Raw genomic sequence first — 72,089 nt, 5'->3', positions numbered from 1 at the left:
TCAGGAGCTCTTGTAAAGCAGGCCTGGTGGTGAGGAAATCTCTGAGTACTTGCATGTTCACAAAGAATTTTATTTTTCCTTCACTTATGAAGCTTAGTTTGGCTGGATAGGAGATTCTGGGTTGAAAGTTCTTTTCTTTAAGGATATTGAATATTGGCTCCCACTCTCTTCTGGCTTGTAGGGTTTCTGCCAAGAGATCTGCTGTGAGTCTGATGTGCTTCCCTTTGTGGGTAACCCGACCTTTCTTTCTGGCTCCCCTTAGTATTTTCTCCTTCATTTCAACCCTGGTGAATCTGAGGATTATGTGCCTTGGGGTTGCTCTTCTTCAGGAATATCTTTGTGGTGTTCTCTGTATTTCCTCGACTTGAATATTTGCCTGCCTTGCTAGGTTGGGGAAGTTTTTCTGGATGATATCCTGAAGTATTTTCCAGCTTGGATTCATTCTCTTCGTCACATTCAGGTACACCTATCAAACGTAGATTACGTCTTTTCACATAGTCTCATATTTCTTGGAGACTTTGTTCATTCCTTTTTACTCTTTTTTCTCTAATCTTGCCTTCTTGTTTTATTTCATTAGTTGATCTTTGACCTGTGATGTCCTTTCTTCTGCTTGGTCAATTCAGCTGTTGAAACTTGTGCATGCTTCACAAAGTTCTCGTGTTGTGTTTTTCAGCTCCATCAATTCACTTATATTCCTCTCTGTGTTGTCCATTCTCATTAGCATTTCATCAAATCTTTTTTCAAGGTGCTTAGTTTCTTTGCATTGGGTTAAAACATGTTCTTTTAGCTCACAGAAGTTTCTTATTACCCAACTTCTGAAGCCTGATTCTGTCATTTCATCACACTCGTTCTCCATCCAGCCTTGTTCCCTTGCTTGTGAGGAGTTGTGATCCCTTGGAGGAGGAGAGGTATTCTGGTTTTGGGTATTTTCATCCTTTTTGTGCTGGTTTCTTCCCATCTTTGTGGATTTATCCACCTGTCATCTTTGTAGTTGCTGACTTTCAGATTGGGTCTTTGAGTGGATGTTCTGTTTGTTGATGATGAAGTTATTTCTGTTTCTTAGTTTTCCTTCTAACAGTCTGGCCCCTCTGCTGTAGGACTGCTGAGGTCCACTCCAGGCCCTGCTTGCCTGGGGATCACCTGCAGCAGCTGCTGAACAGTAAGGGTTGCTAACAGTTTTCTTCTTCTGCTATCTTTGTCCCAGAAGGATATCGCCAAGTGTCAGTCTGATCTCTCCTTTATGAGGTAGCTCTTTGGATATACAGGGGTCAGGGAGCTGCTTGAGGAGACAGTCTGTTCTTTATAGGAGCTCAAATGCTGAGCTGTGAGCTCCGTTGTTCATTCAGAGCTGCTGGGCAGGTACGTTTAGGTCTGCTGCAGCAGAACTCATAAACCGCTTTTTGTTCCCAGGTGCTCTGTCCCAGGGAGTTAGGGCTTTATTTATGAGTGTCCCTTGTGCTGCTGCCTTCTATTTTTTTCCTTCTATTTTTTTCCTTCAGAGTTGCCCTGCCCAGCAAGGAGGCAGCCTAGTCACTGTCTGCCTGTACAGGCTTTGGTGGGCTGCTGTGGGCTCCGCCTAGCTGCTGAGTGAACTTCCCTGCAGTCCTGTTTATATGGGTATAGTTAGAACTGCCTCGGCAATGGTGGCCCGCCTCTGTTATGGCGGACTCTCTCTGTAGTGGCGGTTGCCTTGGCAACGGTGGGCTACCTCAGCAATGGCGGGTTGCCTTGGCAATGGCGGGCTGCCTCAGCATTGGCTAACTACCTCCATAGTTTTAGAGTGCCTCGGTAATGGCGGACACCTTTCCCCCTCAGAGCTGGACTGTCCTGGGTTCGTCTGCGCTTGCTGTGAAACTCTCAATCCAGAGAGTTTCTGATTGCTGTTCTTTTGTGGGGGTGGAACTTGCCGAGCCTGATCACCTGGCTCCCTGCCTCAGAGCCTTTTTTTTTTAAGTTGGTGTTCCAGTCACCTGTTGAAGAGGCGCCGGGATCTGTGTGTTTTCCCGTGTGGCAACTCACCGCACTGGCTTAAACAGCGGCACTGATATTCGTGGACCTTTTTTTGCCCTGGAATCTACTGTCCTGGTTCCCTGTTCAGTCCCCTTTTTAAACAGATGAATAGGTGACTTTCCGTGGCTTCAATCACCAGCCAAAAGGGCACCCGGACCAGTGTATTTTGTATGGAGAACCGCTGTGCTGGGGTGCTGACAAAGCAACCGCATGGGGCAAAGCAGCTGCGCCAGCCGAAACAGCCGCACTGGCGACCCGTGGGGCTTCTCCGCCTGGGAATTTCCTAGTCTGTGGGCAATAAAAAAGCGACATCCACTCACCCTCTGCGCTTTCATTGGGAGCTGCAATCCTGAGCTGTTCCTAAACGGCCATCTTGGATCGATCCCCATGAATGTATATTTTCAAGTTTATCAATTAAAAAAAAAAGCAGAGTAACAGGCTGGTTGCTTACAGGGGAGGCAGAATAGGTGGAGTGATTTTTTTTTAACCTTAAGTATTTTCATCAGTGTTTGTAAGCTCAGTGAAATAATATCATGAAGAAAATAATTGAAAATACCTGTGAGAGAAAGAACGCGGGGATAATTATGAAGACACTTCTCAGAAGAGTTGGGATATAATCAAGAGTTCTGGTGGAAGGGTTGGGTTGAAGAAGAGTAGGAAGGAAGAAGATATAGATAATAGAGATTTTGTGGATCTTTATTATGAGTGGCAACATTGTACAGTCAGCGCTTCATGTCTGTGCATTCTGCGTCATGGATTTAACCAACTGAGGATCGAAAATATTGAGAAAAACAATTGCATCTCTAGTGACATATACAGACTTTTTTTTGGTCATTGTTCCCTAAACAATGTAGTATAACAACTATTTACATAGCATTTATATTGTGTTAGGTATTATGAGTAATCTAGAGATTACTTAAGGTATGCAGGAGGTTGTGTATAGGTTATATGCAAATAACTATGCCATTTTATATCATGGACTTGAGCATCTGCAGATTTTGGTACCTGGGGATCAGAGAGAAGCACTAGAACCAATTTCCCATGTATATCAAGAATTGATTGTATAAGTAAGCTTTATTCCAAATGTCCGTTAGTTGTCTGGAAAGGTTAAATCATTTTCCCAGAGAAATGTGGTATTGCGGATGTGGCACGTGGAAAGATTCTGGGATAAGCTCTTCAGTCTGAGACATAATCACCCCCCGACACTTTATAAATACGGATACGACTCAAAGCTATGTTTTTGCTGTTTTCACTTTAACATTCTCTTCCTCAGAGAGAAGTTTCACTTTTATGGTTTAAAATATTGTTAACTATATAACAATATTTTTTCCCACTGCTGCAAGGACTCTTTAGTACTGAATAGGCTGAACATGTAGTAATTAGTTTTTAACACTGTGTCTTAATATCTTGTGTACTTTCCCAGAACTCAAGTGTCTCCAAGATGTGAATTTAGATCACTGGTTCTGAATCCTGGCTGCACATTAGAATTGCCTTGTGGGGAGCTTCTAAGCAATATCAATGTCTCAGCCTACCCTTGGAGGTTTGAATTGAAGCCTTATTCATGTAGTTTGGAATGACGCCTAAGAACAAGTATTTTTTACTAGTTTCACAGGTGAATGTAATACACAGCAGAAGTTAGGAGCCACTGACTTAGACCATTAAGGACTTGTACTGACACAATTAGGCAAATTTTCAGTGCATCATTTAGGGTAGGCTGCCCCATTCAAACTCAGTGTGATTAAAATAAAATGCATTTCCACAAGCAGTTTTCTCTCTGGACTTTCTGTCTTCAATTGAAACTCCACAAAGGAAAACGTGAAGACCTATTAGATTCAGACTTTTTTCCATTTCCTCATGTCTGCTTAGTCCTTAAATCCAATGTCCTTCATAGTCTCATGCGCATGCTCCCGGAGCTCTGCCTGCCTCCAGGTTATGAACTCCTGGCAATCTCATGCTGTCTTCTTTGGCTCAAGTGCAGACAGTTGAGTTAATAATGTTCTTCAGCATGTTGTCGTCGTGGATTCATGCAAGGCCCTCTGTTTAAATAAAGGTATTTATTCATTCAACAGTCTATTTTGCACATGACTGCCAGATTGTTTTTAAAAGACTGCTTTCACCAATTCTCTTGGCTCACATCTCCCAGTAACTCCTCATTTCCTACTCTGTAAATGGTGAACTGCTTTGTGTGTCTTTTAAGGCTTTGTATAATTGGCACTGAAACTGCAGGGATTCAGTCTAGGTCCTGCTGCTCACCACACAGAAAGCCAATCACTGAGACAGAGCATTGCCAGGGAAGAGGGATTTAGGTGCTATAGCTGAGGAGATCAGAGATCAATCTCAAATCCATCTCCCTGACCAACTAAAATTGGAGGTTTTATAAAGGAAAGAAAAGTAACCACGTGTGGGAAAACAGGAATCAGGGAGAGGTAAGAAAGAGGAATTGGTCAACAGGGAGCAGGTGGTCAGTTAGGTATTAATAATGGGAAAGGGATCAGGGATCGCATTGTCCAGATGCAGTGATTTCAGTAAGTTCCAGTTCCTTGATACTATGTGGAAGGCCTGATGTTTGGTTTCCTGAGAAAGTAACTCAGATAAGAAAAACGTAACTTTCTTAAGTCTTAAGACCCTCCCAGACATTTTTTCTTGCCATTATTCCTTAAACAATACAGGGAATAACCAAAAAAGTCTTGGGAGGATCAATTTTTATGTTTATTCAAAAGAAACCATAAACATCAGTTTTATGGGACAATTGGGCCAGTTTCATAATCTACACCCACTCAACTTAGGATGTCGCTGAACTTCTCTGGCCCATTTTACCAACTGTAAAATTATACATTAATAAATATATAAAGTTATATAATTACATATTGCTATATATTATATATGTATAATTCTTTATCAAAATAAACATTCCTATTTTTTAAAGGATTATTTTCTACTCTGCCTGCAGTAGTCTATTCATTATTCTAATCCGTTTGGTTTCTTCACTGTTTTAACGACACAAATTCAGTGTTGCTTTTTGTGTTGTTTTCCTCTTTTGAAAAACCCTCGGGTCTTTTCTTAACCTGCCTATATATCATCATTCAAGGCACAGCTTAGTTTCCACCCATCTATAATAACTTCCTAGATGAGTGCCTGAGTACATGATTACACCATTTGAAATAAAACCCATTTTGTTTTGTGTTGTTCCCAGTCCTTAAGTATCTTTTTAAAATATTGTGTTTTTATGTTCCTTTTCTTTGTTCTAACTTTTTTTTTTTTTTTTTTTTTGAGATGGAGTCTTGCTCTGTCACCAGGTTGGAGTGCAATGGCGCAATCTCAGCTCACTGCAACCTCCGCCTCCCAGGTTCAAGCCATTCCCCTGCTTCAGCCTCCCAAGTAGCTGTAACTACAGGTATGTGCCACCACGCCCAGCTAATTTTAATATATTTGCTTCTAGATTTTCTATTCTAAAAAAATGACTAAAATCCATATATATATATTATATATTTGTATCCTGCTCTTGGTTAACAATAATTTGATGTGTTTTTCATTAAAATATCATAATTAACATCATTGTTAAAAGCATATTTACTATTTTATTATATGGCTATATCATAATTTACTTAATTCCTTGGTGTTGGATGTTCAGATTTGATTCTTTGTTTTACAACTATAAATAATATATCATTCTTCAAATGTTAAAATAATAGACTGGAAATATACCCCAACCTCCTATTCTTACTAATCTTTAGAAATGAGATAACATATATTTTAAAAAGCTGTAACTAGATTGGAAAACAGGAATTTAATATTAACAAATTAGTAGTAATATGAATTCTCTGTTTTCAACAGTTTTTAAATAAGTAAAGTCAAATATCTTTTTATATGTAAAAGAGATAATATATTGTTCAAAATTGGGAACTACTTTCATAATCTTACTAGAAAAAACAGTACTGTAAGTATTGAAACTTCAGAAACTGTGAAGAATCCCTGAGTGATGGAGAGTAGATCTTATTGAAAAAGAAAACTCAGCCCAAAAGGTGACTACATGAGTACTGCTAGAAGCAGGTGAGAGTGATTCCCAGAATGTACCACACCTGGAAGAGATAAATACTATGAGCAGGGAGGGTCTTGGCAACGAACAGGGTGATTAGTTAGGGTGCCACAGCAGGAGCGGCCAGGGGGCTGCCTCCAGGTGAAGGGAATGGGCATGGGAGATTGGGTCAGAGAGATGAGAATGTGCCCTTAAGTTGCTTACAAGGGCACGCAGAGGATAGGAATTTCCACAAGTGTAAGACTAAGATACCCACTAAGATACTGGCAAGATATCCTAGTGGCACATTGTCTTTACTCCCTTACTCTTACTGAAAATTGATAGACATACAGTCCTTAGTGAAGAGGAGAAAAACAAAATGACATGTTATGGTTGAACATAAAAAGACACTTGAAGCAAATGCTAACAACACAAAAGCAATTTTAACTATATTAATAACAGATTATTATATATTATATATAATTATATCTAATATATATTTTATATATAGATATATATTTTGAGATTGAGTTTCACTGTATCTGTCATCCAGGCTAGAGTGCAGTGGTGTGATTTTGGCTCAATGCAGCCTTCACCCCTGGGTTCAAGCAATTCTTCTGTCTCAACCTCTTGAGTAGTTAGAACTACAGGCATGTGTCACCATGCCTGGCTAATTTTTTGTAATTTTAGTAGATACGGGGTTTCCCTTTCACCATGTTGGCCGGGCTGGTCTCAAACTCCTGACCTCAAGTGATATGCCCATCTTGCCCTCCCAAAGTGCTGGGATTACAGGCTTGAGCCACCACGCCTGGCCAGATAAAATACATTTTATGACAAAAATATTGAAAGAAACTTGAACAATTTCATGTTACTGAAAGGTATAAAAAAGTATAACAATCATAAAAATCATAAATCTTAATATGTCTAGCAACATAGTTCCCCAAAACACGAACCAAAAGCAAATATGACTACGTTGAGAAACTGACAAATCCACAATGATACTGGGTGAATCCAAAGCTCTACTTACTGAAATGGAAAGATCAAGGAGGCAAAAAAAATAAATCAGTACAGGAAATTTGAATAATATAATCAACTGAAGGAGTTAATGCATTTTTAGTTTATCCTTTTTGCACAACTAAGGAAATACGGTTGACCCTTGAATAACATGAGTTTAAACTGCATGGGTCCACTTATATGTGGATTTTTTCTAAAAATATGCTGAAGATTTTTTGGAGATTTGTGACAATTTGACAAAACACAAACTGCATAGCATAGAAATATAAAAAAATTAAGAAAATGTGAGGTATGCCATAAATTCATAAAATATAATGCAGATACTTGTTTATTTTTTATCACTTATTACCATAAAATGTACACAATCTATTATAAAAAGTTAAAATTTATTAAAACTTCCACATACAAACAGACTGTATATGGGGCCATTTACAGTAGAGAGAAATGTAAACAAACATAAAGGTGTAGTATTAAATCATAACTGCATACAATTAATTGTGGTGCATACTGTTCTACTGTAATAATTTCATAGCCACTTCCTGTTGCTATTTTGGTGAGCTCTGGTTTGCAAGTATCTGCTTAAAACACTGTGTGATGCTAATCATCTCTGTGTGATCAGTTCATCTCTCCAGTAAATTGCATATTACAATGAAAAGAGATCTGTCACAGTTCTTGCATATTTTTTATTGCATCCAGTGCAATACAGAAAACCTTAAATAACACCATGGGATCCACGTAAAGTGCCACTAGCAATGCTAGAAGTGCTCCCAAGAAGCAGAAAAAAGTCATGACATTAGAAGAAAAAGCTCAATTGCTTGATATATACCATAGATTGAGGTCTGCACCCTGGTTGCCAGCAATTTCTGACATACAATTCATCTTGGAAACAGATAATGTAAATGTATGGCATTAATAAATATAGTACAGTACTGTAAATATATTTTCCTTACGATTTTCTTAACATTTTCTTTTCTGTAGCTTACTTTACTGTAAGAACACAGTATATATACACATAACATACAATATGTGTTAATGAACTGTTTATGTAATCAGTAAGGCTTCTGATCAACAGTGGACTATTAATAGTTATGTTTTTGGGGAGTCAGAAGTTATATGTGAATTTTCAGCTGGCATCTCTAACCCCTGCATTGTTTAAGGGTCAACTGCATATGCATTTTTTCCATTCCTTTTTTACACAAAAGGAATCTACTGTGTCAGATATTTTACTATCAACTAAGATGCTGGCTTTTGTGTTGTAGAATTAATTGATTTCTATTTTATTATTGTTTTAAAATCAGGCATGGGTGTTGATTTTGTCAAATGTTTTTCAGCTTCTGAGGCAATGGTTATTTTTTTCCTCTTTAGATTTTACAGTATATCATCAGTACTTTAAATTATAAAATACGGTATTTTATTTGGACTTTTGGTTGATTTTCTGTTCTCAGTAATCAACAATTCTCAACACTTTAAAACATTCCTTATGGTTTGATTTTTCTTTCCATATACAAACAAATTAAGTTTCTCTTGGATTTTTTTTATTTAACATGTTTCAGAAATTCAGAAAAATACTAAAGACTATTATGCTTTCTAAATCGACTTTCAGATAATAGACTTTTCATGAATGTATTTGCTTTTCTAATTCCTTGAACAATATGTTTAAACTTGAAATTTTGGTGTTAAGACTCTGCTTTCTTACCATTGAGTTTGAATAATTAGGCATATAAGATACCATATAAAAATTTAAATAATTCCTTCCTTTTTACAGTTTTCATTTTCACACAGTGATGTACCTAACTTTCAGACTCCAAAATAAGGTGGGAAATGAAAGACAATTCCTGGTGCTGTTTGTGGGTACTGCAGGTAGTAACTATGGCTAAATCAGGTTTGTACATCTCTCTAGGTCTCTAAGGATGTGAAAGTTGTTTGAATTAAAGATGTATATTGTCTCAGTGTTTTCGTTGTTCTCAATAATTTAGAGCTTAAAATTTGAGTAACTGTAATTTGAAAACTGAGCTACTTGTGCAGCTGAATTCAAGACTGTAAAAACGTTATTTTCTTATCTAATGATGTAAAGCAGTTTCCAGATCTTTTGTCATCAGCTTCTCCCCCCTCCAATCCTTCCTCACTTCCATTTGAGAGACAAGTGCTTTAGAATTATTTGCAAGCAAGTCTTATTTTCAACATTTAAGTAAAGATTAAAGTATAGTACAAAGTAATAATTCAGTACACTCCATGCAGGTGTTTCTTCTCCTTCTTTCAGTTTATTTTTCCTTATTTACCAATTCTCTTCAACTCTTTTGACCTCAAACTTCTCTATCTGCTTGTCAAAAATTGTCCCTAGCTGCCTCTTACAATTCTATTTGTGTGTGAGGTAGTCCACATAAGCAGCACACTGAATAGTGCAGTTGCTGTGTTGATCATCCCTATGGCTATAGGTGGTTATTATATTTTGTGTGCCCTGAAAGTCTTAGGCGATCTGTTCCGTATACAATTTTAAGGCATTTACCCCACTTTTTAAAAAAAACAAAAATCTTTTTAAAGCAATTATTTCAGAGTGGACATATGTTCTCTTTCACTTTACAAAAAGTTTTGGAGGGAATCTGGGAGAAGTCATGGTTAGAGATTAGTAAAGTTGGAAAGTACTGCAAATGACCTAATCCAGCTCATTTACATGTGAAAAAATCCTGGCACAGAGTGGTTAAGTCACTTGCAGAGTAACATATAAGAAAAAGAAACACATAAAGGAAAGATAAAGGAAAGGTCTGCATGAAGTGTGGTGATCTAGATTGGTGGCCAGAAATATAACTGTGATCTTATTTTCAGTTCATGGCTATTTTTACCACAAGAGGAAAACTGATCAGCCTAAATTGGTCAGGAAAACAGAGAAAGTTTTTTTCTCAAAACATAGCTCACTGTCCAGCTTGTTGCAAAAAAATGAAATAAATGTTAACTGTCATTATCCTCACTGTTATTGCTTGATTTTACTTCTCAAGGCCTAACCACACCACTGTGTTTTGGCTTCTTTTTCACTGTCATCTGCCATTTTTAAGCATTAATTCTCCAGTGCTTTGTGGACCTTTTCTACTCTCTATAGGTTCAATTAGTTCCTTTATTTTTTAATTAATTCATTGAATGTTTTCTCACATTTTTATATGAGTGTTGGCTCTTGAAGAAGTATTTATTACACATGTACTTTAACTCCAAAGGAAACTAGAAAAAAAAAACAAACTGGAACAAGAAATTAATTTTCAATTTACAGGGATATTAATAGATGAAGTATAGTTAGAAAAAAATTTCCTGAAGCAAAATAACCACATTGCCATTCAATCCTTGCCATTAATGTGGTTTGTCATAATACCAAATTAAATCCATTTTCAAAAAGTTCTGTGTTTTTTAAAACACATATTTTCCCCTAATTTAAACAAAAGGAGAAACTCCATTCAAGGCAATAAATATTGAAGTGCTTACTATTTGTAAGGCATTGTGGGCACTGAAAAAGATACTAAAATGAGTAGGTACCTTCTTCAGTAGCTGAGTATGTGTCTTGTTTGTTTTTCAAAACGTTTTTGCACAGAAAGAACTCTGGGGTCTGTGAGAGAATCACACAAATTCCAACATTCCTGCCTCTTATTCGCCAGACGGAATATGAGGCACCTGATACTGTTAGTAAGTTTCACACATTAATTCAACGGATATTTATTGAGTGCTTATTACAGGTCTAGTGCAGGTCAATAACAAATCATAAAATCCCTGTCCCCATAGAATTTGTATTCTAGTTGGGGGGTAACAGAGAATAAGCACAAGAGTAAATTATGTAAGTAATATTGAGAGAAACAAAGCAGACGAGGAGCATAAGAAATTCTTGGTTTGGTTATGTTGCAGTTTCAAGCAGGGCTGCAAATAGGATTGCCAGGGAGGGACTCATTAGAAGAGGACCTGAAATAATGAGCTGAGTGAAATAATATGTTAGTTAAAATAATACATTTGGCAAAGCATTCCAAGTAGAGGGGACAGCAAGTGCCAAGTCTTCAGTTGGGAGGGTAACTGGCTTTTAAAAAGTTGAACTAAGAGCTAGGAGGCCAGTGTGGCTGGAAATGGCTAACCAGGGAGAACGCAATAGGAGAAAAATTAAAGTTTTAAGGGCTAGGCACTCTGGGCTTTACTCTGATGAAAATCTCTGGAGGCTTTGTTAAGCAGAGGAGTGACATGGTCTGATTTACAGTTTAGGCTGTTAAAAGAAAAACTTTAGACAAGTTAAATCTAATAGAGTTTATTTGCGTGCGTGTGTGCACATGCACACACACACACAGACACACACACACAGACACACACACACACACACACTCACACACACACACACACACACGGTTTATGCGGCATTCATCAGGCAGCAGCACTTAGAACAGGGAGAGGTTCACAGAGCTCTACCCAACACTGTGGGCAGGCAGTATTTGCAGACAAAAAAAGAAAGTGTCCCACAGAAACAGCTTGATTGGTTATAGTTGGGCTTGTTTGGGCAGGACATTATGAAGTATTTGCCTAATATGGACATAGTCTGATGAGTTGGCAGTCCCTGATTGGCTGAAGCTCGGCTACTTGTCACAAGAATATACTCTCAGTTGCAGTTCATTTACATACTAAGTTAGGTTGCAGTTCCCTACATAGCAACTCAGAGTAGGAAGGAAGCTTTACGCCAAATTTAATTTAAATTAAGTTGGAGCATGACCACAGTTGGTCATGGCCAGAAGCTGAACACAGATATGGAAGCTAACACAATATCCAGTAGCGAGAGATTGTGGTAGAGTACATGGGGTGAAATGGTTGATTCCTGTGTTTTTGTTGGTGACACCATCATGATTTAATGAAGAACCAAATGGGAGACAGGAAAGGACAACACAAGGAGCTGCCAGCTTTGGAAACCAGTTCAACTCTCAATATTACCTTTGCAAAAGTTAGAGCTTTGTGAATTTCTAGATTCATCATTCTTATCCCAGACTATTTAACCAGAATCTCCAGAATCATGGCCCTGGAAACAATACATTTAAAATGCTTCCCAAGAATTCTTCTGCAGCCAATTTGGACTATGGAGTCAGCCGGCTCAGGGCTCACTTGTGTTGTTTACACGGAAGACCCCATGCCCAGAGTATAAACTGGGAGTACAGCGCTGTGCAAAGTGTGTAGGTTGGTGAGCTACTGGATTAATCTCTTATCCCTGACGGTGGATGCAGTAGTATTCTAAGATGCCTCAAGTGGGTTGGGAACTGCGGAAGGATTCCTGGAGGAGCCTGATTCTAAGGAAGCGTTTCTCAGGCCTTTGGTAGGAGTACAGAAACGAAGTTGAATGAAAAAGACAGTGGAGTGGGACTGAGAAGTGACAACGGTCCACGACAGACCTCTCTTTTTCAAGGCCTCTGTCACCAGATCGCGGCCCAGGAGAAGCCACAACGAGGCGCAGGCGCGACTTCACAAAGGCCACGCCCTACGTAGAGAAGGACCAACCCGTTTCCCGCCCGGAGGAAAGCTTGGGTTTCCGGAAGGACCTGATTCTGGGAGGGACCAAACCGGATAGAGGTCGCGCGCACTCTTCCGTCGGCCTTCCGGTTCACTAATACGCGATTTTTCAGATGAGCGTGAACACGCTGTCCCTCTGCGCAGGCGTGGGCGGCGCGCCGCGGAATGGCGGGGCTGCACGTCTCTCGAGTCCGGGCCTTATATAAGCGTGTCTTGCAGCTGCATCGTGTTCTGCCCCCGGACCTCAAAGCCCTGGGCGACCAGTATGTGAAGGACGAATTTAGGAGACATAAGGCCGTTGGTTCTGACGAGGCCCAGCGTTTCTTGCAGGAATGGGAGGCAAGTGGCGCCCTCGTTTCTTTGCCTAACACCTTTGGGGTCCCTCGGTGTCCCGGTTTCTTGTTCCATGTCCCCATGCAGGATTAAACAGTGCAGCAACCTGTTTTGTGTGAATTAAACAGCGTAATGCTGTTCAGACGACACTTTCCAAAGTTTCTCGCACGGGTTTCTCAGTGGAGCAGATCCTGTTACTTCAGCGTCTCCAATTCGGTTTAACTTTTGAGCTACTGCAGATGCCAGGTGCTGGAAGGGTGAGGATAGGTCACAGAAATGAGCAGGTCGTCGTTAAGTGCCCAAAGACCTCAGGAGCTTTCTGTCCCTTTAAGTGCGTTTGCACGTAGTAAGCGCCCATTAATAAATTAATGGCTCTCTTATTAGTTTTCAAATTTAAAGGCTTATTTCCCTGTTATTATTTCTTTAATCTCAGCTCTCTTGGTGGGTTTAAATAATTTTCTCACTTGACCGTTACAGAAATCACATAACATGAAAAAGTCTGTAGGTTATAATAAACTGGAGATTACAAACGGTGAAGGAGAAAAATACTGGTGGCAGTTAAGTCAGGCGAAAGTTGTTTCTTCCGGGGTCTCAAGTCAGTGTTACATCGCTACGCACCGTTGCTCTAAATATTAAAGAGACACATGCGCTAGCAGTAAGTCATTTGACTATTTTTTTTTTTTTTTGAGTGAAGAAAAAAAGGCATTCAGAATATTTCGTGGGACTCGGGGCCCTGCAGGATTGCCCCTAGTTTTCACTTGCAAATATCAAGAAATGAATGGAATTAGAGATTAGAATGACAGCTCAGATATTTGAAAGCATGAGTTGGAGCCAGTATGAAAATAGAGGTAAGCGATTCCTCAGCCTGAACAGTTGAAGAGATGAGTGAACTTTTTTTTTTTTAAAAAAAAAAACATAAAAGAATGGTTAGGGTGAACACAAAATTTTCACTTACTTCCAGAAGTCTTATTTGTAGAATTATTGAAGCTTTTAAGAGTGACATTTAGAACAATGGGGAAATTTAGAACTTTCTTGAAAATCATGGTGTATTTGGTGTCATTCGCTTGCCTGAAGCCAGGGAAGTTGAAACTTTTTAGATACAGAGCACTTTTAATAAGGTAATTTGGTCTTGGAGCCTGAAGAACTGGAGTCAGATTGAGTCTCTGATATTTATTAATAATAAGTGTCAGATAATTTTCCTAGTCTTATTTTCTCATCTGTAAAATAGTGTTTATATATGCATCTCAAAATTTATGTATGTAAATGTATTTACAAGCACTTGTATTTTGTTAATTGTTACGAAGCTATAAGATACTGTATTAAAGTATTTTACATCTTTTAAGGTACGTCATTTTGTGACTACACGAAGGAGAGTAGCCCTCTGTTGGGAGGAAATAAGGTTATTTTGAGAAGTCTTAAAGTGTAAGAACTTGGAAGCCTTTTAGGGAAAAAGTAGGAAAGAATATCAACTCAGAAAAGATTGATAATAAGAGAGAAATAATAGATAGTAGGAGAGAGAAAGGGTATATAAAAGAACTGCGTAAATAAAAAATGTATTAGTTGACCTAGTAGGCTTGGTAACAGGTGTGGAGCATTTTAAAACTCAGAGAAGAGTAGAAAGACTACAGAGTTCCTCTACATCCTGTTTCCCTTATGTTAGCATTTTACATAATCAGGGTACAGTGATCAAAAGCAAGAAATTAACATTGCTACAATACTATTAACTACAGGTTTTATTTACATTTTGCCAGTACTTTCACTAATGTCCTTATTCTGTTCCAGGATCCCACGGGATTCTACAATGCGTTTAGTCATTCTTTTTCCTTAATCTCCTTTTTGTGACTGTCCCTCAGTCTTCTTATCTTTCATGACTTTGATACTTTTTTGAAAAGTACTGGTCTGTTACTTTGTGGAATGTTTCTCAATTTGAGTTTGTCTGATATTTTCTCATGGTTAAATTGATGTTATACATTACTGAGAATAGCACAGGGGCGAACTGTTCTCAACACTTAACGTCAGAGAGTAAATGATATTAACATTTATTCTTACTGGTAATGATAAGGGTGATCACTTGGTTAAAGTGATAATCTGCCTGGTGTCTCCACTGTAAACTTACTATTTTCCCCTTTGAAATTAATACCTAGTTGGAGGTAGGTACTCTCTCAGGATTTGCAGATGAATACTAATCTTAGCATTCATTGAAGGATTTTGGCATTGTGTTCCAATGGTGTTTTTTTTGTTTCCCTTATTCTTTCTGAATTTGTTAGTTGACATGTCTGTATAGAACAGTTTTCCTATCTTCCCCATTGTTGACCTAGTGAAGTTAATGAATTGGCAGCTGGGTAAAGATAAATTTAAACCTAGTTATCTCTTTGGATAACATAATTCTCACAGTTGCAAGGCAGCTTAATCTAAGCCTGGGAGCAAGAATTGGTAGATTGGATCCTACTAAGAAAGATACTTGAGGAACTGGTCATTTTGGAAGAGTAGGGCTAGAGAAGATGCTAATGACTTGGAGGGGAGAAAAACCTGGCTAGAGAAGTTTTATCACCGGAGAGTAATATACTTAAGACTTCCAAGTCTTTCCCCCCAACATGTTCTTCAAAACATGTAATTTATGATTGTTTTACTAGGTATTGCTAGATATGATATGGATTTTTATGCCTTTGTTGTTTTTCAGTTAGTGCTGATTACAAACTTGGTACCTGTTGTTTGAATCTTATTTAACGGTTACGTTTACATCAAGCTAAGTAACTGTTGTGGACTTCTAACTTAATATGTGGAGTCTGGTCTACACAATCCCAATCCCTCACACCATCTAAACTTAATTATGGACTTGAATGGATTCTGAATTTGTTTTACGTCAGTGGGCAACGTTGGGTATAGTTACTACTTGATAGAATGGGATCAAGAATGCTAGAGGCCCTGTATTTGGAAGCGAGTTCTCTAATTCCCTTTATTTGTGATCCTGGAAAACTGGCAATATCATAATAGAATTCAGCTGGGGGAAGTTTTTGTTCAAGGGCCACTTGGGGCAGGGTGGAAGGAAAGTGTTTCATTTAAAGTATAGAAATGTAAAAAGTATGTTTACAGAGTAAATAGTGAATTTATTAATTTCTTACCAGAAGAAAAAATGTAAGTTCAGGAAGAGTTTTTGGGAGTCTATTAAGGGAGAATGTACAATAACTGGTTTGTAAACTGTGCATTGTAATCTCTCAACTCTTAGGAGGTAACTTTTAGAAGTGAAATTGAGACTCCATAGATTAGGGGTCTTACGGCATTTTAAATGTTCTGACTGTGCTCATTTTTGGGGAATAGTTGATTTAAGTAAGGCTTTCTATTTTTCTCTCTTTGCCTACCACTTATTTTGTAGGAAATCAGAATAAGCACTGAAGATTAAATAGATAAAACATGTTGGTGAGAGAATATGAGACAAAGAGCACAGAAGAGTGTGCTCTCAGGAGCTACCTGAATAGACTTCATGTGTTTAATTTTTCTTTCTCTGTCCCATTTATTTTTCTCAGTTGCCCCTTGCCTTGTTTCTCATGTTTTTCTTGAGGAGCTGCTTTGTTCTGTGTCTGTTGGAGAACGTTTTTTAAGTGTTAGTTTTGTTTCTAGAAAACAAAGGCATAAACATTTTGCAGATAGTTTTGATCACTTACTATTGTCAGACAATGTGCTAGGCATTTAGGATGCAAAAATGAACAATAAATATATTTTATTTTCACGGTTTTCAAAGTTTAGTATAAAAGAACAATTGTAATATAATATGAAAGAATGTCTACTAAGTGCTGTGGGATCAAGGAGGAATGGAGGAAGCTGAAAGCTACACAAGATGGTTAAGTTTTGAGTAGGTCAAATTTACCATGTCAAAAAGAGAACTTTCTAGAAAGAGGGAATAACATATGCAGAGGCATTGAGGTAAGAAATAGTATGACTTTTTTTCCAGGAACTGCAGTGTTGTGTTTGGAATTTAGCGTTTTATACAGAAGATGAGGAGGAAATAAAGCTAAAGAGGTGGCAGGAGACAGGATATTTTGCTAGGGATTTTAAGTTTTTATTTTGAATCATTGAAAACTTTTTAAATGGTAGAAATGATTTAAATAATATTCTAGAAAGATCATGTTAGCAGCAATATAGAGGAATAATTGAAGAGCTAGATTGAAAGTAAGGAGAACTGTTAGTAGATTGATGTAATAATCCCAAGCCAAGTAGGTATATGCCTAAACCAAGACAGAGGCCTTGAAAATGGAGAATACGGATTTATAAGGTGTTTTTTTTTCTTTTAAAGTAGAATGGAACTTGACTTGTTGACCAATACAGTATTAGTGAAGGAGAAAAAAACAGAATGGATAACTTCTGGATTTGGAGCATGATACCAATAACCAGAATAGTTATGTAGGAGGAACAGATTGGGAATGAGTTCACTTTGGTATGCTTTGTGCTAAAAATTCTGATGGAACAGTTAAGTGAAGATGTTCAGAGAGATAAGTGTTGGGCTGTTGCTCAGGAGACAGATTGTGGCTGGAGATAGAGATTTGGAATTATATTACCTGTAGTTGGTGGACCAAAGATGTGGGTGGAAGTGCCCCTTTTGGGTATAGTATAGGGGAACTTGGTCAAAGAACATTAACATTTAAGAGTTAAGAGATTGAAAGTAGTAGTATAGTGCTGGGATTGTTTTATTTTTTTCCATTTGTATTTAGTTGTTCCTAGCTACTGCTGCAAAGGAATGTATTTTTTAAATTTTTTAAAATTTTAAGTTTTGGGATACATGTGCTGAACCTGCAAGTTTGTTACATAGGTATACATGTGCCATGGTGGTTTGCTGCACCTATCAACCTGTCATCTAGGTTTTAAGCCCGGTGTGCATTTGGTATTTGTCCTGATGCTCTCTATCCTCTTTCCTCCCATGCCCTCAACAGGCCTCAGTGTGTGATGTTCCCCTCCCTGTGTCCATATGTTCTCATTGTTCAACTCCCACTTATGAGTGAGAACATTCAGTGTTTGGTTTTCTGTTCCTGTATTAATGTGTTGAGGATAATGGTTTCCAGCTTCATCCACGTCCCTGCAAAGGACATGAATTCATCCTTTTTTATGGCTGCATAGTATTCCATGGTATATATGTGCCACGTTTTCTTTATCCTGTCTATCATTGATGGCCATTTGGGTTAGTTCCATGTTTTTGCTATTGTAAATAGTGCTGTAGTAAACATGTGTGCGCATGTGTCTTTATAATAGAATGATTTATTATACTTTGGTTACATACTCAGTAGTGGCATTGCTGGGTCAAATGATATTTCTGGTTCCAGATCCTTGAGGAATTGCCGCACTGTCTACCACTATGGTTGAACTAATTTACACTCCCACCAACAGTGTAAAAGCAGCCCTATTTCTCTGCATCCTCTTCAGCATCTGTTGTTTCCTGACTTTTTAATGATCGCCATTCTGAGTGAGATGGTATCTCATTGTGGTTTTGATTTGCATTTCTCTGATGACCAGTGATGATGAACTTTTTGTCATATGTTTGTTGGCCACATAAATGTCTTCTTTTGAGAAGTGTCTGTTCATATCCTTTGCCCACTATTTGATGAGGTAGTTTGTTTGTTTTCTTGTAAATTTGTTTTAAGTTCCTTGTGGATTCTGGTTATCAGCCCTTTGTCAGATGGATAGATTGCAAAAATTTTCTCTGATTCTGGAGGTTGCCTGCTCACTGTGATGATAATTTCTTTTGCTGTGCAGAAGCTCTTTAGTTTAATTAGATCCCATTTGTCAATTTTGGCTTTTGTTGCCATTGCTTTTGGTGTTTTAGTCATGAAGTCTTTGCCCATGTTTATGTCCTGAATGGTATTGCCTAGGTTTTCTTCTAGAGTTTTTATGGTTTAAGGTTTTATGTTTAAGTTTTAATCCATCTTGAGTTAATTTTTGTATAAGGTGTAAGGAAGGGGTCCAGTTTCAGTTTTCTGCATATGGCTAGCCAGTTTTCCCTACACCGTTTATTGAATAGGGAATCCTTTCCCCATTGCTTGTTTTTGTCAGGTTTGTTGCAGATCAAATGGCTATAGATGTGTGGTATTCTGAGATCTCTATACTGTTCCATTGGTCTATATGTTTGTTTTGGTACCAGTACCATGCTGTTCTGATTACTGTTACCTTGTAGTATAGTATGAAGTCAGGTAGCCTGATGCTTCCAGCTTTGTTGTTTTTGGTTAGGATTGTCTTTGCTATATGGGCTTGTTATACTGGACTGAGCATAGAAAGTTAACACCAAGACAAAAGTATGCCAGATTACAGGGTCTTTATTATGCCAGCGACCACAGAGGACTCATGTCTCTCCAACCTGTGGCGTCGAAAGTAGGGTGCCAAGATTTTTATACCTGAAAAACCACATTGGGAGTGGCGGTGAGGAGTGGGGATGGGGATGAAAAGGCTTCAGACATTCTGAGGGCTAGTGGATTCTGTAAATCACCTCCTGGGCAGAGATGAGGGTGGGGGTCTCTGGACATTCCAAGGGCTAGAGGACATGTCACTTCGATCGTTACCTAAGTGGCTTACAGATGTTAGTTTACACATTGTCTGGATACTGGTGGAAGTCACAGATATTGGTTACCTATTACAAGTCACAGGAGCTAGGATGGAATTAGCTTGGGCTGCTTATTTTAGTTATTACTGGTAAGCAAAAGCTAGCAATTCTGGCAGTTACTAATAAGAAAAGGTAAGCAGCTTTACATAGTTTGCAGAACAAACTAGCAGTTCTCTCTACAGAAGCCAAGACCAGCAGTTACTGTGAGGAGAATGGGGCAGCCGTTGCAACTTATTTTAAAAACAGTTTTGCCATTTTATAAAATGGCATTGCTCAGGTTCTGGCTCTAGGCCAGCACAGGCTGTTTTTTCATTCCATATGAAATTTAAAGTAGTTTTTTCTAGTTCTTTGAAGAAAGTCAGTGGTAGCTTGGTGGGGATAGCATTGAATCTATAAATTACTTTGGGCAGCATGGCTATTTTCACAATATTGATTCTTCCTATACATAAGCATGGAAGCTTTTTTCATTTGTTTGTGTCCTCTCATTTCCTTGAGCAGTGGTTTGTAGTTCTCCTTGAAGAGATCCTTTGTGTCCCTTGTAAGTTGTATTCCTAGATATTCTCTTTGTAGCAATTGTGAATGGGAATTCCCTCATTTGCCACTCTGCTTGTCTATTATTGGTGTATGGGAATGCTTGTGATTTTTGCACATTGATTTTGTATCCTGAGACTTTGCTGAAGTTGTTTATCAGCTTAAGGAGAAGTATACAATCATGTCATCTGCAAACAATTTGACTTCCTCTCTTCCTATTTGAATATTCTTTATTTCTTTCTCTTGCCTGATTGCTCTGGCCAGAACTTCCAATACTGTATTGAATAGGAGTGGTGAGAGAGAGTATTGTTGTCTTGAGCCGGTTTTCAAAGGTAATGCTTTATCATTTTTATTGTGTCTATTTGAGTCTTCTCTTTTCTTCTTTATTAATCTGGCTACCAGTCTGTCTACTTTGTTAATCTTTTGAAAAAACAGCTCCTGGATTCATTGTTTTTTTTTTTTTTTTTTTTTTTTTTTTTGAAGGGTTTTTCATGTCTCTGTCTCCTTCAGTTCTGCTTTGATCTTAGGTATTTCTTGTCTTCTGCTAGCGTTTGTTTTTCTTCTCTAGTTTTTAAAATTGTGATGTTAGGATGTCGATTTTAGATTTTTCCCATTTTCTTATGTGGGCATTCAGTGCTATAAATTTCCCTCTAAACACTGCTTTAGCTATGTCCCAGAGATTCTCTTTGTTGTCTTTGGTCGTCTCTTTGTTCTCTTTGGTTTCAAAGAAACCACTTTCAGGGACCCCAATCAATTGTAGCTTTGGTCTTTTCACATACTCCCATATTTCTTGGAAACTTTGTTTGTTCTTTTTTAATCTTTTTTCTCTAATCTTGTTTTCATGCTTTATTTCATTAAGTTGATCTTCAGTCTCTGATAGCCTTTCTTTTGTTGATTGATTTGGCTATTGATACTTGTGTATGCTTCACAAAGTCTCCTGCTGTATGTTTCAGCTCCATCAGGTCATTTATGTTCTTCTCTAAACTGGTTATTCTAGTTAGCAATTTGTCTAACCTTTTTTCAAGGTTCTTAAGTTCCTTGCATTGGGTTAGAACATACTCTTTTAGCGTGGAGGAGTTTGTTATTACCCACCTTCTGAAGCTTACTTCTGTTAATTCGTCAAACTCATTCTCTGTCCAGTTTTGTATCCTTGCTGGAGAGTAATTGTGGAGGAGAAGAGGCATTCTGGCTTTTGGAATTTTCAGCCTTTTTGTGCTGGTTTTTGCTCATCTTTGTGGATTTACTTTGGATGGGATTTTGTGGGTGGTCTTTTTTGTTGATGTTGATGTTACTGCTGTTTTTTAGTTTTTCTTCTAACAGTCAGGCCCCTCTTCTGCAGGTCTGCTGTGGTTTGCTGGAGGTCTACTCCAGACCCTGTTTGCCTGGGTATCACCAGTGGAGGCTGCAGAACAGCAAAGATTGCTTCCTGCTCCTTCCTCTGGAAGCTTCGTCCCAAAAGGGCACCAGCCTGATGTCAGCTGGAGCTCTCCTGTATTGAAGAGGAAAATTAAATTATAACATTGGCAGTCTGTAATTGCTGCATAAGCTAACCCTCAGCTCTGCTTAAAATTAACTAACTCCCCATAAGACCTACCTTATCTATTCTCCACACATTCTCAGCAAAGCTCCCAGGCATCTCAAGACTCCTGTTTTTCTTGCAGATCAGCTGCAAGGTCACAGGGCAAGATAACACCCAAAGGATGTACAATGTGTTTCTCAAAATGCTATTTTTCAAAGGTAATGTACACCATAAGATATGTTACAAATTAATTAAGTGTTCTTTGTCCTGGCTTCTGTAAACCTGTTAGCTGCTATATCATCCTGGATGTATAAAAAGTACCCCATTTTCTTTCTCCTTTGCTCATCCTTGGTATGCTAATCCGCTGAGCCAGTGGCCAACTTAGAAAAATCCTCCTGTTTCACCCACTGGTCTCTCTGGTCTCCTGAATATTCTGCAACAGTATGAGGTGTCTGTCAACGCCTGTTCGAGGTCTCTTCCAGTCAGGAGGCATAAGGGTCAGGGACCCACTTGAGGAGGCAGTCTGTCCCTTAGCAGAGGTCAAGCACTGTGCTGGGAGAACCCGCCTTGTCAGGATTCACTGCTCTCTTTGGAGCCGGCCAGCAGGAACGGTTAAGTCTGCTGAAGCTGCGCCCTCAGCTGCCCCTTCCCCCAGGCACTCTATCCCAGGGAGATGGGAGTTTTACCTGTAAGCCCCTGAGTGGGGCTGCTGCCTTTCTTTCAGAGATGCCCTGCCCAGTGAGGAGGAATCTGTGGAGGCAGTCTGGCCACAGCTGCTTTGCTGTGCTGTGTTGAGTTCCTCCAAGTCCTTAGAGGAACTTTCCCCCTGACAGACACCCCTCCCCACCCAGGCTGGATGGTCCCAGGTCAACTTCAAACTGCAGTACTGACAGTGAGAATTTCAAGCCAGTGGTTCTTAGCTTGCTGGCCTTCATGGGAGTGGGACCTGCTGAGCGAGAACACTTGGTTCCCTGGCTTCAGCCCCCTTTCCAGGGGAGTGAACCATTTGTTCTGTTTCACAGGGGTTTCAGGCACCACTGGGGTATGAAAACAAAACAGAACAAAACAAAACGAAAACAACTGCAGCTAGCTTGATGTCTGCCTGAAGAGCTGCCCAGTTTTGTGCTTGAAACCCAGGGCCCTGGTGGTATAGGCACATAGGGAATCTCCTGCTGGTCTTCAGATTGCAAAATCTGTGGGAAAAGAGTAGTATTTGGGCCAGATAGCACAGTCCCTCATGGCTTCCCTTGGCTGGGAAAGGGAGGCCCCCAACTCCTTGCACTTCTCTGGTGAGGTGATGCCCCAGCCTGCTTCTGCTTGCCCTCTGTGGGCTGTACCCAATGCCTGACGAGTCCCAGTGAGATGAACAGGGTACCTCAAGTGGAAATGAAGAAATCACCTGTCTTCTGTGTTGGTCTCGCTGGGTGCTGCAGACTGAAACTGTTCCTGTTTGGCCATCTTGCAATGTCCAAGATAATCCATTTTCTTTTTCATCTCTTCAAGTAAAGGCAACAATCTTGCTATCATGGACTGACCATTTGGAACTGCTCCTACTTCTTGAATGTGTTCAGTTTTTTATACTTGTATGATAATTTACATATCATAACATTTTCTCTCTCATTTTATTTTGTTGCATTCCGAGAGGAGGAAATGTTTCAGATTTCAGGTAGCCATCCCTTTGTAACTATCATGGGATTTTTTTTTCTTATATATGATTTTGAAGTGGCTCATCAGATATGTATGATTAAGTGGCATGTCACCTATATTTAGAGTTTTCTTGACTTAGTATAATTAGGATTGGATGGGTGTTTTGCTAGTTTTTATAAATGTACGCTTCTCTTACCTAATTTGAGGACCTCATTTTGTTGCTTTTTAACATCTTGATTTATAGTTTTATTTGAGCTTGCAGGAGAAAAGGAATGAATTGCTTCTCTGTTTAGTGAATGGATTGTATGTGTCAGGGATACATCTCCGAAATATGAGTGGGTCAGTTAGGTCTCAGTCAAATTGTTAATTCTGCATTTTACTCATTGTCGGTGTTTTTGCTATGGTTTATTGAATGGTGATGTGTCACACATATATGTTTTCTACATCAAGTTTTAACTTTTAAAAAATTTTAGGCATATTGTGATACTTAACTAATGGCTTAAAAAGGAGTACAAGAGAAGATATAAAATAGTTTATCCTTGCAACATAAAATGTTTTCTAGTTTTTAATGTCTGAAACACTTAGTGAAGCTTTTAAGATACTACTCCTTAGCAATATTTAATTGTTATTAGTGTTATAAGATGTATTATAGTAATGCTCATGATAAAATAACTAAAAGTATTTAAAACCATAATTCAGTCAATATTGCATGTATTACTGACTTTATGGTATGTTACTGGAAGACTGGTGTATGTTTGTTTATTTTTAATTATTTTTATTGCATTTTAGGTTTTGGGATACATGTAAAGAACATGCAAGATTGTTGCATAGGTACACACATGGCAATGTGATTTGCTGCCTTTCTCCCCATCACCTATATCTGGCATTTCTCCCCATGCTATCACTCCCCACTCCCCACCCTCCGCTGTCCCTCCCCTATTTCCCCCCGACAGACCCCAGTGTGTGATGCTCCCCTTCCTGTGTTCATGTGCTCTCATCGTTCAACACCCACCTATGAGTGAGAACATGCAGTGTTTGATTTTCTGTTCTTGTGTCAGTTTGGTGAGAATGATGGTTTCCAGGTTCATCCATGTCCCTGCAAAGGACAAGAACTTATCGTTTTTTATGGCTGCATAGTATTCCGTGGTGTGTATGTGCCATATTTTCCCTGTCCAGTCTATCATCGATGGGCATTTGGGTTGGTTCCAGGTCTTTGCTATTGTAAACAGTGCTGCAATGAACATTCGTGTGCACATGTCCTTATAGTAGAATGATTTATAATTTTTTGGATATATACCCAGTAATGGCATTGCTGGGTCAAATGGAATATCTATTTCTAGGTCCTTGAGGAATCGCCACACTGTATTCCACAATGGTTGAACTAATTTATACTCCCACCAACAGTGTGAAAGTGTTCCTATTTCTCCACATCCTCTCCAGCATCTGTTGTCTCTGGATTATTTAATGATTGCCATGCTAACTGGTGTGAGATGGTATCTCAATGTAGTTTTGATTTGCATTGCTATAATGACCAGTGATGATGAGCATTTTTTCATATGTTTGTTGGCCTTCTGTATGTCTTCTTTTGTAAGATGTCTGTTCATATCCTTCACCCACTTTTGAATGGGCTTGTTTGTTTTTTTCTTGTAAATCTGTTTTAGTTCTTTGTAGATTCTGGATATTAGCCCTTTGACACATGGGTAGATTGCAAAAATTTTTTCCCATTCTGTTGCTTGCGGATTCACTCTAATGACTGTTTCTTTTGCCGTGAAGAAGCTGTGGAGTTTGATTAGGTCCCATTTGTCTGTTTTGGCTTTTGTTGCCAATGCTTTTGGTATTTTGGTCATGAAGTCCTTGCCTACGCCTATGTCCTGAATGGTTTTGCCTAGATTTTCTTCTAGAGTTGTTATGGTGTTAGGTCTTATGTTTAAGTCTTTAATCCATCTGGAGTTAATTTTAGTGTGAGGCCTCAGGAAGGGGTCCAGTTTCTGCTTTCTGCACATGGCTAGCCAGTTTTCCCAACACCATTTATTAAACAGGGAATCTTTTCCCCATTGCTTGTTTTCATCAGGTTTGTCAAAGATCAGATGGTTGTAGATGTGCGGTGTTGCCTCCAAGGCCTCTGTTCTGTTCCATTGGTTTTTGTCTCTGTTTTGGTACCTGTTGTTTTGATTACTGTAGCCTTGTAGTATAGTTTGAAGTCTGGTAGTGTGATGCCTCCAGCTTTGTTCTTTTTGCTTAGAATTAACTTGGCTATGCGGTCTTTCTTTTGGTTCCATAAGAAGTTTAAGGTGTTTTTTTCCAGTTCTGTGAAGAAGGTCATTGGTAGCTTGATGGGGGTAGTGTTGAATTTATAAATTACTTTTGGCAGTATGGCCGTTTTCACGATACTGATTCTTCCTAACAATGAGCATGGAATGTTTCTCCATCTGTTTGTGTCCTCTCTTATTTCATTGAGCAGTGGCTTGTAGTTCTCCTTGAAGAGGTCCTTTACGTTCCTTGTTAGTTGTATTCCTAGGTATCTTTTTCTCTTTGTAGCAATTGTGAATGGCAGTTCATTCTTGATTTGGCTCTCTTTAAGTCTGTTATTGGTGTATAGGAATGCATGTGATTTCTGCACGTTGATTTTGTATGGTGAGACTTTGCTAAAGTTGCTTATCAGTTTCAGGAGATTTTGGGCTGAGACGATGGGGTCTTCTAAATATACAATCATGTCCTCTGCAAATAGAGACAATTTGACTTCCTCCTTTCCTATTTGAATACCCTTTATTTCTTTTTCTTGCCTGATTCCTCTGGCTAGAGCCTCCAGTACTATATTGAATAGGAGTGGTAACAGAGGGCATCCTTGTCTAGTGCCAGATTTCAAAGGGAATGCTTCCAGTTTTTGCCCATTCAGTATGATATTGGCTGTTGGTTTGTCGTAAATAGCTTTTATTTTGAGATACATTCCGTCAATACCTAGCTTATTGAGGGTTTTTAGCATAAAGGGCTGTTGAATTTTGTCAAAGGCCTCCTCTGCATCAATTGAGATAATCATGTGGTTTTTGTCTTTGGTTCTGTTTATGTGGTGAATTACGTTTATAGACTTGCATATGTTGGACCAGCCTTGCATCCCCAGGATGAAGCCTACTTGATCATGGTGGAAAAGCTTTTTGATGTGCTGTTGCAATCAGTTTGCCAGTATTTCATTAAAGATTTTTGCATCTATGTTCATCATGGATATTGGCCTGAAGTTTTCTTTTCTTGCTGATTCTCTCCTAGGTTTTGGTATCAGATTGATGTTGGTCTCATAAAATGATTTGGGAAGGATTCCTTCTTTTTGGATTGTTTGGAATAGTTTCAGAAGGAATGGTACCAGCTCCTCTTTGTATGTCTGGTAGAATTCGGCTGTGAACTCATCTGGGCCTGGGCTTTTTTGGGTGGTAGGCTCTTAATCGCTGCCTCAACTTCTTCCTTTGTTATTGGTCTATTCAGGGTTTTGACTTCTTCCTGGTTTAGGCTTGAGAGGATTCACGTTACCAGGAATTTATCCATTTCTTCCAGGTTTACTAGTTTATATGCATAGAGTTGTTTGTAATAATCTCTGATGATGGCTTGTATATCTGTGGAATCTGTGGTGATAGCACCTTTATCGTTTTTTATTCTATCTATTTGATTATTCTCTCTTTTCTTTTTTTATTAATCTGGCTAGTGGTCTATTTTGTTGATCTTTTCAAAAAACCAGCTCCTGGATTTATTGATTTTTTGAAGGGTTTTTTTGTGTCTCTATCTCCTTCAGTGCTGCTCTGATCTTAGTTATTTCTTGTCTTCTGCTAGGCTTTGAGTTTTTTTGATCTTGCTCCTCCAGCTCTTTCAATTTTGACGATAGGGTGTCAATTTTCTATCTCTCCTTGCTTCTCATGTGGGCACTTATTGCTATATATTTTCCTCTAGAGACTGCTTTAAATGTGTCCCAGAGATTCTGGTATGTTGTGTCTTCGTTCTTGTTGGTTTCGAAGAACATCTTTATTTCTGCCTTCATTTCATTGTTTATTCAGTCAGCATTCAAGAGCCAGTTTGTTCAGTTTCCATGAAGCTGTGCGTTTCTGAGTTAGTTTCTGAATTCTGCGTTCTAACTTGATTGCACTGTGGTTGAGAAACTGTTATGATTTCCATTCTTCTGCATTTGCTGAGGAGTGATTTACTTCCAATTATCTGGTCAGTTTTAGAGTAGGTGCTATGTGGTGATGAGAAGAATGTATATTCTGTGGATTTGGGGTAAAGAGTTCTGTAAATGTCTGTTAGGTTTGCTTGGTCCAGGTCTGAGTTCAAGTCCTGGATGTCCTTGTTAATTTTCTGTCTGGTTGATCGGTCTAATATTGACAATGGGGTGTTAAAGTCTCCCAGTATTATTGTGTGGGAGTCTAAATCTCTTTGTAGGTCATTAAGAACTTGCCTTATGTACCTGGTTGCCCCTGTATTGGGTGCATATATATTTAGGATCGTTAGCACTTCTTGTTGCATTGATCCTTTTACCATTATGTAATATCCTTCTTTGTCTCTTTTGATCTTTGTTGCTTTAAAGTCTGTTTTATCAGGGACGAGCATTGCAACTCCTGCTGTTTTTTGTTCTCCATTTGCTTGGCAAATCTTCCTCCTTCCCTTTATTTTGAGACTTTGTGTGTCCTTGCATGTGAGATGGGTTTCCTGGATACAGCACACTGATGAGTTTTGGCTTTTTATCCAATTTGCCAGTCTGTGTCTTTAGATGGGGGCATTTAGCCCATTTACATTTAGGGTTAATATTGTTATGTGTGAATTTGATCCTGCCATTTTGATATTAGCTGGCTGTTTTGCTCGTTAGTTGATGCAGTTTCTTCATTGTGTTGATGCTGTTTACGATTTGGTATGTTTTTGGAGTGGCTGGTACTGGTTGTTCATTTTTATGTCTAGTGCCTCTTCAGGAGCTCTTGTAAAGCAGGCCTGATGGTGATGAAATCTCTGAGTACTTGCTTGTTCGCAAAGGATTTTATTTTTCCTTCACTTATGAAGCTTAGTTTTGCTGGATATGAAATTCTGGGTTGAAAGTTCTTTTCTTTAAGGATGTTGAATATTGGCCCCCAGTTTCTTGTGGCTTGTAGGGTTTCTGCTGAGAGATCTGCTGGGAATCTGATGGGCTTCCCTTTTTGGGTAACCCGACCTTTCTCTCTGGCTGCCCTTAGCATTTTCTCCTTCATTTCAAACCTGGTGACTCTGACAATTATGTGCCTTGGTGTTGCTCTTCTTGATGAATATCTTTGTGGTGTTCTCTGTATTTCCTGGACTTGAATATTGGCCTGCCTTGCTTGGTTGGGGAAGTTTTTCTGGATGATATCCTGAAGTATTTTCCAGCTTGGATTCATTCTCTTCGTCACATTCAGGTACACCTATCAAACGTAGATTACGTCTTTTCACATAGTCCCATATTTCTTGGAGACTTTGTTCATTCCTTTTTACTCTTTTTTCTCTAATCTTGCCTTCTTGTTTTATTTTATTAGTTGATCTTTGACCTGTGATGTCCTTTCTTCTGCTTGGTCAATTCAGCTGTTGAAACTTGTGCATGCTTCACAAAGTTCTCGTGTTGTGTTTTTCAGCTCCATCAATTCACTTATATTCCTCTCTGTGTTGTCCATTCTCATTAGCTTTCATCAAATCTTTTTTCAAGGTGCTTAGTTTCTTTGCATTGGGTTAAAACATGTTCTTTTAGCTCACAGAAGTTTCTTATTACCTAACTTCTGAAGCCTGATTCTGTCATTTCATCACACTCGTTCTCCATCCAGCCTTGTTCCCTTGCTTGTGAGGAGTTGTGATCCCTTGTAGGAGGAGAGATATTCTGGTTTTGGGTATTTTCATCCTTTTTGTGCTGGTTTCTTCCCATCTTTGTGGATTTATCCACCTGTCATCTTTGTAGTTGCTGACTTTCAGATTGGGTCTTTGAGTGGATGTTCTGTTTGTTGATGATGAAGTTATTTCTGTTTCTTAGTTTTCCTTCTAACAGTCTGGCCCCTCTGCTGTAGGACTGCTGAGGTCCACTCCAGGCCCTGCTTGCCTGGGGATCACCTGCAGCAGCTGCAGAACAGTAAGGGTTACTGCCAGTTTCTTCTTCTGCTATCTTTGTCCCAGAAGGATACCCGCCGTATGTCAGTCTGATCTCTCCTTTATGAGGTGACCGTGGATACACGGGTGAGGGATCTGCTTGAGGAGACAGCCTGTCCTTTATAGGAGCTGAAGTGCTGAGCTCTGAGCTCCATTGTTCATTCAGAGCTGCTGGGCAGGTACGTTTAGGTCTGCTGCAGCAGAACTCATAAACCGCTTTTTGTTCCCAGGTGCTCTGTCCCAGGGAGTTAGGGCTTTATTTATGAGTTTCTGTTGTGCTGCTGCCTTTTTTTTTCAGGGCTGCCCTGCCCAGCTAGGAGGCAACCTAGTCACTGTCCGCTCAGCTTTGCTGAGCTGCTGTGGGCTCTGCCCAGCTGCCGTGGGAACTTCCCTGCAGTCCTGTTTATATGGGTGTAGTTAGAACTGTCTCGGCAATGGTGGCCCAACTCTTTATTGGCGGACTCTCTCTGTAATGGCAGGTTGCCTTGGCAATGGCACGCAGCCTCAGCAATGGCTGGTTGCCTTGGCATCGGCAGGCTGCCTCAGCGATGGTGGACTACCTCCGTAGTGGTGGAGTGTCTCGGCAATAGCAGATGCCCCTCCCTCACAGAGCTGGACCGTCCCGGGTTCAGCTGTGCTTGCTGTGAAACTCTTAATCTAGAGAGTTTCTGATTGCTGTTCTTTTGTGGGTCTGGGACCAGCCGAGCCTGATCACCTGGCTGCCTACCTCAGAGTTTTTTTTTTTTTTTTTTAAGTTGAACAGTTGACTCTCTCCCAGGTGTTCCAGTTGCCTGTTGAAAAGGCACCGGGATCTATGTGATTTCCCGTGCCGCAACTCACTGCGCTGGCTTAAACAGCGGTGCTGAGATTCGTGGCACTTTTTTTGCCCAGGAATCTCCTGGCCTGGCTTCCTGTTCAGTTCCCTTTTAATCAGATGAATGGGCGACTTCCCGGGGCTCCAATCATCAGCTAAAAGGGCATCGAGACCAGTGTATTTTGTATGGAGAACTGCAGTGCCAGGGCGCGGGCAATGTAGCCATGTGGGGCAATGCAGCCGCACCGACCAAAACAGCCGCGGGCCAAAACAGCCATGCTGGCGACCCGTGGGGCTTCTCTGCCTGGGAATCTCCTGGTCTGTGGGCAATAAAAATGTGGTATCCACTCACCCTCTGCACTTTCACCCGGAGCTGCAATGCTGAGCTGTTCCTAAACGGCCATCTTGGATCTCTCCCGCCTTTTTTTTTTTTTTTTTTTTTTTTTTTTTTGTTGAATGGTTGACTCTCTCACAATTGTTCCAGTCCACTGTTGAAAAGGTGTGGGGGTCTGTGTGATTTCCCGTGCAGTGACCCACTGCGCTGGCTGAAACAGCAGTGCTGAGATTCACGGCGGTTTTTTTTGCCTGGGAATCTCCTGGCCTGGCTCCCTGCTTCAGTCCCCTTTTTAATCAGATGAATGGGCGACTCTGCCTTCCCGGAGCTCCAATTGCCAGCTAAAATGGTGGCCGGGCCTTGTATTTTGTACGGAGAATTGCCGCCCTGGGGCACCCACAAACCAGCTGCACTGGCAACCCTTGGGGCTTCTCCACCTGGGAATCTCCTGGTCTGTGGGCAAGAAAAATCCATCTGGAAATGCGGTGTCCACTCACCCTCTGCACTTTCACTAGGAGCTGCAATCCTGAGCTGCTCCTAATAGGCCATCTTGGTTCGCCTCAGATTAACTACTTCTTTCTTAATTTTACCTAGGTCTGAAAATTTTCAGATTCTTCTCTTTGCGTGAAAAGTTAATTAGCTTAACTCCAGAGGAGGGAGAATCACACTTGCCTCATTTACAAGTTTTTGCTCTTCTTTACTCCTAAATCAGTGTAACTCAAAGCATTTCTAAAGTAAATTGCATTTTACTTTCTGAGCTTTAAAACACTAAAATATTTATGCTTTCTTCGATAGATTTTAAAATTATGGTTTATTTTCCTTTAAAAGACACTTCATTGTTATACCAAAAAACAAAAAACCCGAAGCCAAAGCAGAATATTATTGTTCATATCATAAGTTAAGTAGGAATGTTTTCTGTACTTTGATGTAATGATTCTTTTCTGATGAAGAGGTCTATAGTTTATTTAAAAACTATCCCACTTAAAACTAAATCCATGTACTTTTCATGCAGCTGGCTCCCTCCCTGCCTTTCCAAACCTCAGAATGACAGCAGATGATATATAGCAAACACATACCTGCAAAAACAGCTACAGCAACCACCTGGGTGAGATGGCTGCCGGCTATAGCCTCAGTCAGTCTGGCTTCACAGCACATACCTTGAATGTGGCCCTTCCAAAAAGTAACATGTTTATTGCCTCACACTTCCAAGCATGGGCCTCAAGAATTTGTCTATGTGATTTATTTATTTTGTAAGCTATAGATACATACAGTTGATAACTCTGGATTTCTGGTGAGTAACCAGAGTGAACACCACCTTAAAAGAAAAATGCTGTGAATATCATTAAATGCCGTTATAAGGCTAAGAGAAAGATGCATAGAGTGAAAGAACTTCTTTTTGTTTTTGAGAAGGAGTCTTGCTCTGTTGCCCAAGCTGAAGTGTAGTGTCATGATCTTGGTCCACTGCAACCTCTGCCTGCCAATTTCACACGATTCTCCTGCCTCAGCCTTCCAAGTAGCTGGTATTATAAGCTCCTGCCACCATGCCTGATTCATTTTTGTATTTTTAATAGAGACGGGGTTTCACCGTGTGGACCATGCTGGACTTGAACTCCTGGCCTCAAGTGACCCGCCTGCCTTTGCCTATCAAGGTGCTGGGATTATAGGTGTGAGCCACCTTACCCAGCTGAGAACTTCTTTAAAATGTTTGGAAATTTTTGCAACTTTGATACAGTTTCTGGGTGCTCATAACACCTTTGACTATTGAACGCACATACTTAAAATTTTCAGAACACTTAGAAACTGTAATGTGATCATATTCTAATTTTGTAATTAAATCTACTAAGGGCAGAGACACATTCTCAAAGAGGTGTATTATGGTGTTTTCCCTACTCTGGAATTTACATGGAAAGAGATGTTCAGTTTTATTTCTTCTTCATACTCCGTTCCTTAATCCTCTCTTTTTCCTATCTGTCATCCTCTTCATCCAAGTCCCCTTTGTTTTTTCAGGAACCTTTCCTTTCTCCTTTGGACTGTCAGATTTTCCTGAAGTGGCTACATCCTTGTCATATTTCTACTCCCTTATTATTGTAAGGCTGCTTTTCGCCATCACTAAGGTTACTCTACATCATAACTAACATTTTGGTCTTCAGTTAAGATGCCAGTATTTGTGGATTTGTTCTTAGGATGCAACTCTTAACAGAGCAAGAAGCTAGCTGGCAGTGACAGTTTGTGTACATTAGGATCCTTCTTCCTGCCTCTCTTAGCGGCTCCAAAATGCTTCATTTCCAGATCATTGAATTTAGATTTCCTTTCTTAGACGTTGTCTTCAACTGCTGAGAGCGCTTCTTAAGAAACTGCCACACTAATGGGATCTCTGGATTTTTCTTTTTGTACTTCTGGCCTGTACAAAGAAGGTATAGTAGCTTTTAGCCCATTGGTTTCTATGACCTTTAGTCATATTGATTCTGTAGTTTGCTGGTCCCTGCGTATATTTTTAAAGAAGAGTTTGGTAGGTTCATGATTATTAGGATAGATACAAATATAATTTTCAGAGACGATCTTAAATATGCATTTCTGTGCCATTTTCTGTTAATGTAGTTGGTTTCACCTGCTATATTTGTCAAGCTATTGGGACAAAGACTAGTAATAGGAGTTTCTGAAGCTTGATACTATTATAACTAACTAATTTAATACCCTTCAGTATATTTCTGAAGAGTTGTTTATAAATTGATTTTTTTGAAATATAACTTTTAGTGTATTGGCAAACTTAGTAATTAAAATAGTTCTTTTGTGAATCGTTTAGAAAAGTGAATTATCAAACTATAATTTGTTTCTTTGTATAAGCCTGTATTTGCATAAATCAAGTTTGTTTTAAATAGGGTATGTCTACAAATCTTGATACATGTGTCTGAAAAGAAAATTTCTGTTTCATGTGAAGAATTCAGCTTTGGTACTTTCGGTAAAATAAGACATGCCAGATTATTTCAGTTCCACTCTTTTTAACAACATGCTATCAAAATATGCTTTACAGCATAAATTAAGGGGGTAGCAAGAGTTTGTATAAGATTGAACTACAGTACGCTTTTAAACTGTATTTACCTAAATAGTAGTGGGTAGTGTGAAGTTAGGCAAAGTTTAAAAAGTTATTCAGAAGCTTTCTTCTTTTTTAAAAGCATAATTGGATTCTGAAATTTTTTGCTGCAGCTTGGTCTTTAGTTGTAGAAGTAGATGTATATGGTGCATTTAAATATAATGTTTGCTCTCTTACTATAGTTTGATTAGTTCATTGCTCTGCTTAATACTTGGAAGATAGTAATAATTCTTAGTTTGAGTGCTTGAATTAGCCATAAACAGTGATCTAGTCCTTAATATAATATAAAATGGTAGATTTATAATGAATATATAAAATAAAATGTGATTGCTGTTATGTGATATTTAACTGCACCATTTTTGTTAAATATAGGGGGGTTTTTTTTTTTTTTGGTTGTTTGTTTTTCAGGGCTGTCTGGGAGCCTCACTGTTTATCACATTTTTTCTTTGGGAAAGTACATACAGACTAAAGCTGAGAGCATTGGGAACTTGTCCACATCTGTCACCTCCTCTGCATAGCCTACTAGGTTGTCAGTCAAAGGAGAATCATGATTTAACTTGTGTTCTGTTAGATCCCATGGAAATGAAATCATTTCCTTGATAACTGAGGAAGGAGTCTGTGGGTTAGGGAACTCTTGGAAATTTCCTAGGCTCTAGGAGAAACACTTCTAATATAAATCAGGCCAGCTATATTTGTCCATTACCTTAACAAGTGGAGTCAAGGATAATGCACAGGACATTATTAAGTTCAAAACTAGAAAGGAGACAACAGATCAGGAGCAGAGGTTTGGTGATCAAGTTCAAGTCAGGGACATGGAGAAATTGTTCAAAATGTAGGCCTTGTACTATGAGGGTGTTGACACTATGTTGGAGAGGACTAGACAGAAGCAGCCCAACTGAGGTCAGTTGTTTACTCAGTTATTCAATGTTTACTATTTTTTAGGGGTTATAGATATTAATACATAGGATCTTTAAGGACTTTGTGAGCCTGCCACAAATCAGTATATGATAGGGTGAGACTCATTGTGTCTTAAAGAATAATAGTTGTGAATGCTGATCTTATGGCAGTGTGACAGTGGTTTGGAGTATGAATACAAGAGGGAAAGTATCTCTTTTAGCTGTCGGATTTATGATTAGGTAGTTATCTACTCAATATATCTACCAGTTCATGACCACTTCATGTCACTTGCCATTCCTTCATATGGCCTCATTCCATTTGCTTCTTTTTTTTTTTTTTGATGGAGTCTCACTCTGTCACCCAGGCTAGAGTGCAGTTGGGCCATCTTGGCTCACTACAACCTCCACCTCCTGGTTTCAAGCAATTCTCTTACCTCAGCCTCCTGAGTAGCTGGGATTACAGGCGCATGGCACCACACCCAGCTAATTTTTTATTTTTAGTAGGTTTCACAGCATTGGCCAGGCTAGCCTTGAACTCCTGACCTCAAGTGATTCACCCATCTTGGCTTTGCAAAGTGCTGGATTACAGGCGTCAGCCACTGCACCAAGCCCCGTTGGCTTTTGTTTATTTATTTATTTTTTAAATGGAGTCTTTCTTTGTTTCCCAGGCTGGAGTGCAGTAACACAATCTTGGCTCACTCCAGCCTCTGCCTTCCACGTTTAAGCAATTCTCCTGCCTCAGCTTCTCAAGTAGCTGGGATTACAGGTGCCTGCCACCATGCCCGGCTAATTTTTTGTGTGTTTTTAGTAGAGAGGGGGTTTTACCACATTGGCCAGGCTGGTTTCGAATTCCTAACCTCAAGTGATCCACCTACCTTGGCCTCCCAAAGTGCTAGGATTTTAGGCTTGAGCCACTGCTGCCCACCTTTTGAAGATCATTGTATCTTTGAGTTTATTTTAAAAATATGTATACCCATGTGAGAGATTACATTTTGAATGTATTATGACTAACACTCTTAATGATTATCTGACATTGGTTAACATCTAAGCACTTACTATGTGAACCTGGGTAATTTGGTTAACCATTCTACGTCTTGGTTTCCTCATCAGTAAAATGGGCATAGCAACAGTACTTACCTCTAAGGTTAAGGATTAAATAAGATGGTATATGGATAATTGTTACCCAGTGCCTTACATGTAGTAAGTGCTCAATAACTCTGAGATGTTTTAGCTTTAATATTGATAATGGTATTTTTTTGCTGCTGCTTTGCCAGCTGGAGACCTATGTGGCCAGTGACACCCCCACCAGGGCTTTGCTTGTGCCCAGGCTCACTGCAGGAGGCACCTACCCACTAGGCCCATTGGGTCACACCTGGCCTGCACTCTGGCCTAGATCCTGTGCTTGCCACAGGATCCACACTCAACCTGTGGCTGGGCCAGGTGTTCCCCAGCCTGCCTGTACTATAGCTTGTTCAGTCCTGCTGCCCTGCTCCAGCCAGTGTGTCCAGTCCTGACCAGCCCTGCTGCTGCATCCCATTGCCTGAGGTGGCTGCCTGGTGCTGGCAGAGGGCAGAGGGCCGTGGTGTTACAGCCTTTTTCCTATCAGTGTTTGGTGGTTCCTGAGTTCTTGTCCTGTGCCCAAGAAGAATGGGGTTGCACTGACAACCGAAGGGTGAGAAGGGCAGAGAAGAATTTTACTGAGTGACAGAACAGTTCTCAGTGGAAAGGGGACTCAAAGTGGGTGTTCCCCCACCTGAAGGTGGGTAGTCCTCCACACCCAGAGACTGGCAGTTCCAAAATATGGCTGAGTCTGGGGCTTTTATGGGCTCAGAATCGGGGAGTGCATCCTGATTAGTTTGTGAGTATGCAAAAAGGCTAAAACAAAGGCACCACTCAAAGGTAGGCATGATGGTGTAAAAAGCCAATTAGGGAAGGGTAGGTATATGTAAAATAGGTGAAGGATGGAGATCAATCAGAGGAAAGAGCGCCAAATGGGAAAAGAGGTTCTCAGTCTGGTCTGTAGATTTATCTGAGATGTGTACCTTGGCTTTCAGGCTTTAAACTGTCTTTGGTTTGAAGATGGGATTTTGTCAGGGGTAGACCCCATAAGTACTGAGACAGGAGTCAGAAGCCTCAGCCTATTTCCATATAAATAATGAAAAGAAAATAACTAGAGATATAACCATAGTAGTTACTCATAGGTAATCTTAGTTATTCATTGATAATCATAGTTCTTTTACTAATGCCTTTCAGGTTGTGAAGTGTGAACCTGGGGTGACATTGTGAAAGGAATTACCATAAGGCAAGATGCTTTAAGCCTCCTGTCATGCCCATGTAAGGGCTGCTGGAGGGTGCTTTGGCTGTGTGGCAGTGCCAGCACTGGGAAAGCACACACTGTTTAGCCAGCTACGGAAGATGTCCAAGATGGTCGAGACGTCTCCTTCCTCTGGGGAGTTAGAAGAAAATTCTGCTCCTCCAAGCTCTTACGGTAGGCCTGTCAGCTGTCAGGTAAGCCCACAGACATTTGGGGGCTTAATTGTCTCTATGTGATGCTGTGCTTCAGTGGATACGTTCCACGTCCACTTTCTTGTTCCGCTTCTGCCCCTGCTTCTTTTTTCTTAGAAGAGATAATCGGGAAAAGTAATATAAAGCTTAATGTCTTTGTTCTTTCTTGACAAGTATGGAAAAGTGCTGACATGTTATGTTCCTTATTTTACTTTGGCTACTAGAAAGTCTTGGGCCCCCACCTATATGACACGTGATGTACTTGACCTTACCACTGACCACCAGTGCCACGCCCTACCTTCCTTCCCCCCAGCTTTGTACTCAATAAAAGTCAGAGTGTCCAGGCACTTGGGGCCATTGCCGGACTCTGCGCTTTGGTTGGCAGTGGACCCCTGGGCCCAAACTCTTTTTTCTCTATCTCTGTGTCTTGTATCTTTTATTTCTACAGTTTCTTGTCTCCACACCTGAGCAGAGAGGGGTTCAAAGGACCCTGTAGGGCTGGACCCTACAGGGTTTGACTGTGGACCTGTCCCTATCTGCCTAGGCATTTGTCTGCTTCCTGCTGCTGTCAATGTGAGTAGGAAGTAGGTTGATAGGAAGGAGGCAAGAATTCCAGATAGGAATGCTCTGACAACAAATTTTGTAATTTTATGGTTCTTAAGTCTTTCTTCCTTCTTATATTCGGTATGCTATTAGTTGCCAAACCCTGTTGATTCTGTTTTCTTTTACAGTATCAGAACTCTGACCTATTGTCTCCATTCCTATTGTCAGTACCTCTGGATGTTTATAGTAATTTCATAAATAATCTTACCTTTAGTCTCTTTTAACTGTCACCTTATAAAGTACAACTTTGATCATTTTATTACCATTGTCAGAATCCATCACTGTTTTCCCATTGACCTCTCTTTAACTTGATGTTCAAAACTGCAAAATCTGGCCTGATTATATTTTTCCTACCTTTATCTCAATGTTCTCTGTTATGAATTCTATGTTCTAGTCATTTAACTGAGCATTGTTCTCTGAAAGTGGCCTCAAGTTGTTTTGACTCCCACTATTCATAGGGCTTAAATGTTTTTCTGTCTTTTGCTGCATGGCCAAACCCTAAGATGTCTTTCAAAACAGCCTTCGTACTGTGCTGTTGGTTCTTAATTGATTAATTCTTCAAGTGGAAAGAAATCGCTCTGTCTTTTAATTTCCCTGAAATTGTATTTTTTCTCTTTTGGTACTTAATGTTTTCTACATTGTATTATAGTTACTTATGTACACCTTTTTGCTACTAGTAGATGGTAAGTTCATTGAGGACAAAGACAACGTTCTACTTATTTTTGTAAAATTACTGGGACAGTAGTATGTTTATATAGATGTTCACTAAATCTTTTTTCCCCCCAAAATAAAAATGAGTGGTTATTTTTTGACAAAGATCAAACATGCTAATTACCACAGCTGGATAAAAAGTTGAGTAATCAAATGTGTGAATTGTAGTTTTTATAAATATTAATAATTTAAACAAAGTTTTAAATTCTTAAATTGTATTTTATAAATATATGAGAATTTAGGGCATTAGGCTTATTCTAAGCACTTTTAATTCATGTCTTTAGATAATGCTGTCAAGTTACTAGGCATATGATAGTATGCATAGCTGGTTCAGTTTTTAATTATTTTTGTTTTTTTGCTATGTGGCTATTAATAAGGTTTTTGTCTTTATAAAACTAGTATCAAGCATCTCTGGTTACTAATCATTCAGTATAAGTTAAAGTAGTTTAATACTCCTCTTTCTTTTCCCATTTCTTTTGGCACTTAACATAGTGTTTTAAGTGCCAAAAGTGGGGGAGAGAAAAGGAGAGGGTTTTAAGGAATTTAAGATTTTGAAGTGGAAAAGACCTGGAAGAGCCATAATTGCTGAATCTTGGAAAGAAAATGAAATTGAGTCTGCAGGCAGTTTCCTTAAGGTACCAATGAACACCACCATCTTCTCTCAGGAAGAAGGAGCAACTTTTCAGGATCATTTTCTTCTTACATTCTTTTTTTTTTTTTTTTTTGAGACAGGGTCTCACTCTATCACCTAGGCTGGAGTGCTTTGGTGTGATCTTGGCTCACCACAACCTCCGCCTCCCGGGTTCAAGCAGTTCTCTCCCTTCAACCTCCTTAGTAGCTGGGAGTATAAGCACACGCCATCACGCCTGGCTAATTTTTGTATTTTTAGTAGAGAGGTGGTTTCACCATGTTGGCCACGCTGATCTTGAACTCCTGGTCTCAAGTGATTCACCCACCTTGGCCTCCCAAAGTGCTAGAATTACAGGTGTGAGCCACTGCACCTGGCCCCTTCTTAAATTCTTCTTAGAATATTCACTTTGTTTAAAAACTGGATTAATCTTTTAAAATAGCAGAGCCTATTAGGGTAAACTAATACCCTAGTCTGATACATTGTTATTTTTTTTTTCCATACATTATTGATGTACAATGGCATTTGGTTACGTGAATAAGTTCTTTAGTGGTGATTTGTCAGATTTTGTTCTACCAATCACCTAAGCAGTTTACACTGCACCGTATTTGTAGACTTTTATCCCTCATTTCCCTCCTACTCTTTCCCCCAAGTACCCGAAGTCCATTGTATCATTCTTATGCCTTTGCATCCTCATAGCTTAGCTCCCACATATCAGTGAGAACATGCAATGTTTGGTTTTCCATTTGTGAGTTACGTCACTTGGAATAACAGTCTCCAGTCTCATCCAGGTCACTGCAAATGCTTTAATTCATTCCTTTTTATGGCTGAGTAGTGTTCCATTGTGTATAAATACCACAGTTTCTGTATCTACTCATTGATTGATGGGCATTTGGGTTGGTTCCATGATTTTGCAATTGTGAATTGTCCGGCTATAAACATGCATAAATATCTTTTTCAAATAATGTAAAAGATTATCTTTTCCTCTGGGTAGATACCCAGTAGTGGGATTGCTGGATCAAATGGTAGTTCTACTTTTAGTTCCTTAAAGAATCTCCACACTGTTTTCCGTAGTGGCTGTACTGGTTTACATTTTCACCAGCAGTGTAGAAGTGTTCTCTGATCACTGCATCCATGCCAACATCTACCGTTTTTTGATTTTTGATTATGGTCAGTCCTACAGGAGTAAGTTGGTATCACATTGTGATACCAACAATTTGCACTTCTCTGATCATTAGTGATGTTGAGCATTTTTTCATATGTTCGTTGGCCTTTTGTATGTCTTCTTTTGAGAATTGTCTATTTATGTCCTTGGCCCACTTTTTGATAGGATCGTTTTTTTTTTTTTTTTTACTGATTTGTTTGAGTTCATTGTAGATTCTGGTTATTAGTCCTTTGTCAGATGTATAGATTGGGAAGATTTTCTCCCACTCTGTGGATTGTGTGTTTACTGTGCCACTGTTCATTCTTTTGCTTTGCAAAAGCTCTTCAGTTTAATTAGGTCCCAGCTATTTATCTTGTTTTTATTTCATTTGCTTTTGGGGTTTTGGTCATGAAATCCTTGCCAAAGCCAATGTGTAGAAAAGTTTTTCCAATGTTATCTTCTAGAATTTTTATAGTTTCAGGTCTTATGTTTAAGTTGATTTTTGTTTAAGGTGAGAGATCAGGATCCAGTGTCATTCTCCTACACGTGGTTAGCCAATTATTCCAGCACCATTTGTTGAAAAGGGTATCCTTTCCCTACTTGATTTTTTTTTTGTTGTTTGCTTTGTCGAAGATCAGTTGGCTGTAAGTATTTGGGTTTATTTCTGGGTTCCCTATTCTGTTCCAGTGGTCTGTGTGCCTATTTTTATACCAGTACCATGCTGTTTTGGTGACTGTAGTCTTACAGTTTGAAATCAGGCAGTGTGATGCCTTCAGATTTGTTCTTTTTGCTTAGTCTTGCTTTGGCTATGTGGGCTCTTCTTTGATTCCATATACATTTAAAAATTGTTCTTTCTAATTCTGTTAAGAATGATGGTGATATTTTGATGTGGATTACATTGAATTTGTAGACTGCTTTTGGCATATTGATTCTACCTATCCATGTGCATGGGATATGTTTTCATTTGTTTGTGTCATCTGTGACTTCTTGCAGCAGTGTTTTATAGCTTTCCTTGTAAAGGTCTTTCAACACTTTGGTTAGGTATATTCCTAAGGGTTTTTTTTTTTTTGTTTTTTTGTTTTTTTTTTTGCAGCTATTGTAAAAGGGGTTGAGTTCTTCATTTCTCTACTTGGTCGTTGGTGTATTGAAGAGCTACTGATTTGTGTATGTTAATCTAGTATTCAGAAACTTTGCTGAATTCTTTGATCAGTTCTAAGAGCTTGGTAACATTAATTTTTTGTGTGCGTATACATGTAATATCAGAAATTTCCACATGAATTCTTTGATCAGTTCTAAGAGCTTGGTAACATTAATTTTTTGTGTGCGTATACATGTAATTTCAGAAATTTCCACATGATGGCAGAAGATACTTATGTCTGGGAAGACTTAACCAAATGAAAACTTTATATTTCAATTTTATCCTAAGTAGTGTTTGTCTTTTCACATTTTAAACTAGTACTTTTTATGTTTGAATTGTCTAATATAGGTTTGTTGCCACCTTAAATATCTTTTATATATTTTGACTAATTTTAAAAGAGAGTAAATGTTTTTCTACTGTTTACAATGTTAATCCATTTTTGAAGGCTTTATGGGTATTCACTGAATAGTGTTTAAAAAATAGGTTTGGTAAAAGTCAGTGTTCTTAGTAAGTTTAGGGGATATTGAGGGGATATATTTACCAGTTATAGATGAATATATGAAACTTAACATGTGAAATTTTATTTGGCTTCATTTTAGAAAATAAGGAATTGGTTCAACATACATTATTCTGTGTTAACTTACCTAGAATTTTAAATGACCACTTCATGGTCTCATTACCATTTTGACTCTTGCTTCCTTACACTGTCGCTGTCAAGTGTTCTCTTAAATTTTCTTTGTCTTAGTTGAAGAAATTCTTTCATTCAGTAAACATTTATTAAATGCCTTCCATGTTTCAGACCATGCTCTATACCCTGATGATTTATGGTAGTTCAAAACCTGAACAGATAAAATCTTTGTTTTCAGGATTTCCCAATCTTGGAAGGCAGATAGCCATCAAACACATAATTGTTTTTGAGTAAATTTCTGTGGTTCTTATTTAAACAATATGTTTCTAATAAAAATTTTAAGGAAAATGCAGCTTTATACATAGTTAGCAAGTTAATTGTGAAATTACAAATTATATCAATGATGACCTGAAAAAGATAAAAATAGAGATTTGGAAATTTTCCGAAAACTTAAATAGGCCATTTTTTCCCTGCTTTTGAACACTAGATGGTAGATAATGTAGTTTAAAAATTGAAGAGATTTGGGCCAGGCGTGGTGGCTCACGCATGTAATCCCAGCACTTTGGGAGGCTGCGGTGGGTGGATCATGAGGTCAGGAGTTGGAGACCAGCCTGACCAAAATGGTGAAACCCTGTCTCTGCTAAAAATACAAAAATTAGCCAGGTGTGGTGGCACCCACTTGTAATCCTAGGTACTTAGGAGGCTGAGGCAGGAGAATCGCTTGAACCTGGGAGGCAGAAGTTGCAGTGAGCCGAGATCGCGCCACTGCACTCTTGCCTGGGAAACAGAGCGAGACTCCGTCTCAAAAAAAAAAAAAAAAAAAGGCAAAGATAACATATAGCATTTTTTATTTTTGGCTGGTAATATTCTTTCCTTTTTAAATGTGCTGATGTTTTGTCCTGTTAGTTTGATTGTATAATTTGTTGTCAAACTGGACACTTCTGGGAGTAAAAGAAGCACTAAAATCAAATCATACACACATTTTTGAAATGTGTATTTATTGACATATAAATTGGGTTTCTTATGTTAGAACTATAAAGCAGTTCTTTATAACTTCTCAAAAATTTTCAAAATATAAAACATTTGTATACTTCAAGACAAAAAAACACTTTTTAAATTGACCGATACCTTTTTTGAAGTTACATTTTATGAGTACTAGAGAAAACTATTCTGCCATAGATGTTGGGATACCAAAGAAACTCAGGGCAAATTCTGTCCAGTAGAGGATATTCTCAAATCAATATATTTTTTGCATTTAAATTATAAATATTTAAGCCCAAAGATTTTAATAGGTACTCTTTTTTGTCTCCATTTAGATTAGTTTTCTTTGACAGATATTTCTGTAAGACAAAAGTTGTCTGATAAATTATCTGAATTTAGGATTATTTTAAATGGTTTGCCAAATTCCCTTGCTTCAAAAATCATAGGCCTTTTCAATTTTCTTCTATTTGGGTATTAATATAAGCATACCCAGTTATAACGAGGAGTTCCTTCTAAAGATTGTTTTCAGAAGTTGAGATATGCAATTATAGAATTTCAGAATTAGATCTTATACATTATTTATGCTCTCATAATACATTGTTTCTTCTTTAAGTAAATTTGTCTTCTAGTTATAAGCTTTGTTTTCAAAAATACGCTTTGTTAAAAGCTGAAGCTTTTTCTTTCTTTGTCCAGTACTTTGATTAAATAATTCCTGCTGATTTGAACAAAATGCAACCAAAATTTAGGAATTAGTTTATAAGAAATTTCATCATTATTGTAGGATGCTATTGATTTGCAAATTAGTTCTGAAACAGCTCCAGTATTTCTAAAATCTATAGGTGATAGGCAGCCCAATAGGGCAGTTCATGCTGACATGGGGAAGTGCTTGTGCTCAATAACAGTTTTGTTACAAAAATTTTATATATTACTCTTACTGTATAAACAGATTTTTAGCTGTCAATTTGACAGCAGATTCTGTTTTGATTATTAGAATGTCACAGTTTGGGCATGGTTATAAATTGTGTACACACCACTAATTGCATGTACATTCCTCTCAAAGACTCTAAGAAGAACATTGTTTCTTACCTTGGCACTCTGCTCCACCAAAATGTGTATTTGTGTTATCACTGTAAAAAATAATTTTATCTTCAGTGCTGAACTTTTTGTTTATTTATTTTTATTTTTATGTGTTTTGAGACAGAGTCTTGTGGCGTCTCCCAGGCTGGAGTGTAGTGGTGTGATCTCGGGTCACGGCAACCTCTCCCCTCCCAAGTTCAAGCAATTCCCTTGCCTCAGCCTCCCAAGTGGCTGGGATTACAGGCGCATGCCACCATGCCCAGATAATTTTTGTAGAGACAGTGTTTCACTGTGTCACCAAGTTGGTCTCGAACCCTGGACCCCAAGTGATCCATCCACCTCAGCCTCCCAAGGTGCTGGGATTATAGGTGTGAGCCGCTGCTCTCAGCCAATGGTGAACTTTTTAAAAACTGAGTTTACAGTAGCAGTGAACTGAAATAACATCAGATGTTTCACCTTTAAGAATGAATTTCCAGCTGGGCACAGTGGCTTGTGCCTATAATCCCAGCACTTTGGGAGGCTAAAGCAGGAGGACCACTTGAAGCCAGGAGATGGAGACCAGTCTGGACAATAAAGTGAGACTTTGTCTCTACAAAAATATTTTAAAAATTACCCAGCCATGGCAGCTCATTCCTGTAGGCCCAGCTGCCCAGGATGCCAAGGCTGGAGGATTGCATGAGCCCAGGAGTTTGAGGCTGCAGCCAGCTATGATTGCCCTACTGTGTACTCCAGCCTGGGTGACAGAGCAAGACCCTGTCTCTTTAAAAAAATTAAACAGTCACCAATAGTTTTACTTTGACTCCATGAATTTGTTAAAGAATTCAGCCTGCACCTAGATTTAATTTACTGGTTTTCCATTTGAAGCATCTAATATCACTGATCTAAAGCTAACAGCATTAAAAAAGAAAGTATGGTACATTTGTCACAACTAATGAACTAATACTGATACATTATTACTAAAATCCATTCTTATTCTCATTTAGCTTGGTCTTTATTCACATTAGTTTAGGTCATGAGCCTAATTACCTTTTTCTGTTCCAGGATTCCACCCAGGAGATCACATTATATTCTAGGGTTTTTTTGTGGTTTTAGGTCTTATGTTTAAGTCTAATTCATCTTGAGTTAATTTTTGTCTAAGATGTAAGGAAGCGGTCCAGTTTCAGTTTTCTGCATATGGCTAGCCAGTTTTCCCTACACTATTTATTAAATAGGGAATCATCTCCCCATTGCTTGTTTTTGTCAGGTTTGTCAAAGATCAGTTGGTTGCAGACATGGCATTATTTCTGAGGCCTCTGTTCTTTTCCATTGGTCTATATATCTGTTTTGGTACTAGTACCATGCTGTTTTGGTTACTGTAGCCTTGTAGTATAGTTTGAAATCAGGAAGTGTGATGCCTCCCGCTTTGTTCTTTTTGGTTAGGATTGTCTTGGCTATAAGGGCTCTTTTTTTTTTTTGTTCCGTGTGAAATTTAAAGTAGTTTTTTTTCTAGTTCTTTGAAGAAAGTCAATGGTAGCTTGGTTGGATAGCTTTGAATCTATAAATTACTTTGGGCAGTATGGGCATTTTCACAATATTAATTCTTCCTATCCATGAGCATGGAATGTTTTTTCATATGTTTATGTCCTCTCTTATTTCCTTGAGCAGTGGTTTGTAGTTCTCCTTGAAGTTATTTGTGCCCCTTGTAAGTTGTATTCCTAGGCATTTTATTCTCTTTGTAGCAATTGTGAATGGGAGTTCCCTGATTATTTGGCTCCCTGTTTGTCTATTATTAGTGTATAGGAATGCTTGTGATTTTTGCACATTGATTTTGTATTCTGAGACTTTGCTGTAGTTGCTTATCAGCTTAAGGAGATTTTAGGCTCAGATGATGGGGTCTTCTAAATATACAATCATGTCATCTGCAAATAGAGACGTTTTGACTTCCTCTCTTCCTACTTGAATACGCTTCCTTTCTTTCTCTTGCCTGATTGCCCTGGTCAGAACTTCCAATACTATGCTGAATAGGAACGGTGAGAGAGGGCATCATTGTCTTGTGCTGGTTTTCAAGAGGAATGCTTCCAGTTTTCGCCCATTCAGTGTGATATTGGCTATGGGTTTGTTATAATAGCTCTTATTATTTTGAGGTACATTCCATCAGTACCTAGTTTATTGAGAATTTTTAGCATGCAGGGCTGTTGAATTTTGTCAAAGGCCTTCTCTGCATCTATTGAGATAGTCGTATAGTTTCTGTCTTGGTTCTGTTTATGTGATGGATTATGTTTATTGATTTGTGTATGTTGAACCAGCCTTGCATCCCAGGGATGAATCTGACTTGATGTGGTGGATAAGCTTTTTGATGTGCTGCAGGATTTGGTTTGCCAGTATTTTATTGAAGATTTTTACATCGATGTTCATCTGGGATATTGGCCTGAAATTTGCTTTTTTAGTTGTGTCTCTGCCAGGTTTTGGTATCAGGATGATTTTGGCCTCATATAATGAGTTAGGGAGGATTCCCTCTTTTTCTGTTGTTTGGAATAGTTTCAGAAGGAATGCTACCAGCTCCTCTTTGTGCCCCTGGTAGAATTTGGCTGTGAAATGATTTGGTCCTGGACATTTTTTTGGTTGGTTGGCTATTAATTGTGCCTCAATTTCGGACCTTGTAAGTGGTCTGTTCAGGGATTCGACTTTTTCCTGGTTTAGTCTTGGGAGGGTATAAGTGTCCAGGAATTTATCAATTTCTTCTAGATTTTCTGGTTTATTTGCATAGAGGTATTTTTAGTATTCTGTGATGGTAGTTTGTATTTCTGTGGGATCCATGGTGATATCCCCGTTATCATTTTTTATTGCATCTATTTGAATCTTCTCTCTTTTCTTCTTTATTAGTCTGGCTAGTGGCCTATCTATTTTGTTGATCTTTTCAAAAAACCAGCTCCTGGATTCATTGATTTTTTTGAAGAGCTTTTCATGTCTCTATTTCCTTCAGTTCTGCTCTGATCTTAGTTATTTTTTTGTCTTCTGCTAACTTTTGAATTTGTTTGCTTGTACTTCTCTAGTTCTTTTAATTGTGAGTTTAGGGTGTTGATTTTAGATGTTTCCTGCTTTCTCTTGTGGGCATTTAGTGCTATAAATTTCCCTCTACACACTGCTTTAAATGTGTCCCAGAGATTCTGGTACATTGTGTCTTCATTCTCATTGGTTTCAAAGAACATCTTTATTTCTGCCTTCATTTTGTTATTTATCCAGTAGTCATTCAGGATCTGGTGGTTCAGTTTCCATGGAGCTGTGCAATTTTGAGTTTCTTAATCCTGAGTTCTAATTTGATTGCACTGTGGTCTGAGAGACCGTTTTTTAAGATTTCCATTCTTTTGCATTTACTGAGGAGTGTTTTACTTCCAATTATGTGGTCAATTTTAGGTAAGTGTGATGTGGTGATGAGAAGAATGTATATTCTCTTGATTTGGGGTAGAGAATTCTGTAGATATCTATTAGGTCCATTTGGTGCAGTACTGAGTTCAAGTCTTGGATATCCTTGTTAATTTTCTGTCTTGCTGTTCTGTCTACTATTGACAATGGGGTGTTAAAGTTTCCCACTATTATTGTGTGGAAGTCTAAGTCTCTTTGTAGGTCATTAAGAACTTGTTTTATGAATCTGGGTGAACTTGTAAGGGGTGCGTATATATATTTAGGATAGTTAGCCCTCTTGTTGCATTGATCCCTTTACTGTTATATAATGCCCTTCTTTGTCTCTTTGATCTTTGATAATTTAAAGTCTGTTTTATCAGAGACTAAGATTGCAACCCCTGCTTTTTTTTTTTTTTGCTTTCCATTTGCTTTGTAAATATTCCTCCATCCCTTTATTTTGAGCCTTATGTGTGACTTTGCACGTGAGATGGGTCTCCTGAATACAGCACACTGTGGGTCTCGACTCTTTATCCAACTTACCAGTCTATGTCTTTTAATTGGGCCACTTCGTCCATTTACATTTAAGATTAATATTGTTATGTGTGAATGTGATCCTGCCATTTTGATGCTAGCTGGTTATTTTGCTTATTAGTTGATGCAGTTTCTTCATAATATTGATGGTCTTTACAATTTGGTTTGTTTTTGCAGTGGCTGGTACCGGCTGTTCTTTTCCATGTTTAGTGCTTCCTTCAGGAGTTTTTGTAAGGTAATCCTGGTGGTGACAAAAATCTCTCAGCATTTGATTGTCTGTGAAGGATTTTATTTCTCCTTTGCTTATGAAGCTTAGTTTGGCTGGATATGAAATTCTGGGTTGAAAGTTCATTTCTTTAAGGATGTTGAATATTGGCCTCCACCATCTTCTGGCTTGTAGGGTTTCTGTAGAGAGATCCACTGTGACTCTGATGGGCTTCCCTTTGTGGGTAGCCTGACCTTTCTCTCTGGCTGCCCTTAGCATTTTTTCCTCCATTTTAACCTTGATGAATCTGAGGATTATGTGTCTACAGGTTGCTCTTCTCAAGGAGTATCTTTCTAGTGTTTTCTGCATTTCCTGAATTGAAATGTTGGCCTGCCTTGCTAGCTTGAGGTAGTTCTCCTGGATAATACCCTGAAGAGCGTTTAACAACTTGGTTTCATTCTCCCTGTCACCTTCAGGTACACTGATCAAACGTAGATTTGGTCTTTTCAGGCAATCCCATATTTCTTGGAGGCTTCATTTGTTTCTTTTCACTCTTTTTTCTCTAATCTTGTCTTCTTGCTTTATTTCATTGAATTGATCTTTTTCCTCTGATATCCTTTCTTCCACTTGATCAATTCAGCTATTGAAACTTGTGTATGCTTCATGAAGTTCTCATGCTGTGTTTTTCAGCTCCATCATGTTGTTTATGTTCTTATCTAAACTGGTTTTTTCTAATTTGCAATTCATCTAACCTTTTTTCAAGGTTCTTAGTTTTCTTGCATTGGGTTAGAATATGCTCCTTTAGCTTGGAGGAATTTGTTATTACCCGCCTTCTGAAGCCTGCTTTTGTCAATATGCCAAACTCATTCTCCATCTGGTTTGCTCCCTTGCTGGCAAGGGGTTGTGATCCTTTGGAGGAGAAGAGGTGTTCTTGTTTTTGGAGTTTTCAGCCTTTTTGCGCTGGTTTCTCCCCATCTTCATGGATTTATCTACCTTTGGTCTCTGAAATCAGTGACCTTTGTATGGGGTCTCTGAGTAGATGTACTTTTTGATTTTGAAACTAATTCTTTTGTTAGTTTTCCTTTGAACAGTCAGGCCCCTCTGCTGCTGGTTGGTTGGAGTTTGCTGGAGGTCCACTCCAGATCCTGCTTGCCTGGGTATCACCAGTAGAGGCTGCAGAACAGCAAATATTGCTGCCTGTTCCTTCCTCTGGTAGCTTTGTTTCAGCAGGGTACTCGCCAGATGCCAGCCAGAGCTCTCCTGTGTGTGGTGTCGTCAACCCCTACTGGTAGGTGTCTCCCAGTCAGGATACACGGGGGTCAGGTATCCACTTGAGGCTGTCTGTCCCTTATCAGAGCCCAAAGGCTGTGCTGGGGGATTCCCTGCTTTCTTCACGGCTGCCAGGCAGGGACGTTTAAGTCTACTGAAGCTGTACCCACAACTGCCCCTTTTCCCAGGTGCTCTGTTCCAGGAAAGTGGGGGCTTTATTTATAAGACCCTGATGGGCTGCTGACTTTTTTCAGAGATGTCCTGCCCAGAAAGGAGGGAATCTAGTGTGACAGTCTGCCTGCAATGGCCTTGCTGAATAGTGGTGGGCTCTGCCCAGTTTGAGCTTCCCGCCAGCTTTGTTTACACTGTGTAAGGTTAAAACTGCCTACTCTAACCTCAGCAATGGCAGTCACCCCTTCCTCCACCAACCTTGTGCATCCGAGGTCGAGCTCAGACTGCTCTGCTGGCTGCAAGAATTTCAAGCCAGTGGATCTTAGTTTGTTGGTCTTCTGGAGGCATGGACCCACCGAGCCGGACCATTGGGCTCCCTGGCTTCAGCCCCTTTTCCAGGGGTGAATGTTTCTGTCTCGCTGGTGTCCGGATGCCACTGGGGTATGAAAAAATTTTCTGCTGCTAGCTCTATGTCTGCCCAGATGGCCGCCCAGTTTTGTGCTGGAAACCCAGGGCCCTAGAAACCCAGGTGGTGGTACAGGTACCAGAGGGAATCTCTTGGTCTGTGGGTTGTGAATACTGTGGGAATAGTGCAGTATCCGGGCCATGGTGCAGGGGACAGACCCTAATGGCTTCCCTTGGCTAGGAAAGGGAGTTCCCCAACCCCTTGAGCTTCATGGGTGAGGCAAGCCCCACCCTGCTTTGGCTTATCCTCCTTGGGCTGCACCCACTGTCCAACTGAGATGAACCAGGTCCCAATGAGATGAACCAGGTACCTCAGTTGGAAATGCAGAAATCACCCACCTTCTGCGTCGATATTGCTGGGAGCTGTACACAGGAGCTGTTCCTATTCGGCCATCTTGCCAGCAATGCCCCCTTTTTTCTTTAATAAATGTATGTCAGTGCCTGGTACTGCTAGACATTGAAGGCATGTGGGTGTCTTGGCAGGATTGTATGTTTTGAGCACTTTGTTGTCAACATCAGCAGTAAGAAGTCTGCTATAAAAAACTGTGTGCAGAGTGCCAAGGGAGCATATAGGCAAACCTGGAGCAGGGAAAGAAAATGACACTTGAACTGAGTCTTGAAATCTTATTCCATGAAGTAAATAAGGACATGCTAAATAGAGGGAATATATGGCTGCTGATGCACGGATATAGAATATTTGGCAATATAAACCAGAAAGTATCTGAGACAAGTCTCGACCAATCAGTTTGGAATATTTTGTCAAAACTAAGGGCATGCCCGTGACAGCCTCAGGAGGTCTTGACTTCATATGCCCAAGGTGGTTGGTCTACAGGTTGGCTTTATACATTTAGGGAACATAAGACATCAGTAAATACATTTAAGATGTACATTGGTTCAGTCTGGAAAGTGGGGACAACTCGAATTGGGGAGGGTGGAAGTTCCAGGTCACAGGTAGATTTAAAGATTTTCTGATTGGCAATTGGTTGAAAGAGTTTATCTAAAGACCCGGAATCAATAATAGGGAGTTACTGGGTTAAGGTAAGAGGTTGTGGAGATGGAGATGAGGCCTCTTGATAGCAGCCTTCAGAGAGAATAGATTGTAAATGTTTCTGTCAGACTTACACCGTCTATTCTGTTAGTTTTAAGGTTTCTGTTTTAATGTTAATGCTGGTCAGCGGTGCCTGAATTCCAAAGGGAAGAAGGAATGATGAGGCATGCCAGACCACCCTTTCCCATCATGGCCTGAACTAATATTTCAGGTTTACTTTAGAATGCCCTTGACCAAGAGAAGGGACTATTCAGTTAATTGTTGGAGGCGGCCGGGGGGGTGGTGCTTAGAATTTTATTTTGGGTTTACAGGAACTATAGGTAGTTAGTAATGATGCTGGGGAAATAAGGTGTCAAATGAAAGATCTTAGAGAATAGTAAAAATAATTGCTGTCTGAAAGTTATTCATTCAGCATACTCAACAATGCATAATAGATTTTATGTACTTTATCCACTATAGGATCTTGCTCAGGGCATCAAAATACTAATTTGATCTAGGTACTTTCTTTGTTGACAATGCTTGATAAGATTTTATAGCTTTCAGTGATTTTTTTCTTTTCAAGCCAAGGCAGTTAAAGAGGGGTGTTTTCAGAATGGACCTGATATGGTTTCGATTTGTGTCTCTTCCCAGATCTCATGCTGAGTTGGAGGAGGGGCCTGGTGGGATGGGATTGGATCATAGGAGCAGATTTCCACCTTGCTGTTCTCATGATAGTGAGTTCTGATGATTTAAAAGTGTGTAGCACTTCCCGCTTGGCTCACTCTCTCTCCTGCTGCCATGTGAAAAAGGTGCTTGCTTTCCCTTCATCTTCTGCTATGATTGTATGTTTCCTGAGGCCTCTCAGTCATGTTTCCTGTTAAGGCTTTGGAACTGTGAGTCAATTAAACATCTTTTCTTAAAACATTACCCAGTCTCAGGTAGTTTTTTATAGAAGTATGAGAACAGACTAATGCACTACCCAATGTGTTCACCATGCCCACTACCTAGACAGAGCCAGTTTATCAAGACAGTGGAATTGCAATAGAGAAAGAGTAATTCACACAGAGTCAGCTGTCTAGGAGGCAAGTTTATTATTATTCAAATCAGTCTCTCTGAGCACTTGGGATCTGGGTTATTAAGGATAATTTGCTGGGTGGGGAACAGTGAGTCTGGAGTGCTGATTGATTGTGTCAGAGGTGAAATCATACATAGTTGAAGCTGTCTTGCACTGAGTCAGTTCCTGGGTCAGGAGCCACAAGATCAGATGAGCCAGTTTATTGATCTGGTGGGTGATGCCAGCTGAACCAAGTGCAGGGTCTGCAAAATAAGAACTGATCTTGATAGAGGCAGGAGGTAGACAAATGCCTAGGCAGATAAGGAAGGGTCTCTGGAGAATCTCCAACCCACCCCGCAAGTGTTTACACTGGATGTTTTTGTGCAGATGAGGGAATACCTGCACAGGGTCTTGCCTGGGCATTCCCACAATGAACTGGAGGTCCACATGCGCTGGGGGAATGGGGTGGAGCCACCAGGAATTTGTGCCTTATGCAGGGGAGGAGCCTGGTCTCTTTAGCTCATGTGTGGGAGCCCTGGTATTCAGTTTGTGAGGTGGGAACCTGCTGACAGGACTCCCTCTTTTTGCTGAGAGCTTTCTTTTTGCTTAATAAATTTTGCCCTCCTCACCCTTCAGTGTATTCAGATGCCCAATTTTTCCAGTTAAGAGACAAGAACCTGGATTTAGCTGAGCTAAACTTAGAGAAAAAAAAATCCCACATCAATCTTAAGTTTCACAATAGTGATATTATTCCCAGGAGCAATTTGGGGAGAGTCAAAATGTTGTAGCTTCCAGCTGCATGACTCTTAAATCATAATCTTTTAGCTAATTTGTTAGTCCTACAAACAGCAGTCTAGTCCCTAGACAAGAAGGTGTTCGTTTCGGGAAAGTTTATCTTTATTTCAAACTGTAAACTAATTTCTCCCAAAGTTAATTCAGCCTGTGCCCAGGAATGAATAAGGACAGCTTGGAGGTTAGAAGCAAGATGGAGTTGGTCAGATCTCTTTCACTGTTTCAGTTATAATTTTGCAGTGGTGGTTTCAGTCCCTCCCTTTGGGTTTTATAACACCTTAATCATAAGATATGGGCTAATGAAATGGAAAAAGTGAGACAACTGCTCTAACTTCTTCCTGCTAACTGGGGGTGTAATTGGGATAGGTGTTGATCCCAAAGTGGGAGGTTTCATATACTTGGCTTCTGTGTTTTCCTCATGCCTTTTACATGAGGAAACGAAGTAACGATGTTACTTTGTTAACTAATTTTTGTTCCCTCTTCTTTTATCCCACGTTTTAAGCTTATAAATATCCTGTTAATTTCTTATATACTTATTCTCATATATTCTCCTTAGTGAGTGTGCTATCTTATTTGTTCGGTATTTTAGTTTGATTACAGATGTGTAGATTATGGGTGAATGTGATTGTGATAATGTTACTCTCTTTCATGAGGTTAATTAGAATAACATTTAAATGCAGAAGATAACTTGTAAGACATTATAGTATATTTAAATGTTCTGTTAAAATTTGCCTTTCAGAAACAAAGTATTAATATCATAGTAGTCTGTTTTGGATCAGTATTACCCCAAATTGAACTGTAAAGTTACTGTCAATTTCACATGTGATTTTTTAAAATGATACTTGATTTGATGTAGTAACTCACTTGATAATAGATACCTTTGGAGAGTAAGAATTATGGAGATTGCTGTATATTTTTTTGATGACAGCTAAATCTAAATTTGTATAAAACATACTCATTTTATTTTCTCAATGAATGATTTTCTAAACAGATTACATCATAATAGAATTTGAATGCATCATGTTCTTAAGTTGGTTTATGTGTGTGTGTGTGTATATATGTATGTATATTTTAAAAATATAGAATTAACCTGCATTACAGATTAACAGGTAGTTAAAAATCTATTGTTAAATGCATTTTTTCTGTAGAGTTAAAAATCCTGATTTTTAAAAAAATGTAAAAAAAAGAAAAATCAAATTAGAGTTTTGAGCTTTTAATGTCTAGGAGTGAACTTTTCTATTTTCTTAACTATTACAATTTAGCTAGTTTTTGATGATTCATATTGATAGTAAAGTATTTGGAGGAAAATAATTTTTTCAAAAGCTTTTTTCGAGTTTTAGATATCAGCCTCATAAGCTGTTTTTTGTTCCCCATCCATTTTTAAATCAGTGTCCACGCATTCTTATCTAACTGGATTATTGTCATCCTTAGTTATTATAATTAAGCTTATTTTCTTGCTAATTTCCTAGAACTCATCCTAACCTCCAAAAATGGCATTGGGGTATAAGTGAGTAAGGTAAGAAGGAGTTGGCTAGTTCCTTTTTTTTTTTTTTTTTTTTTTTTTTTAAAAACATAACAGCTTTACTGTGGCATCATGGATCCACAGTGAACAACCACACATATTAATGTGTACACTTTGGTGAGTTTTGAAATATGTATCCACCCATGAAACTGCCACCACAATCAAAGTAACAGAAAAGTCTGTCACTCCAGAAAATTTCCTGCGCCTCACTGTATTCTATTCTTTGCTATTACACTCTCTCTCTCTTTTCACCTAGGCAAATTATATTACTAAAAAATAAATTTAAGTTTGTATATAAAACATAAAATCATCTTTTCTGTCACTCAGTATGAGAGTTAGCTGTTTCTCTCTCTCTCTCTAAATAAACCACTATCTACAACAACAACAACAACAACAAAATGTAAAATGTACAAATAGTCCATTCACCTAATCAGGAAAATGTATTTTTAAAATAAGTTTTATGAATACATTTTTAGATGGTGAAGTAAAACAAGTTATGTAATATTACCTTAAGTATAATGCTATTATTGTTTCTAGGAACTTTTGGATGAATTTCATAAACAAGAATGTGCTTATTTTTTGTTCTGACTTCTCATTTCTGACATTATGACGTTTAATTTTTAAGTGTCCAATATCGCGGACATACAGAATTTATAGTAGACAAATGTAAAGAATATTTGTGAACTAGGTTTTCCATAACATTTCCTTACTACTTCCTTAGCCAATAACTTTATTTTTTTACTTTTATTCTTTTTTTTTTCTTTGTTGTGCTATGTCACAACTAACACCTTTTCTGCTCATCTCTGGGAGTCACAGGTGAATCTTGAGTTGGCTTTACAGAGGAACCTGGGGAATTTAACTTCACAGAGGGTAAGCTTCTTGGCCACCTAAAAAGTTCACTTGTTGGTGACACTAGTGTTACTTTCTATTCTTTGCATTCTGTGAATCAAAGTGTTATATATTACAAGTGTTTGTGGGCTAAGAAATAGCATGTATAATGTATCTTTCACTTGGAAATCATAAAACTTGGTCAGAATGAGCCCAATAAATGAAATTTATTGTCATTGCCAATGTAGGTTCTTTTTTTCTGTAATATATTCTGTATTAATGACTTGGGCAGATGTGATTCAAATCCCCAAAGTGGCTTTGAATGTAGTTACAGTAATTCAGGTAACTTTCAGGCTTCTTGTGGAAAGTGGTGTTTTTGTTTTTGCTCCTCTAGGAAGCATGATATTTTTAATAAGTTCTCTGGGGAAAACTTGATGAAATGCTTCTAACTTAGGTTTATTGGTTCAGTGTTGCTAAATAGAATCTTAGAATAATTGAATAATTTGGGGCAAAAGTTACCTTTTTCTTCCCCAAATCTAATAGTTGGCTTTCTCTTTGGATGTTTACATTGAAGAATACAAATAATTTTTCAAAACCATAAAAAATTATTGTCACTTTAGCTATCCAGGAAGTTGTGAGAATGGTAACACCATATATGCCTATTTTAAAAGGGAATTTATAATTTATGTAATTCAAAAGAAAGATAGGCATCAGACTAATTCTGATTGTGACAGTATTTTTATGATTTAACCTAAAATCTTTTATGCTATTGAGGAAATTCTTTGTATATAAAATATTTAAAAAGTCATTTTTAATGGGACAGATGTTACACAGTTTGGTATTTTCTTGAACTCTGTATAGTAAATGAGTACCTTAAAAATGCTGTTTTCATAAAATGTTTTAAACCACTTGGTTTTGGTATTAAAGGAGGCCTATGATACATTCTTTTTGAAATACAAATAGCCTTTTGTGAGGCAACTAATTTTCTTTATTTACAGAGCTTGACAGTTTAGATTTTCATATATCATTATTAGTTTTGGTTCATTTATGTGGAATTTTGTTTTAAAGAACACAGATGAGCAAATACTAAATATGTGATTTATCCGCAAATTTTTCCTATAGCTATTCCTCCCTACTTTCTTTCCCTTTCATTTAATTACTTAAATAGTATGTATTATAAAATATCAAAACAGTATAGAGCTGAGGTGTTCAGAATAAAATGTGAAAAAGTATTCTTCAAAAATTTCTCAGTACGCTTTCAGCCTCTGTTTTTGTATACAAATATATAATTCTTCACATATATAAATTTGTGCATGTTTTGAAGCATGTACAAATGGCATATTTTTGCTGGTTATTTTACTTGGGAAGCTCATCATGTCAGTACATGTTTGACCTGATTTTTTAACTATTGCATGCTTTTCTGTAGCCTAGATTAACTAGTTAATTTGACCAATCCTTATAATTCTTTCTATAGATATGTATATTTTAAGGTATGAATGGATCCAGTAGCTTTTCTGCGTTCGTAGTCCTGTTACAGAGTCCTCAACTCTCTGAAATCCATTGTTTTCTTGGTTCTTGTCTTTCTGTGACTCCATCACCATTTCATATTCAAATCCCATTCTCTTCTTCCAATGCTATTCTTTATTGGAATCTTAAATTGTGACCCAGATTTGTTTATTGAACCAGTCAGTCTCAATTTTTGTATGTCAGTTATGTAAGGAATTGTATGCCACTTTGATGCTAGCCTGTGGGGAAATTCAGTGTTTCACATTATAAATGTAAATAGTAATGGTACACAAAGTAAATTAAATAAAGCTTCACCAGCTATGTGCTACAGTGACAATTCTGAAATCCCATTTTTTTGGTGAGGAATTACTGTGAAACCTATTTAAAAATGATTTTGGTATGTCTTGGATTTTAAAAATGTATATTGTAAAAAATTATAATATGTTTAATATTTCTAGAAACAGAAGAATAACTACTGGTAAATCAAGGCTTTCTTTATCAAAGAACTTTAGGTGGTCCCCAACCTTTTTGGGATTGGTTTTGTGGAAGACAATTTTTCCACTGGTTGTGGAAGATGATTTTGTGATGAACTGGCTCCACCTTAGATCATCAGGCATTAGATTCTCATAAGGAGCATATAACATAGATCCTTTGCATAAGCAATTTCCAATAGCGTTCATGCTCCTATGAGAATCTAATGCCACTGCTGACCTGACAGGAGGTAATGCTTGCCTGGTTCCTAACAGGCCATTGACTGCACCAGTCTGTGGCCTAGAGGTTGGAGACCCCTGCTCTAATGAACACTAAGTAGAGAGGAAGGAATGACAGTAAAATGAGAATCAAACAAATTAACAGCAAGAAGCATAAAAGTTTGTTAGCCATGTTATTATGATTTCATTGAAATATTAACCTCTCGGGATTGAGAAAAGATACCTTCAAAGCTAACTAGTTTTTTTTCTTCTTGCACCTTGATACATTCACAAGAAAAAATCTTGTGATGGTTTACCAGTATTTGAATCTGAGTAAAACACAGTTTGTTTTTTCTTTGCTGATTTTCAAAAATTTAAATTGGGCTTTGAAGACACTTAGCATCCTTCACTCACTGAAACAAAAAGAATTGAGAGCTGTGATTTTTGGTTTGATAAAACAATATGAGAACATTCTCTCTTCAGAGTTACAGGCTTGTGTTTAGACTTAGGCCAAGAGTAGCTCTTCAGTACCTGGGAAGCTTTGTTGATAAAATTAGAAACATTCAACTGAAACTATTAAGTTGTATGTGAATGTGTGTGTGCGCATGTATATGCATTTTTTTATATTAATGGGATAAATCTCAAACACATATAGATGTAGAGAAAATATAATTAACCACTTTGTACCTATCACTTGACTTCAACTGTTATGAAACCTGATTGGCCATGAGTTGATCTGTACCCACACCTATTTCTTCCAGATTATTTTTAAATCAAATCACAAACATAAAATTTTAATGTAGAGATATCTTAATAGGTCCCTGAGACTCTTTAAAGTCATAAGTGTACTATTATGTTACCTCCAAAGTTAGAAATAATGCCAAAGGTCCAGTCAATTTTTAATGTTTCTGGATTCTCCCTTTTTGTTTTGTTTAAAGGCAGTCTTACTCTATCACCCAGGCTGGAATACAGGGGCACAATTGTGGCTCACTGCAACCTCCGACTCCTAGTTTCAAGCAATTCTCCTACTTCAGCCTTCTGAATAGCTGGGATTACAGGCGTATGTTACCATGCCCAGCTAAGTTTTGTATTTTTTGTAGAGATGAGGATTCACCATGTTGGCCAGGCTGGTCTTGAACTCCTGGCCTCAGGTGTTCCACCCACCTCCCAAAGTGCTGGGATTAAAGGCATGAGCCACTGCTAGCATTTTTGTTCAAATAAGAAATAAATATATGTATTATAATGAGTTAATATACCTGTTAAATCTTAATTTTTTTTTTCTCTTTTAGACTTACAGAAGAGAGTTGCAAAGATAGTACAGGTTTCCTGTACCTTTCTGCAGTGAATTCCCCTATTAGTAGCCTACATCACCATAGTACATTTATAAAAACTAAGAAGTTAACATTGATGCAGTATTGACTAAACGATAGAGTATATTCAGTTTCGCTAGCTTTTATAGGAATGTTATTTTTTTTCCTGTTGCAGGGCGTAATCCAAGATCTGACATCACATGTAGTCATCAGAGCTCCTTAGTTTCCCCTAATATGTGATAATTCTTTCCTTCCTTTTTCCTTGTCATTGATGGCCTTAAAACTTTTGAAGAGTACTGATGAGTTATTTTATAGAGTGTCCCTTAATTGAAGTTTGTCTGATGTTTTCTTATGATTAGACTGAGGTTGTGCATTATTAGGAAGAATACCACAGAGGTGCTACATCCTCTGAGTGCATAATTATCGGGAGGTACATGAGGGCAGTGTGACTTATTACTGGTGTTGTTTACCTTGATCATTTCATTGAGTGGTATCTTTTAGCTTTCCTCACTGTAAAGTTGCTATTTTTCCTTTATTACTTCTGAGACTGGGGTTGTTAATGTAGTTTTTCATAGTCTGAATCATGCTGATTGCAGTCCCGTGGTGATGTTTAACACTTAAGTCTCTTGTGTTTCCTGTAAATTGATAATTAGATGTAGAGGCTTATTAGGTGCATGTTGATTTTTGTTGCTGCTGTTTGGTATAGGCAATATGTACTTCTATCAGGAGGCACATAATATCTGGTTGTTTCTCTTTTTATGCTATTCCTTGAAATGGTTTATTTAGTTCAATTCCAAATGCTGGTAAGAAGAAATCTTATATATAGTTCATTTTTATTATTTAAAAAAATGTATATAATGGATAAATGAGTTTTAAAATTTTTGGTTTAGGGGCACATGTGAAGGTTTGTTGCATAGGTAAACTTGTGTCACGGGGTTTGTTGTACAGATGAGTTCATCACCCGGTCATTAAGCCCAGGTCCAATAGTTATTTCTCCTACCCTCATGTAGGTATCTGTTCCCCTCTTTGTGTTCATGTGTTCTCATCATTTAGCTTTCACTTATAAGCGAGAACTTGTGGTGTTTGGTTTACTAAAAACTAAGCAGTCCTTTTGGCCTCCCAAAGCTCTGGGATTACAGGTATGAGCCACTGTGCTCAGACGTACCATTAATTTAATAGTATCAATTTGATTCAGACTGTAAACAAGTTTAATATATGGTAGAGCATTAGAAAGTACAGTGAAGGCACAGCTAGCCTTAAAATATTTCCGATTGTTCTATCACTGATAAACTGGTACTACAGCTTCTCTGCCTTTTCAAAAACTGGTGGGAAATAGCATAGCATGAAGGTTAGTTTTTTTCTACTAGGAGACTTTAAAACTGTTTCTGTAGTTCACTGCTGTATTAATTTCCTCTGTGTGCTGTAATAAATTACCACAGTTTGGCTTAAAACAATAGTAGCATATTCTAGAGAGGCCTAATTAAAGAGTGAGAGACTCTAGGGAAGAAATCCACATCTTTCAGCTTCTGGTGTATGAAGGATTCCCTTGACTTAAGGCCACATCACTCCAAAATGATGTTGTCTTCATATCACGTTCTCCTCCGTATGCCTAATTTCTCTTATCCCCTCTAAGAATACTTGTGAACGTATTTTCTGACTGATCAGGATAATCTCCTCTCAAAATCCTTAATTTAATCACACCTGCAAAACCTATAATATGCATATAAGTAACAGTGCGAGATTAGGACTTGACATCTTTTGGGGACATCATTCAGCCCGCTGCACCTGTTCTCACTGTACTCAAAGTGTCTTCAATTGCTTTCTGCTGCTTGAAGCAGCTGCTTAACTTATCCTGAGGAAGCACTGCACATTCTCTTTGGTTGAAGAGAGCAATCATAAGAGTATTCTAACTTTCGGGATAGCTTTATTCTTAGAAGCCAGCATGATAACAGTTTGAAACCAAAGGATGCTGTTAATGTGTAGTGTAGTATTTTTCTGTTCTGAGTCTCCTCCCTCCAGGTAGATAGCTTCCAGGGTGACTTGGTATAAAGTCACATTTTATTGCTGCTGCTTCTGTATCTGGACACCTCCAAATTGTGTCCTGAAGTTATTTTTATCTTGGTCATTCTTGCGTCTTGTCAGGAAAGGAATGCTGTTGCAAGTACATGGAGTCAAAGAGTAGAAGGTAATGGGTGGTGTTGCAGGGGGAAAGGGTTTTTTTTCTTTTTCTTCCTTTTCATGACAGTCTTCCTATCCAAGATGTTTATTCACTGATCATTCCTCACACGTGAAATATATTTCTAGTTTCCATAAGAAGCATCATTGCCATAAAGTTATAAAATTTTTCAATGATGGAAAAGTTATGTATTTACCACTCAGATTTAACAAATACTGATATTTTGCAGTATTTACTTGATCACTCTTTTTGAAAGTAAATAAAGGTACAGCTAAAATTCCATTCCCCCTTCTTACTCCTCAGAGGTAATCAGGATCCTGAGGTTGGTTGCTTCCATGCTTGTTTTTATGTTTTGTATATTTGCACATATTTGTAAATTTTTTTTTAAACTTTTAAAAAAGATTTTTGCTTTATTTTTCAACAATTTATATGCTTAGGTATAGTATTATTTTGTATTTTGCTTAGAACTTGCTAAGCTTCTTGAATTTCTTTGTTTTTCTGCTAAGGCACTTATGTGGATTCCACTTAAACGTATAGTAAATCTTTTGGCATTGTGTCACAGATCAGTGATATTTTATTCATTTTTAAATAGTTTTTTTGTCTTTAAAATTGGATAATTTCTATTGCCATATTTTCAGGTTAATGTATCTTCCCTCATCTCCAATCTACTCAGTGACATTTTAAAAATTCCAGATACTGCATTTTTGAGTTCTAGAGATTATTTGGTTCTTACAATTCTTCATTCTCTGCTGAAATTTTTCTGCCCATTTATGAGGACTTTATTTTCTTTTACGTAACATTTATAGTAGCTGCTATAAAATCTTTTTCTGTTAATTCTAATGTCTGAATAATCTCAGGCACTGGTCTCCATTGATTGCCTTTTCTCTTGGCTATGTTTGTAATAATTTTGAATATTTTTCCTGGACACTGTAAATGATACTTTGTAGAGACATTATTCCAGATTTTTTCCTCACCCAAGCAGAAATTCTGTGGCCATTAAGCAATAACAGCCTTTCCTACCTCCTCCCAGCCCTTAGTACTCTCTATTCTACATATATAAGTGAGATAATACAATATTAGTCTTTTTATGTTTGGCTTCTTCACTTAGCATAATGTTTTCAAGGTTTATCCATGTCATATGCTTCAGAACTTCATTCCATTTTAAGGGTGATAAATATTCCATTGTATATCTGTACCACATTTTATCTGCTTGCTTCTGGACATCTAAGGTTATTTTCCAAGTATTGTCTATTTTGGTATATACCTATGGTGCATTTAATCATAACGGTAATTCTGTTTTAACTTTGAGGAACTGCCAACTTTGTGCAGTGCCCATACCATTTTATATTCCCATTATTCATAGCCTTGCCAACACCTGTTATTTTCTGGGGTTTAAAAAATTATTATAGTAGACATCTTGGTGTGAAGTGGCATATCATTATGGTTTTCATTTACTTTTTTAAATGATAAATGATTTTGAGCACCTTTTCATGTACTTGGCCATCTGTATATCTTCTTTGGAGAAATGTCTATTCATGTACTTCACCCATTTTTAAATTGGGTGTCTTTTTGTTGTGGTTCTTTATATATTCTGGATAGTAAACCCTTATCAGATAGGATTTGCAAATTTTTCCTCATTCTGTAGTTTTTCTTTTCACTATTAAGTGTCCTTTGATGTACAGAAGTTTTAAATTTTGATAGTGTCCAATTTATCAATTTTTGTTGTTGCTGCTTGGGCTTTTGGTGTCATATCTAAGAACCTATTGCCAAATCAAAGGACATAGTCATAAAGATTTACCTATGTTTTCTTCTAGGATTTTCATGATTTTAGCTATTATTATATTCAAGTTCATTTTTGTATATGGAGTAATGTGGGGGTCTAACTTCATTTGCATGTGGAAATTCAGTTTGCCCCCCAGCACCATTTGTTGATCAGACTATTCTTTCCTCCATTCAACGGATTTGACATCTTTGTAAAAAATCTATTGGCTATATATGTAAGGATTTACTTCTAGACTGTCTATTCTATTGGTGTTACGTACTGTTTTAAGGTAGCTTTCAAGTTTTGAAATTGGGAGTTGTGAGTCCTCTAGTTTTGTTCTTGTTCAAGATTGTTTTTCCTATTTCTTTATTTCCATTTTTGCAAATGAGTAACTTTTTTGGAGATTCATCCATGTTGATACATAGACTTTTAGCTTATTTGTTGTCACTACTTTATTATCTGAGTAAGTTTTAGTGTATTTGGCTTTTCTCCTATTAAAGTAAAATTATTAACAATGAACATCTTATGGATGTTATTTGTTCAGATGTTTGGTAGTTCTCAACCAGGGTGATTTTTGCCCATCAGGAAACCTTTGGCAGTGTGTGGAGACATTTTAGATTATCAAGACTGGGAGAGGGTGTTGCTCCTAAACATCTACAATTCAAGACCAGACTCCCACCAACCCTCCCCACTGCCAAAAAATAGTGCCAAGGTTGAAAAACCCTGCTCTGAAGCATATACTTAAAAGTGGAACTGAGAAAGCTGGAAGTGTTTTTATAAGCGGATTTCTGTAAATCATGGAGAAAATATTTTCTCCATAAGTTAAGGTTTGGAATGTTTGGAATTAAAGTTGTTCTGGCAATGTTCCCATTCCAGCAATTACAAGCAATTTAGATATCTCAAGCCAGATTGAGTAGCAGCATTATCCATAGTTAGCCGGTTCGTTCACTTTAACTTTATGAACTTAAATACATTGGGTACTTCGTCTGTTAAAATATTAATTGTAGAGTGAGAGTCTGTTTTAAAACAGTGGCACTTGTACAGATGGGGGTGGTTGAAATATTAGGCTGAATGTACTTAATAAGAGCAAAACTAGAACATGAAAAATAGTTTTTCTTGACACAGATGGTTGCTACATATTGAAAGCTTAAAGGTTTAAGAAGTTTTTTTAGTGATGAGGAATAATAGGTGACTTGGAATTAGAATTCAAGTCTTCTAATGTTAAATACTAGTTAATTTTAATTTTAAAATACTAGTGTATTTTAAATTAAAACTGTAATTGAAGACATAGGAATAAACTTAGACTCACTTGAAGATGTATTACATGTCACTGTGGAATACTATGCAACCATAAAAAGGATGAAATCGTGTCCTTTTACAGCAGCATGGATGCCATAATTCTAAGCAAATTAACACAGGAACAGAGAAAATGTTAAGGGGGAGCTAAACATTGAGCACACATGGATGTAAATAGGGAACAATTGACAGCATGGACTACTGGAGGGAGGTATGGGTTGAAAACTACCATGCTTACTCCCTGGGTGACAGGATCAGTACCCAAAACTTGAGCATCATGTAATTATTCCCATGTAACAAACCTACACATGTACCCCTTGTATCTAGGGAATACATGTGAAGGTTTAAAATAAAAGTTGGGGGAAAAAAGACCCATGGTTCCTGTTTGAGAATCTGTTGAAAGCTATGGCCCTAGAAATGACGTCCATACTTGTGTAAATACAATTTTGTACATGTTTTGAAGTGGTTTATGCATGCTCCTGAAGCCCATCCATGAATTCACCATGTCCTACTTATTTCCAGGTTAAAAATTTTGCTAAACACTGATTGAAATTCTTAAAGTGCTAAAAAATAGGTACACATAAAATTATCAATGAATTGTATCTTCACAACTATATTTGTATCTTCCTAACCAAATGCTTCTGCATTTAGTGATGAGGAATAATAGGTGACTTGGAATTAGAATTCAAGTCTTCTAATGTTAAATACTAGTTAAACTTTACGTCTATAACCTTCATTATTTCTCTTTTTAGGTGTATGCAACAGTGTTATCGCAACAAGCTAATGAAAACAGGCAAAATTCAACTGGAAAAGCATGTTTTGGCATCTTCCTCCCAGAAGAAAAACTTAATGACTTCCGTGATGAACAAATTGGACAGTTGCAGGAGCTGATGCAAGAAACCACGAAACCCAATTGGCAATTTAGTGTTTCTGAGTCGGCGGAACCAAAATTGTAGTCTATACAACAAAGCTTAACAAGACATGCAAAAATTTAGAACTCTTACTTTAATTATCATTGGTTTTTGAAATATATTATTTAAGCTTTGAAAATGCCTGTTACTAATGAAATATCATTTTTGAATATTATGAATGTAATATGTGGATCAGGATCACTAGTGACAATTGAAAAAACTTCATTGGAATAATAGTACTTGATGTATGAAATTCGATTTTACAACTAAACAGGAAAGAATGGATCAAAATGGACAAGTTTCTAGAGTTTTGCTGAAAAAATTTTAAAATGCTATTCTCATCCAAGAATATTAGCCTTTTGGCTTTTCTTTAGCTTCATCAAAGAAGTATGTTGTGATAATGATAGATGTAGAATTCCAGCAAGGTTATTTTTTAAATACATTGTCATTCTGAACATTTCATCACTTCTACTTTAATAATACATACATGATTTTTGTTCTGAACATCTCTTCTCCCTGCATCACTGTTCATTCACAATAAAAGGTTAGGGAGAAACTTCAAAATTCACTTACTATCAATCATTTGTATAATAGACTATACAAAATATATTTCCTACAGTGTTTGTTTGTTAATAATAACCCCTGACATAATGTGTAGCTACCTTGAAACTTTTATTTATTACCTAATAGTTGAGGACATTACAAATCAACTTAAGAAACTTTAACTTTTTAAATGTAAAAAATGGTAACTCCCTCTAAAACAAAATATGAATTAAAAAAATATGCGAAATGACTTATATCTTTAGTTATTGAAAGCTGATTCCCAGTGTGATAGTATTAGGTGGTAGAGCCTTTAGGAGGTAATTGTCATTTGGGATTAGTAACCTTATAAAAGAAGCTCCAGAGAGATCTCTTGCCCCTTCTACCATATGAGGATACAGTGAGAAGATGAAGCAGAAAGTGGCCCTTCATCAGATACTGAATCTGCTGGTGCCCTGATCTTGAACTTTGCAGCCTTCAAAACTAGGAGAAACAGATTTCTATTTATAAGCCACTCAGTCTATGGTAATTTGTTAATTGCATCCCAAACAGATTAAGACAGTTTTGGAGGCCTACTCCAAGATTCTGAAATGATTATTTTTTAGATGTACTTGCAATTTATATCATCTCTTTAGAAACTGATTTATGTTTTCTCTGTATATAGCTGGTAGGGCCCCCTTAAGTAAGTCCATTCTTCCTTTTTTTGAGTCAGTCTGTCCATTGATCTGTTGGTCTTTTTCATTGAGAAAGATAATCAATAGTTAATCTGTCTGCAACAGGATACAGCAATGGATAAGATAAAGCTCCTGCCCTCAAGAAGTTTAAAATCTAGTTGTATGTTCAGGAGACTTCTTTCATCATGAACAAATACATCTGCAAACTCTTTACAGCATTATCTTTTTCATCTTGCCCAAGAGAAACCTAATACTTATGAAGACACTCCTTCTCTGTACTCTTGTAAAGTGAGCCACAACTCCCACTTTATGAGACCCATCCTGTTGTCCCTTTCAGCCCATCAGTATGCCACCTTTGCTTAAGAACTTTTTCCTTTGTGGCTTTTTTCTTTTTGCGTATACTTCCCTCCTGTTTACTGGCACTTGACTTACCTCAAATCTTGCTATTATTTTGGTGTCTTAGTATTTATGTTGTTTACTTACCCAGTAGCCTAAGAGTTATGTGTTATTATTCACTTTCATTCATCCAGCCACTCATGCCATGGCTACACTTAAACCTTCACTGTGTTCAGAACTGTTTCAATATCCTATGCTTTTGCCACTGTGTCTTAACAGTAGAATCAGTTTCTTACTCCCACGGCACAATTCATTCAACAGATACTTATTAAAAACCTGTATTTGCCAGATATCATTCTAGGTAACAGGGAGGGGATATAGCATTTACCAAAGACAAAAAGTCTACTACCCCCATGGAACTCATATTCTAAAGGAGAGAAATGAAATATGTAGGGTGATAAGTACTATTGAGAAAAAAAAGCAAGGAAAGGGACTAGGGCTATGGTCCCCAAATTATAAACGGAGATTCCCTGGGCACCACAGAGAACTCAGGGGTACTGCAGGATATTTTAACTTTGAGGAAATCACAGCCACGTTTGTGTTTGCTAGATACCACACAGATTGCTAGTGCAAGATTTTTCAGTTTCACAGTTATATTGCCACATTTTTTTAAATGACAGATCTTTATGAAGCTGAGCTTTTAGTGGTTGCTGTAATAAAAAGGCAAACATCACAGAAGATTACTGAGTAACAGAAAATGTAGGTAGTGTTGGTCAGTATGATTACAGTGTAAGTTGTGCCATGTCCAACAGGTGCTAAAGTGTTATGGCATAAATTAGTTGTTTGGACTACTTAATAAAACTAAGTTTTCTTTGTTGTTGTTTTTGCCAAGATGTACTGTGCAAATACTGGGACACCAAGTGTGTAAAAGTTTGGGAACTGCTGAAATAGGAAGTGGTCTTTAACAGCAAACTGATCTGTAAACTTACTGCCTATAGTGCCATTCTACTAGTGCTTTTATTTCCACTGCAGACTGCCTCGTTTCTGTGATCCTTCACTTCAGCTAGCCACTGAGCAGTACTTTCCATGTCTTCTTTTTCTTTTACTTCATCTGCTGCTGTAGTCAGCCTAACCACTCGCTTGCCAAAATCAGTGGGGTATTAATCACTGTAAGATTGGTATGATGAAGATTTGATAGTATTACTCTCTTCTGCTTTTAAACCAATTCTGCTTTTTATACTGCCTCATTTTCCTTTAGATTATAAATTTTCTCCTCCCCACCCCCACTTTAAAAAATATGTTCTCTGGGTTTTCATTTTCAGGACTCACAGTACACATCTATTGCTTCAAATATTAGCTGTACCCTTAAATCACTAACACCAACCTAAATCTCATTTTAAAATTTTTAATTTTTGTGGGTACATAGATGTATATATTTATGAGGTACATAAGATATTTTAAGATAGGCATGCAATGTGTAATAATCACATAATAGAAAATGGGCTATCCATCCCCTCAAACATTCATCTTTTGTGTTATAAGCAATCCAGTTATACTCTTATTTTAAAATGTAGAATTATTTTGACTATAGTCACCTTGTGCTATCAAATACTAGGTATTATTCATTCCTTATTTCACTTAACCTAGTGACCTCCAGTTCCATCCATGTTGTTGCAAATGATAGGATCTCATTCTTTATAGTTGTATGGTACTCTGTAGTAGACCACATTCTCTTTATCCATTCATCTGTTGATGGATACTTAGGCTGATTCCATAACTTGGCTATTGTGAAGAGTGCAACAAACTTGAGAGTGCAGATACCTCTTTAGTAGATTCACTTTTCTTATTTTTGGTCTGTATCCAGCAATGGGATTGCTGGATCATATGCTAGCTTTATTTTTAGTTTTTTGAAGAACCTCCAAACTGCTCTTCATAGTGGTTGTACTAATTTACATTCCCACCCAAACTGTACAAGGGTTCCCTTTTCTCCACATTCTCACCAGCATTTGTTATTGCCTGTCTTTTGGATAAAAGCTATTTTAACTGGGGTGTTATGATATCTCATTGTAGTTTTGATTTGCAGTTCTCTAATGATCAGTGATTTTTGAGTACCTTTTTATATGCCTATTTGCCATTTATATGTCTTCTTTTGAGAAATGTCTACCAGATCTTTTCCCCATTTTTACATCTGACTATTAGATTTTTTCCTATAAAGTTGTTTGAACTCTTTATACATCCTGGTTGTGAATCACTTGTCAGATGAGTAGTTTGCAAGTATTTTCTCCCATTGCGTGGATTGTCTCTTTGTTGATTATTTCCTTTGCTGTGCAGAAGCTTTTTAATGTAATATTCCATTTGTTCACTTTTACTTTGGTTGCCTTTGCTTGAGGGGTATTACTCAAGAAATTTCTGTCCAGACCAATGCCCTGGATATTTTCCTTAGTGTTTTCTTACAGTAGTTTCATAATTTGGTGTTAGATTTAAGTCTTTACTCCATTTTGATTTTTGTATGTGGTAAGAAATAGGTGTCAAGTTTCATTCTTCTGCATATGGATATCCAGTTTTCCCCACTACCATTTATTGAAAAGACTGTCTTTTCTCCAGTGTATGTTTTCTTTTCTCCTATATGTTTCTGGAATGTTGGTCAACACTGTAGATGTGTGGATTTCTTTTTTTTTTTTCCTTAAAAGAAAAAAGAAAAAAAAGTAAAAAGAGTCTCGTCACCCAGGGTGGAATACAGTGGCATGATCTCAGCTCACTACAACCTCCACTAACTGGGTTCAAGTGATTCTCATGTTTCAGCCTCCTGAGTAGCTGGTACTTCAGGCATGTGTCACCATGCCTGGCTAGTTTTTGCATTTTTGGTAGAGATGGGGTTTTACCATGTTGATCAGGCTGGTCTTGAAGTTCTGGCTTCAAGTGATCTGCCTGCCTAGGCCTCCCAAAATGGTGGGATTATAGGTGTGAGCCACTTTGCCCGGCCAGTAGATGTGTGAGTTTATTACTGAATTCTCCTTCCATTGTTCTGTTTGTCTGTTTTTATGCCAGTACCATGCTGTTTTGGTTACTGTAGCTCTGTAGTATAATGTGAAGTCAAGTAATGTGATTTCTCCAGTTTTCTTCTTGATGCTCATGATAGCTACTGCTATTCTGGGTTTTTTGTGGTTCCATATTTAGAATTTTCCCTGTTTCTGTGAAGAATGTCATTGATATGTATTGCATTGAATCGGAGAATGATTTGGAGAATATGGACATTTTAACAATATTAAGTCTTCCAGTCCATGAACGTGGAATATCTTTTCATATTTTGTGTCCTGTTCAATTTTTTTCAGTGTTTTACAGTTTTCATTGTAGAGATTATTTACTTCTTTAAAGGATTAATTCCTAGATATTTTATTTGTAGCTATTGTAATTTTTTTTTTTTAAATTTTCAGATTGTTCATTTTTGGCATATAGAGATGTTACTGATTTTTATAAGTTGATTTTGTGTCTTGCAATTTCACTGATTTTATCAGTTCTTGTAGTTTTCGATGGAGCCTCAACCTCATTTCTGAACTTCTTTTCTGTGTTTGAAATTTACATTTCCCACTCATTTTAAAAATCAAATATACTTATCTTCCCTTTTCAGTGAATGAATAATATTAACATATACACAGTTTACCAGTTCAGAATTTTGTAATTTTGCTTTGACTTCACCATTTCCCTAGAGGCCTCTTCCTCATTATTCAGCAATTGTGACAACACTATATGGTGGATCACAAACTGCTCATAGTTCTCTACCACTCCTTGTACCTGTATCTTTTGCAAGGTAACTTTGCAATGCCTCCTGTTCATCTGTTTTTCAGTTATTCAAATCTGTTGGCCTTTTGACTTGATTTGTTCAAAAGAATGAGGTAATATTATGCAAACTTAGGTTCCAGGCCTCAGAGCCTTGCATACTTCTGTCAGCACCATTGGACATCTGTCCAACTGCCATGTGAGCAAACTAGGGCTGGCCTACCAGAGGATCAGATCATGTGGAGCAGAGGTAGACCATCCTAGACCAGCCGGCTCTCAGCCAACCACATTTACATGAGTGAGCTCAGCCATGACAGCTAATCCGAGTCCAAATTGCCAGTTACAAGCTAAATTAATGGTAGTTCTTTTAAATCAGTACATTCTGTGATGGTTTATTATGTAGTTAGAGCTGATATGCTACTGCTTTACTGTCTCAAAATCACTTTTCCAACTATCAGTCTGATACTTTAGACTTAGAATTTTTTTTTTTTTTTGGTAGCAATCTATATGTGGCTTTCTTGTCTCCAGCCCATTTTTTAGTATGTTGTTTGTAGCCATTTGGCTGTAGATGTCACCTTACTGATATGCAAATCTGATCATATTTCCTTGCTTAACATTTGGAGTGGAGATGGGTGCTTGGAGTGTACTTAATGGTAGTGATACATGGTGCAATTTGCTTCTTACCATTGGTCTTGGTGGTTGAGAGGAATCTGATACAGCTTATTGAAAATAAATTGGAAATATATGTATTAAGAATTTTAAGAACAGTGGCACTTTTTGAACCTGTAAATTTTATTTCTAAGATTCTATCCTAAGGAAAAGATACTCATGAATGTGGACAGTTTTTCACATAATCATGTTACTAAAAATGATTATCTGAGTGAAAATTTGGGAATAGCAGAACTCTCCCAAATACCTAAAAGGTTAAGTGAATTGTGATGACATGTATAATGAAGTAGTTTAAATGTAGGTTTCTGAAGAATTTTTAATGACATAGAACATTTCCTGACATTGATAAATGAGAAAATGATGCTATGAAATATATGAGGTTTTTAACAAAATGTTAGATTTCCATATGGCAGACAATATAGCAGTTCTCCTGCTGAAGATGAAAACTTTTAGGTAGAGTAGAAAAAGCATTTTTGAGAACTTTCTAGGAGCTGGCAATATCATAAGAGATTAATTATAAGGCCAATATTGCTAAGTGAAACTGGATAAAGCCTCTTTTACCCTAAGAGGAATTTTAACTTTGGTTTTGATGGCCCTTTGGGACACAGTGGGCAGAACACAAAGCACAGAACCCATGTGAGTTAGAGAGTCATAAGAAACACTTTTTCCAGAAAGACAAGACCCTAAGGACTGTACCCTCAGGGTAAGAGTGAGCCAGAAGAAACCTGCTTCAGTACTTGTGCAGAATTGCAGGCCATCCTGGATTTAAGTCATCTGTGTGCTAAAACAAAACTTGAGCTTTAAATTTGACATATGGCCCCAGAATGAGTTTCTGACAGATGTAAACAAGTTTTGGAGGATACTCGGGTCACAAATAATTTTCCAAGGAAAGTGAATCCTTAAGTTTCAGTAAACAAACTGATTCCACATGGAAAACTAGCACTATGGCTAAGAGGCAGAGATAGACCACCAGAAAACTCAGATACTGGAATTAACACATGTATAATACAAAACATGTTTATGTCTTTAAAAATTAAAAGTTGCTGGCAAATATCTGCAAGAAACAAGGCATTATAAAAACTAATGTGGCATATTTGAAAAAGAACCAAATAGAACTTCTAGAAGTGGAAAATAGAATAGCTAAAATTTAAAAATAAACCTCAATGGACTTGAAATGATGAGAATTCATGACTGCAAGATAGAACCAAAAGAAATTATCTAGAATTCAGCATAAAAAGCAAGGTTGAAAATGAGAGTCAGTTAAAACACAAGAGTCTAATGTATGTCTAATAGTTTCAGATAGATAGAAGTAATATTTGAAGCTATAATTCCTGAGATTTTTTTTCAAATCAATGAAATACATTACAGATT

At 38.0% G+C, this 72,089-nt stretch overlaps 1 protein-coding gene across 1 annotated transcript; it reads left to right on the top strand.

The window, feature by feature from the left end:
- Window positions 1-11,612: 11,612 nt before the first annotated feature.
- SDHAF3 (succinate dehydrogenase complex assembly factor 3) lies at window positions 11,613-65,331 on the top strand. The gene is made up of 2 exons (XM_032252879.1): window positions 11,613-12,889; window positions 64,564-65,331. The coding sequence occupies exons 1-2, from the start codon at window positions 12,716-12,718 to the stop codon at window positions 64,765-64,767; spliced, it is 378 nt and encodes a 125-aa protein (XP_032108770.1). The 5' UTR covers window positions 11,613-12,715; the 3' UTR covers window positions 64,768-65,331.
- The last annotated feature ends 6,758 nt before the right edge of the window (window positions 65,332-72,089 follow it).

The sequence above is a fragment of the Sapajus apella genome, unplaced genomic scaffold (assembly GCF_009761245.1).
Source record: "Sapajus apella isolate SASKATOON/1434 unplaced genomic scaffold, GSC_monkey_1.0 scaffold81, whole genome shotgun sequence".
NCBI lineage: Eukaryota > Metazoa > Chordata > Mammalia > Primates > Cebidae > Sapajus > Sapajus apella.
The sequence above is the reverse complement of the archived record's forward strand: the minus strand, read 5'-3'. Positions and strand labels throughout refer to the sequence as shown.

Bases quoted from the DNA above. Each gene is read 5' to 3' on its own strand.
- SDHAF3 (XM_032252879.1), top strand. From the start codon at position 12,716: ATGGCGGGGCTGCACGTCTCTCGAGTCCGGGCCTTATATAAGCGTGTC. The intron at 12,890-64,563 runs GCAAGTGGCGCC...TTCTCTTTTTAG, and splicing joins GTTTCTTGCAGGAATGGGAG to GTGTATGCAACAGTGTTATC.